At 44.8% G+C, this 72,089-nt stretch overlaps 2 long non-coding RNA genes across 2 annotated transcripts; both read left to right on the top strand.

Annotated features, from left to right (window-relative positions):
* Nucleotides 1-4,053: 4,053 nt before the first annotated feature.
* LOC135374458 (uncharacterized) lies at nucleotides 4,054-5,368 on the top strand. The gene is made up of 3 exons (XR_010416906.1): nucleotides 4,054-4,240; nucleotides 4,326-4,547; nucleotides 4,700-5,368. It is a non-coding gene; the product is annotated as an uncharacterized LOC135374458 (long non-coding RNA).
* A 31,906-nt stretch (nucleotides 5,369-37,274) lies between these two features.
* LOC135374460 (uncharacterized) lies at nucleotides 37,275-37,612 on the top strand. The gene is made up of 2 exons (XR_010416909.1): nucleotides 37,275-37,312; nucleotides 37,391-37,612. It is a non-coding gene; the product is annotated as an uncharacterized LOC135374460 (long non-coding RNA).
* Nucleotides 37,613-72,089: the final 34,477 nt, after the last annotated feature.

Consider the following 72,089-nt stretch of genomic DNA (forward strand, 5'->3'; position numbering starts at 1 on the left):
GGGGGAAGAATGTCGGTTGTCCGTTGGCGGGAAGCCAGGAGTGTCACTAGGCGTCGCAGAATGGAACGGCGGTCTCCTCTCAGCAGAACAATACGGGTCCGTTTCCGATACGAGAGTGCTGCTTCTGCGGCGCTGTCGGCCTGCTCGTTCCCCACGACACCACAGTGGGCTGGAACCCACTGGAGAACTAGCCTGTGGCCTGCGGCGTAGATAGTGTGGTAAGCCATTAGCACGTCTGTGACTAGGGGTGCGGATGGGCCTCGTATGCCGGAATTTTCAATTGCTTGAAGGGCAGATTTGGAGTCTGTAAAGACTGCCCATTCCCGGGGTGGAAAATCAGCGATGTGTTGTAGAAAGAAAAGAATGGCATAGAGTTCCGCAGCTGTGAAGGAGGTTGGATGTGAGAGGCGTCTTCCGTGCACGACGCCTTCGGATGGAATGACGAAGGCTGAGGCGGACTTGTTGTTTCGGGATGCGCCATCAGTATATGCTGCCGTAAACGTAGAAAACTTCGCGTCTACCAGAGCATGAAAATGGGCTCGGAGGACTTGAGGGGGGACCTGATCTCTTCTTTCCAGAAGGTTTGGGAGGCGTACAAAAGTGGGCGGTACCGGTAGAGACCAGGGGGCTTCCGGCGGTATAGTGTCCTTAGTTATGAAGCCAGTGAGAGTCTGGCGTGTCCTCTTCGCTACTCGATAGAAGTCGCTTTCAGGGCGGTATCGAATTTTCCTGAGTAGCGGGTGGCGGGGAATGTGAGCACGCAAACGTAGGTAGTGCCGAGCCGTTTCCCGTTCACGGAGAACTTCAATCGGGAGCTCACCAGCTTCAGCCAGTACTTGCCGTGTTTCAGCCATTCTGGGAACTCCGAGGCATCGACGAAGGCTTCGAGCAAACAGGGACCGAAGTGTATTTAATGAAGTTGTTGATATCCTGTGCAGAATAGGAAGGCTGTAAAGCACAGTTACCCTCACCAATGCTGCGTGAACCGCGAGCAGGGAACGCTGATCACAGCCCCATCCTGAGCCAGAGAGATGTTGAATTGCGGGGAGCCATCGCTGCACTTTAGTTTCAAGATGTTTAATGTGCCGAGCCCAGCGCAAGTCCGAGTCGATTACCACGCCAAGGAAGCGGTGGAAGCGTACCGGGTCAAGCTTCTTTAAGCCAAGCCAAAGAGGGAAATTGGCCATAGCTTTACGCGTGAAAGGGAGCTCGACACACTTTTCGGGTGAAAGGTCCATCCCGAGGTGCGTGAGGTACGTATGGATATTGTTTAAAGCGAGCTGCAGGCGGCGCTGGAGAGCCGGGCGTGATTTTCCTACTGTCCAAAGGGCGACGTCATCTGCATAGACGGAGAACGACACTTTGCGAGGAATTACTGAGTGTAGGCCGGCCATCACCACGTTAAAGAGTGTCGGGCTGAGAATGCTTCCTTGGGGGACTCCTTGAGGAACAGGATGCTGAGGGCTTTGGCCTTGGGACGTACGGACAGCGACAGTTCGGTCCGTAAGGAAGTCTTGGAGCCAGATGAAGAGCCGACCGGATACTCCAAACGAGCGCAAGGCGTGCAGCACACAAATGTGCGAGACGGTATCATATGCGCGCTTGATGTCGAGGAAGACCGATCGGACGATCCGTCGATGGGCTCGAGCATGTTGAACTGTGGAGACTAGGTCGAGAACTGGATCCATGGAGCTTCGGTGGCGACGAAATCCAGCCATTTCGTGAGGGAACGCATGTTGTTTTTCAAGCCACCAGTCGAGGCGATGCAGAACCATTATGTCCATCAGTTTCCCCATACAGCTTGTCAGGCTCACCGGGCGAAAGGAGGATAGGGAATTTGGGGGCTTGCCTGGTTTCAGGATGGGAACAACCAATGCCTCCTTCCATGTATGTGGTAAAGATCCTTGTTGCCAAGACGTATTATAGACATGAAGGAGAGCTTGGAGTGACCGCCCGTCAATGTTTCGTAGGGCGGCATAGGTGATTTTATCGGGCCCGGGGGACGAGGCGGCGTTCACAAGCTTCAACGCTGCCTTTAGCTCGATTAGTGTGAAGTCGCGGTCCATAACTTCCGGGGGACGGGGCCAGTCGTGGTGAAGTTCAGCCGTCAAACTGTGGACAAAACTGCGGTGTAGGGGCGTGGTCGAGGCAGCCGCCGGAGTCGTTAGTACCACACAGAAGTCCGTCGCAAGCGTGTTTTCGTCTACACGCTGAACGATAGCCAAGGCCGCGAGAGGATTCTTTTGAGGGGGCGCCTCCTTCAGAGATCGGATTGTCCGCCAGATCTTCGTGGCCGGATCAAACGGTGAAAGGTGGTTGCAAAACTTACGCCAACGCTTCCTGTCCTCGTTTTTAAGTTCTCGTGTTACTTTAGCTTTCATCCGGCGGTATTCCACAATGTCCGTAAGTTGCCCTGTCCGACGAGCCGTTCTTTCTGCTCGGCGACGTAATGCTCTAAGGTGATTAATGGCTGGTCGTTTTTAATGAAAACGATGGGTAATACTCGTAGACATGGTTATAGTCCCACAACACCGTAATCCAGATTGACAGTCCCGCAGTATCCCATTATGGTGCAGAAACCCACAATATTAGTGAAAAGCATGTGCAATATGCGTACACATGGGAATTGTCCCAAAATACACAAAAAAAGTCATGTAGCCCACACATAGTCACTTGGATTAAATTGCATGAGAAACGGATTAAATTATTTGAAATGGGGATTAAAAATAATGAAAGGAGGATTAATTCCGATGGCAAAAGGATTAAATGTCATGGCATAAGGATTAAAATGTACGACAAGAGGATTAATAACGCCGGAAAAAGCTGTAGTGTGTAAGTCCAAAATCAATACCTCAATTACGAGCATTATACACTGAATGCTCTTTCAGTCAAACATCACATTAGCTGAAACTTATGGTCAACTCAAACACACCATGGTGCACAGGGATATTCACTCTGTTGTAAAGTGCAGTCCACTAATCGAATTACTGCTTAGCTCAAACAAGAAGTGCTGGATACTGGCTGTTGCAGCTACTAAGTGTTTACTGTAGCATACAGTACAGTACACCTAAGAAATAGGTATTACAATGAATAAGCAAATACTGAAAACTGTTTAGTTGTACTGTGGTACAAAGCTTTACTATTAATGCTTGGCTCCACACTCTGGCAATACCTTCTTCTGAAGGTGATGAAGCGGTTTCACCTGTCTGCGAGGCACGGTGCCACATTCATGTCATTCCAGAGCATATGACTGCAGTGTCCACAGCCTGTGAAATTAGGATTTAAAAAATTGTGAAAATGAGATTTGAAAACACAGTCTCTACATGCATATACGTGCAGTGAAATTCCTCCAAGTCAAAATGAATTGAGTAGAAGCTGTTTTGGTTAATCACATTGTCATGAACAATGTAGCATAACTCTACCATAAAGTCCACTACATAGATCAAGGACATCTGTTGGACCACTACAGCTCTGAGCCCGAACATATAATCTCACTGGTGAAAGTGATCATGAAGCGGTTCCTGCTGTTGAGGCTGCACGAACTGTCTCGCAAGATAACAGAGAAATAAAAGGAGGCCTACATCATGAGTAAGCTGACAAAACAAGTGCTCTTCATGAACCGGTGAGGCGGAGGTCACGCCAAGTCCAATAAACGAGTTCAACCAGTCCATTCATGTTCTAACCATGTTCGTTACATGTGCGAATTCTCATTTAATATTTAGGCACCAAGCGTCCTACGTTTACTCAGAATTTATGCTACAACTACGACAGCACCTATCACCTTTAAAGCGACAGTCCGGAGGTCTAGTGATTTTCGAATAACGACTGTATTAGATTCCAGACAGGACGTGTATGCTACATGTGAAACGAGAAAGCTTAATTCTTCCTCGTTGTTGAGAAAATGAATTTAACTGTATGCGAATTCCATATCCGGTTTCGGTCTCCCCTGACCACGCCCGACACTAGTGACGTCACGAGTGTCGAGACAAAGCAGCGTCTGCTGCGGCGACGCGAGACGTAATGAAATCGAAAGTGTTTTCAGCATGAGCGCTACGGACGAAGAAGAGCTGCTTTCTGACAGCGACGACGACCTTTACTATGACAACTACGTCGAAGACGACTGTCCGTTTACCACAGACCCTTTACCAGTTACGCATGTACGCACGGAAGAATGCACGGATACGGACGATGAGGCTCCTTCGTCGCCGGAGATTCCCATTCAAGCAGCAGATTTGTTTAGGTGACAGCTCGTTGTCTGCACGCGAGTTTTGTGTCTGTTTACACGGCATATGTTGTTGAGCCAGCTTTCTGTATATCTTGTTTAGGTGTTGGTGCTTGGGCTGCAATCCGGAACGCCCAGATGAATTTCTGTGCTGCCGAAGCGTCGTGCTCATTTCCCAAATCTGTGACGAAAACAACATCGATTGCATTGCTCAGCATCATATGTTTCCACTGTTGTGCCTTAACCGCGAAATTCTCTCAGTTTTCGTACGGCACATGAGGCACTACATCCCCACCCAACTGGAGCAACACAGAGACGAGAACAGGTACTGTAATAACCATATATGTTTATACTTACTGAACCGTGTTAGTTTACATAACCACGAAAGTCTGAGGAGTACATGTAAAATTTCTAGAATACCCAACTAAGTTTCCGGACGGCACGAAGAAACTTATATTCCTTTTTCTTTTTCTGCAGCACACTCCGGTTTGCAGCATATACCTTGTTTGTATGTTGGGTGTGGGGCCGCCTTGGCCGTGGACATCGCAGGCAAATACCCGGCTGCTGCGTATTAGCTATTCGCAGTGCATTTCCATCAGCAGTGTATCACGGGTATCAAGGTGGGAGAGATGCAACAAACAGTTCCGATGAGCAATCTATTGAAGTTGCTATGATTTGTATTGACCACCCAATGAATTTTTTCAGAGATTGCTCACTGTATGATTGGAGAACGATTTTGCTGTGCAGCCTTCCTTGAAACCTGGCTGTACTCTTGTACAAGCTACACAGAAACCAACCGTGAAAAACAAATAATTTTTATTTACATTTATTTGCGTTGATAAAAAACACACATGTGATATATGGTGCAGAGATTACAGGACTTTTGGATGTTTAGCAGAAGTTACAGGTCCATCCAAGGACCCATGTTGAAAAATGCGACAGGATTGTTTTATCATTGCATGTCTAGCACATTGTCCTAGACATCCTAAATCATAAGAGAAGTACGTGTGTTTACAGTACCCAGTTTTGAACCACTTATGGAATTTAGAAGCTTTCTTGTTATTATCTGCTTTGTATAATCATGTTCTTTCTCATTGCAGGATAATGCGTCGTAAGACTCATCAGCATGTAGTGTGCAGTATGTAAGGCTGGTGTGTATTGTGCACTCTGTTCATTTGATTGCAGATTTTATATTTTTGTGCATTTGCAGCAAGTGCTGTGGAATAATTTATTTGTGAAAACACTTTACTTTCATATAATTATATTTTAATTGTGCAAATAAATGGAGAGGGCAATTATTATTCAGCATATTTGTGTCATTTAATTTCTCCACATTTGAACATTGTTTTAATGACCTTTATGATAGCGTACAATGCAAGATATACTTTTTTTCCCCATATGACACAATAGAGACACAAACCGATATTTAAAATGATGTTCAGCAAACAAAAAGTTAAAAGGAAAAACAGTTCTGCATGAATACACACCCATGTTGTGTATTCGAATTCTAACACGTAAGCTAAACAATGAAAGACAAGCCACATTTTCCAGGCTTATTTGAATCTGAATTTCGGTGTCGTCAGCACTGGAAGGCACCACTACGTTTGCAGACTTGATGGCAAGACCTCACCATATCTCAGAACTATTGAACAACCAGGGTTACAACTTGGACTGGTTGGTACAGTGCTGAACAAGAGTTTACGGAACGTGCTATGGTTTTTTCCTCCCTCAAAGTGATACGCCAGCAGGGAACAGGACAGTACGGACTTACAGACATATGCCTAGGTAACTCGGTTACCTGCCACCATTCGCTGCAAAGCGTGTCACTCAGAGGAAGGAGTGCTTCACAGCATGTTCCGTGAACTTTTTTGTCGAGCACTGTACAAGAGAATAAACATGAATAGAGACCTAAATAAATGCTTGGTTGAATTCGGTGCTCTGTACATGTTGTGTAAGTCCTTTTATGAAGCCTGCCACCACGGGAGGTGTAGTGAATTATGTACGAGCAACAACTTTACTAATAATTTGCTCCACATAAATTTAACAATCATTACATAGATCTCACAAAGTAACATATAAAGGACACACTCTGCAAGAAAGCAAATGCTGTCATTTTCAGGCTTCATGCTCATTGTATCATCACATGATCATGTAAAAAGTATGCTCTACCTGAAGCAGAGTCACTCACCCCTGATTATAGAGTAGTCCTGTGGCCATACACAGCTAGGTTCTCGCAATGTCTTAAAATTGACTATGAGGTAACCTGTTTCTTGTTAGGCTGTCTCTCTCGCTTTTCTTTTTTTTATGTCACTTTTATTTCTTTCAGTACAGGTTCCCCGTGATGCAGAGACCTTGAATAACTTTGAATGTCATCTTTAGAGCCCAGATTATTAGGCATGAAAAACCTTTTTTTTTTTTGGGTGGCTATAAATTTAAAGGTGCTAAGAATCCTGATTTTAAATCCTAAATGTCCTAAATCCTAAAAATCCTAAAAATGTCACTACGGGCAGGTCATTATTTTTTCATCTGTAGCACTGAATACGCAAAGAGAAAGTGAAGAAGTCGCTTCTATCCCCGGGGGCATCACCATAACTGGGAGTTGTTAGTGTTTTAGTGTTGGGGGGGGGGGTCTGGATAAATCACTGTTCTAGGTTGCGACAAAGCCGTTACGAGAGGTGCCTATATTTTTAATAATGACCCATGAGACGCTACAGTGCTGGAACGGAGAAATAACAAAGCTGTATCGAGTAATCAATTTTCAATTCACAGCTTACATGTCAATACTTTTTGGATACTTGCTTCATTTAAACAATCAAGGATTTCAAAAGGACGTCCGATGTGACCCATGTCAATTTCGCCTGGACAATGGAGTTTTACTACCGCTTTAGGGTCATCATAGGTATTTTTCAATGTTTACTTTGAGCTTTAGGCATCTTTCACAAAATAGGCACTAATGCCACAATAGGCACTTATAGGCACTATTAAATCAATACAGGATGTTCCTCAGCACCCATCTGGTGCTCCTATATCAAAAAGGCAGTATTAGAACCACACGAAAAAAATAGGCATTTGCCGAGGAATCTGGGCTCTAATCATCAACAACATGCGAAAGCTCTGTAAGATTAAAATTATAGTACAAAGTGAGACAGCAAAACAAATACCATAGTGCAGCATACGTTGGTGTTGTAAGACAAGTAAAGCAATTTCATTGTTGTGATGTATTTGCAATCACACTTGATGCAAGGTGGTTAGGCAAAGCATTTAAAACATATTGCATGGGGAAGAATTTTTACTGGAATGCTGGGCTTGCAATTACTAGGCATTACATATCATCCTCTATTTGTAGTAATTGAACATACTATTTTGCAGGAAAATGCCAATGCCACAGTGACCAAAGCTATAGTGCTGCTGCTACTGCCGCTAATTTTATGTGTTCACCTCCTGAGCTCTGTTAATGTGCTAAACTGAACTTGTGTTTGCAATAGGTGGGATCAGTTGACTTATCCCATTTTCACTTTATTTATTGCAATGAAATCTGCATACCAGTATGTACCTACCAAGAAAAATTTAGGACCGCATTGCAATTTATTGCCCTGCTACAGGACGGTAAGAAACAAGAAATCCATGTGTGTAATGGGACACATAATCACAGCAGGCCCTTTTTTTACGCACTCGTGCAAATGGAGTAGCCTACAAGAACTTATGCTGGCCATCTAGGTCATTATTTTCAAAATTGTGCTCACTTAGCAGCACAATAAGTTCAATCCCTGCTATCCCGCCACACAAGGGTGATTTCACCCTACCTAGCTGACATCACCATCAAGGTCAGAGTGAAAAAGGAGATAGGTCATGCCTGTGGATTTTGCTCGATCTCTGCAAAGTCACACACCCGAAATGACGCTATCAGTACATGCATGTAGAGCATACATCTTACATACATGTTACACCTTTTGTTTTTTTTTATTATTCCAGGAAAACCAGCTGCAATTACTTGAACAAACGTTCACTTGGTTTCCTCGGTTTGGGATTTTATTACTTAGCCCCATGCTGCACATAGAGGTTCAGTTATCAACATACATAAGTTTTGTGTTGGGAAGCAGACCAACATAAGCAATGTAGTATGCGCCTTTCAATTGGCTAGCGGAAGCAGGTTTGTGGCTTGACCAAGAGAAATGATTTTGGGACATGGTTTTGCCATTTCCTCTCAAGATCAAGTGCAAGCTTATTAACATTGGAACATCATTTTGACGTTGCCTCCCATGAGAGGTATTCAATGATTCCTATTTGTTTTGAGGTTCTACTGATGTATATCTACATGTATATAGTGATCACGGACACATAAAGGGTTATAGGAATGGTTATTTCTTAATTCCTTGAGAAGCATCATCTGCACTAGTATTGGCATGCCATTATGTCAACGATCTTGTCTTCTTGCAGAAATGTTGCAAGAACTTTGCAACATCACATTACAGACGTGATTACATAACACAAATTTCAAACTTCTGCATGATTTCTGTTCAAATGTCTGGTTCCAGTTTCCGACCTGTCACAACTGAGCGTGTTCCGCCATTCTATTGTCAATACCTTCTCTGTTTGGTAACATATGGCAGCTTACAGAGAAAGTAATCAGGCAGATTACTTTCAGGGAGAATAGGGCCCATGGTCTCATGGCAGAAAGGTACAGAGATACAAAAAGAACAACATGACACATAGACGTGCTCATAGAAACACACACACAGTTATGCACATATGCGTACTTTGCTGCAGTCATTTCTTGTCCATCATAGTTAGTTGTTAAAATATACAATGCTTCGAGGATGGCACACATCCACACAAAGTCAACTATATACCTCGGCAGAATGTACTCATGAGCATGCTCACACACACAATGTTGCAAATGAGTTGAGCAGTGGAGCTGAGCAGGGAGTAAACAAATGATGAACTGAACGAGAATTGAGTAAGTAAGTAAGTCAGCAAACAAGCAGCTGAGCTGAGATAACTGATCATGAATGAGCAGAAGTCACAAATGATAACGTTGGTCATACCTGGCCTGTGGTCATAACTTGTGATTACTGTTAGTGTGTCACACGGATCCAGAACATATTGCAGATGCTTTTGGTACACAGCAAAAATCATACATTTCCCGTCCTGGCACATGATCATGCTTGGGCGAAGTCTTGAAGCCTGACTGCTGTTCATTTCACTGATTTACCTGACTGCCTACATGCCAACTGTTGATGAGTACAGCTAAACAATTGTCCTCTAAAACCTGCTGTACTGTGACTCCAACACAGCTCTCATCTCTGGCCTGTCCCCATAGCTGCTGCTTCTGGTAGGCAGTGACACCTCTACCAGAGCATCTCTTGCTTTTTTGAAGGATGGGTAGCGAGCGATGCGGTCAAAAACAGCAGACTTCAGGTCACTGACATAGCCTGCCAAATATAAAAATGGTTAGATCAATGAATAAATTATTCCACCCTTTGTACTTCTGAGAGCACCCAAATATAAACTTGCTTTGTAATTTCCTTGCAATTTCCTTGCAAGTTAAAGCAATAACTTCTTCAATATTACCATGACTTTGTGGTGGTCATGCAAGAGACGAGATCAGCAGTGCAAAGACTTTGTAGTGGTGGCCTGTATTGTTTTATGCGCATCATAGACTCAAGACAATGTCGCCACACATAGGTTACAGTAGCTTTCCTGCATTCCCCATGGTCTGTTTGGCGTCACTTACTGTATGTGGCATCCTCCTTCACAGGAACAGCGATCCACCCTTTCCGCACCTTTGATGGCTTCAGCCGGTGCTTCACAGCACCATCTCTGAGAAGGGCAACACGATCTGCATTGGCATTATAGTGGAGTGCTGCCAGAGCAGTCCTATGAGCAAAGAGATAAATGCAGCACTGATGAGTATGATCACAAACATGTGTTACAGTAAGACAAGCTCCCTTTGCAACACATCAGCACATCAGGGCATCATGTGACTGTGATATCATGATTCTGCTAATTTATAGTTTTGTACACGTATTGTTCCCTCTCTCTGGGATGATGTACATCTAAAGCCACGAGTTTGGGGGAAATTTTGTTTTTACGCTACACTGGTAACGAACAAATGTAAATAAATAAACCAAACTGATCACGTACATGAGTTCCATTAAGTTTCATACCTTGCAACCATCCCTTGATCCGAAAAGCTGTACGATTTAGGCGCAAAGTGGATCAGGACAGCATGGAATGTTTCCAAACCAAATGTCTGCTGCGCTGATGAGAGCTGGGGAATGTCTTTCAGCAGGAGCTTTGCCAACAGAATGTCGTGGAGCTTCTTGTAGGTCTCCGTCCCTAAGCACAATTTTTATTGTGAAAGTAGCTTTTCAAAATTTTCTTTTATGTCTTTGAATCGTAATAATTCCATAATTATAAGCCTTCCTTCGACTCGCACCAATGTGTTACAATTTAGTTATTCTTGTTGAGCTTCTGTATCGTTAATGTACGGATAGATCAGTGAAGGAAAACATAATATTGACAGGTCCCAAAAAATTAATAGAAAAACTGGAAGCTCTTTGTATTTGAGTCTCAGGTGAAATCATGCAAAATATTACCTTCCTCAAGCCATCTTCGTTCGCCCAAATCACCATGGAAGCAGGCAGGGTGCAGGCTATTTGGGTGGGTGTGTACATTGATGACGTGCCGCATGATCGTCGTCCACTTAGCAAGCAAAAGATCGCCACTGTCACTGGTGCGCGCACACCAATATAGGTGGCGGATTATGCTTTCGCACCACAGTCGAAGAACTTGGTGCTTCTTAGATTGTGATGCTGCAGCGATCTTTTTCTTGATGCCTGCATAGCAACAGCAATGATGATAATGTAATATCGAATATCAGTTCCATACACAGTGTTCTCAGCATCTAACCTTTTGCAACGTGCCACACATCAAAACGATGGCTGGTACTCGGGTGCTTGTCCCTCAGAAAGGTTTTCACCTGTGAGTGTCTGTCAGTGACCAGTGTGCTGACGACCAACCCTTTAGCTGTCAAGTAGTCAAGGCAAAGCTCGAGCCCCCTCTGTTCCATGCAGTAGCTAGAAGACACGGTTGTTGCCTGCAAATGGACTTCACAAGTTTATGTTACTGGCTACGAAATCCACAAAGAAGAAACTTCTATAGGAAACGTGCCTTAACAACTTCGAACTGTACAATCCTGTTGATTGTGGTCTCCATTATCGTATATGTGCCGTGCAGTGCGGTGTGCCCAGGAGAATCACAACGTGCATCTCCAGCAAGGTGCAGAGGCCTGTCCCCCAGCTTCTCCAGCACTGCTGCCCGTTCTTTATCCCAGACCTGAAGAAGTTTATGGGTGACAACACGCAGTATATAATAGATTATTTCTCTCAATGTGTATTCGCAGAAACACAGCATCACTACGTCCCCACAAGAGTAGAGCCCTGCACCATCCGCGGATGGAAGCAGATTTTGATGAAAATTTATCACTTTCTGCGGTGTGCGGGTCAGATGCGGATGCACGAGATCGGATGCGGATATACCGCATGCTGTAAGTTTTCCACTAGCAATTTATTTGTATTGCGCGCCGACAGCGAGCACCGGCGAGGTAGTGTTCCACACGATCTAGAAGTCTCTCCATATCGCGTTTGTTGAAAGGTTTACCTTTGGTTGTCATCGTGAGTGTTTCCGTGACACCATGGAGGCATCCGAAATTATACCAACATTCTTCCGGCGGTTTTTACGTGTGCTTCGAAACTTGTGGATTTTGCGGATCGGATGTGGATGTAAACGGTTGTGTACGCAGTGGATGCGGATCGGATAACATGTGCGCGGATGCGGGTCAGATGCGGATGCAAAAAATGTCATCCACGCAGGGCTCTACACTAGAGTGTGGATTTCCTTGAGATATGTAGCAGATATGTCTTTTCTTGAAGAGGTCGTATGCAAAATGGGCAAAAGAATAATTTTCATTGACCTGTGACTGATCAGGAGAATTCTGTGATATGCCAGCTAGCTCCCTGAACAAGCTCACAGACACCATCACATGTTCAATGACTTTTTCAGCCCAGACATGTGCTGTGTACCGTTATCGAAGGACATGCAGTAATCCTAGCACAAAGCACACATAATTTTCCAGCATAAACTCACATCTTGTATTGCCGGAAATAAATAGCACTTCTGGTAGAGGAAGTACTGACTCCGGTGTATATGAGCAAGGCCCATGATGTCGAACAGGCGCAGTGACTTGGTGATGCTGCTACCAGAGAAAAGGATTGCCGAGCACATTGCGATATTGCCCACAGGTTTCTCATGAACAAGTGGCTGGCTGTTCCACTGGTTCTTGTGGCCATTCTCGCAAGTGATTGTGGCTCTTGCAAGCGTTCCCATTGTTGTGAGCTGCACGTTTGTGAGTGATGATGAGCACACGGTGCACACCTTTAGGAGTTCCATGAGGCTGGAGCGTGCCACGATGAACATGTCGGGCACTGTTGACGGCTGTGCTACGGACCTGAGAGTAACATTTAATGTTAATATCAGGAAAAACTTCAAAAGTGATAGGCCTATGCATACAACCCCACATTGTAAACAAAACAAGGCTCCAGGAAATGTATCACACCATGCTTCCCTGCCCTGGCTAGTTTATTACAGCATATCTGCTGCATTTCTATTGATAACAGCAAGTGGGGAGTCAGGTGGCAAATCCCATTGCTGTAAAGGAATGTAAGTACTAACTGCTTTCTTGCAGCAGATAATGAAGCACACAGTGAAGGTAAAGAGCATCCTCCCACAATGTATAGTAATACTTACCCATCACCATCCAACTCATCAACAAGATGGCGCGTATGAACCACATCTATTGGCCTGTTAGGGAAGCAATAAACCAAGGGTTGGTGGCAGAAGGTTAGGGAATGTACAGGGGAGTAAAAAAATGTGCACTCACTCTCCATCACTGTCATAGCCTAGCTCTGAGCTCAGTTGATATGATGGGTCATCACACAAAGCCTCTGACCTATATCAGATGGAAGTGAGACATCAGTATGGCCTCATGTACTGATGTATAAAATTAACCACATTTATGTTTTACCAGTGGATTGCCGCTCTATAGCCTTTGTTAGTTTTGTGACACAAAAGTCATCATGATGAACATATGTATTCAGTATGACAAGCCCAACAACGTCAGGCTTTATGAGTGCAATGGAAACAGTACTGACAAAATTTGCATAACTGCACCGTTAATTACCTGGGCTCCCCCTCAAAACTGACAATATCAGCCGTGTCATCATGCCCTGGTGATGAAAATGTCAATGAGAAAGGTGGAGGCTCCGCAGCAGGTGTTGATGATCTAGGGGGAGCTTGGACACTATCTGATGGCTCAGGGACTTCCACTATGACCAAACGAGGCGGATTCTCTATAGGCTCTGTCTGAGTGGCTGCATCTTGTGCAGGTGGTCTCCGTTGTTTGATTGTGGGGCTTTCCTCAAAGTGACTCTCATCCGTCTGGGTTGCTGCGTCTTTCATTGCATGCCGAGGCCCTATGATTTGGGGACGGAATTGCAGTGAGCCATTTGTAAAGCGAGTGACTAGTTCGACAGTGTGCAAAATACTTTTTCCAGAACTATAATTACTTGGCATATTCCGCTTATACACAAACACCCAGCTATAGTTACATTTTGGGGTTTGGGGTAGAAATTGTTAAACATGCAAGGGTGAAATGAACACTATACGTTTGACGGCCAGAATGCAAAATGTATTGTAGTCGGTCCAAGATGTTCAATGGGTCTTTGGAAAGTTGCAAACCTAATGATGCAGTATCAACAGAAATTGAGCAACCTCTGTCACTACCTGAGGATGCGGAGTAATGCACACCAGACTCTGGGGAAGCAGGTGGAGAGGGTTGCGGTACACCTTGGAAAAAGAGAGAAACAAAACACATCAGTGCACGCTGGCTTTGTCTCTTCTGTATATTTTTCCTTTATGTTCCGTCAACTGAACTAATTAAACACAGCACAGATTTCCACGTACGGCTTATGCAGTTCACCTGCGATCTTGACTACGCCACGGGAAAACTTATGAGTGTCACTTCGGCAGTGAGCGCGTAATTTGAGGAAATGTGCCGATAACAAATATTGCGGCTCAATACGTATTTTCATATTTTTACAAAGCAGAAAATTGACCTTCACCGTACTCACTTGTCTCTTCAAAAGGAAGTGACACTGCACCGCGGCCTTGCTCCTGCGCATCAATAAAAGAAGTGGAGCAAACAATATATGAACAAAGTTACATGATCAGGAAAGTTAGGGACTTACGTTGTCGTAGCTCGAAGTTGATGGTGCGTTGATATCAACGGGGAGATCACTGAAAACTGAAGGTACGGCGTCAGATCTCAAAGTGTGGCTCCGTCTTTTTCCTGGACGAGATATGCCGAGCTCCCTCTGAAGTCTGTCAGACTCTTCGAAGCAATCCGCGGTAAAGTGTTCGGAACAGAGGGTACTTGATTTGTAGAACTGCCATCCCGGGCGACGAACCTTCGCGATCCATAGTTGTCTTAGACGCTCGCACTTTGGAAAACCGAAAAACGATACTCCTGTTGTGTTCTCTCTGTTGTTCTTGCAGTGAACAAAACAACACCTGTGTCCTCCCATTGCCACAAATGCGTTCAGCGACGTCGAAGTAGCAAAAAGGTGGCACGTTGAAATACTGAAAGTAGGAAATGCCACTGGCGACTGCTAGACAGGCGACAGCTAGACGCGCGACAGGCGTCCGAGACAAGGCGGAGCAGACACCGGAACTCGACACCGGTGACGTCATCAGTGATCAGAGTGCGGCTTTCAATCGGGGGTAGTGTCCAAAGTTCAAAATTCAATAAAAAATTCCCGGAGCCGAATCCAAAGGAAAGCTTTCGCATAGTGGCTCCTGGGAACATAAGAAATCTTATAACAACGCCCACAAACTTTGCATGATAGCCTCCAGACAGTCCCTTTAAGGCCTCCCATTTTCCTGTGTCTGTGGGTCATGCTAGCACAACCTGCGGTTGAAACATATATACGAGCATAATGTAAAAACCCCGAGACTAGGGAACACGAAGGGACAGACACAACACGAATTGTCTGTGTGTCTGTCAACAATTTGTCTGTCCCTTCGTCTTCCCTAGTCTCGGGGTTATTACATTATGCATCATCTTCACTAGCTCGCTTGCTTCCTAGCCATTTTTTTCATTGTCATATATACGAGACCTGGCACAAAAGGCTAGCATGACGTTGCAGAGTACAATATTTGAAGAAGCATATTCAGGAGGCACAAAAACGAATACGTACCTGCACCAGCTACCATTTTTGTTTTTGTTTTTTTTGTGGATTGAATTGGTTATCTGGCGCATATGGCACTTCCGGTCGGCTTCGGCTACTACAATATGGCGAAGCCCGCGCTTTGCCGTTGAGGAGGAAAGTCCCTCCGTTCAACTCCTTTGCTCTCTCCCGTTTTCCTCCTCAGGCCTTTGCTTCTAGCCTCTCCTTATGATTTCTATGGGTGAATGAGACAGCCGTGCAGGTCATGATGGATGTCAGTGGGCACCACTGATCTCTGTAGATAAAGGGTATAAAGGGGTTTAAAGGCTGGATGGCGCATGGGAGAGGGGCTCGTGGGGGAGAGGCACGCATTCGGGCCGCCATGGTGGGAGGCCCTAAAGCGCTGTGTGCGCCCATAGAAAACAATGGGAGGCAACAGAGATTGTGAGTATTTATTGCGCTGCAGGCGTTGATCGTTGTTTGTCGTCACACAATTTTGTAAGGTGCCAGTATACTGATGTATCCAAACAGTGTTTCACGGTAGTAGCTCATAAGCACCAAATGCTCGTAACCTCCAAACGCTCAAAACCTCCAAACGCTCATATGCACCGAAAAAAAGTTGGTGGTTTTGAGCGTTTGGTGGAAATGAGCAGGAGGGGAGAAGCTGCTCATAAGCACCAAACGTCCAGAACATCCGATGCTCATATGCACCGAAAGGCGTGAGACCACAAAGGCCGGGTCTTCCTCTCCCGCATTTGGAACAAGGTCATAGGGTGAGAACGGTGGAATGAATGGCGACTACCAAGGCCGCTTAATGTGTCAGTTTGAAGTTTATGTAACAGCTTGGTCCTGCTTGTATGTAGTCAGAACGAATTTTTATGGAAGTTTATTTTTATCTATCGTGAGTCAATGGGTGTTTGAACGCCGTAGTGTCCGCCCATTTGGTCGAACGCCGTTTGGTCAAATGACGTTTGATCGAGAGCCGGTTGATCGACGGATCGGAGTTCAAAACTGCATGCACTGTGTCATCCGCATCTCTTTTTTTGTGACTTTTGACTCGAGCATACGGAGCTAGCAATCAGGGTACTCTGCTTTTTTTCACTTTTATTATTATTATTTCTTTTTCTTTTCAGCTTTTTTTTTTCAGGGAGACCGCTGGTTACTGGCAGACGTTTGTAATTTACGAACCAGTCGGACACATGTTGAAGAAAGTTGCCCCAGGTTGGGAGCAGCCGATAGTCTGTGTTTCTTCTGAGCACCCTTCTCATTGCTGGTGACATATTTAAAGGGAACTGTCTGAAACGGGATAGCCATATGTGCGCGAAAGCCACCCGAAGTCTGTGGATGCTAAGAAGGAAATTTCGCCATGGCACAACGAAAGATATTAAATTAACAGCATATAAAACCTTAGTTCAACCTCGTTTAGTGTATGCATCTGCAATCTGGGTCACAACACATGCACGCTATCCGAAAAAATAGAGAAAGTACAAAGATCTGCTGCCCTGCTAATCTTGTCTAGGTTTCGAAGGACTTCTTCGGTTACATGTATGTTGCAAGAACTAAATTTAGATTCACGTGCACATATGCGAAAAGTAAATAAACTAAAACTGTTCTTTCTCCTATACAATGGTCAGTTGATTGTCAGAAACAATAATACATTGTTAAAATTTATCCACATTCAAGAGGAATAAATAATCGAAAAATGTCATTAATTTATTTTTTATTTATTTGCCAAGAATGTTTAATACTTGGAATCAATTATTATTTGACAAAGTGGGTTAGCATGAGGAATGTGTTTACGAGCAAACGGGTTACACGCAGTTAAATGTTGCTTAGGATAACGGCATTTAGAACTCCGGCGTTCAACACTCGAAGTGAACCAATAAAAAATCGATCAAACGATCGCTGCCGTTTAGATCTTCGATGAAATGTCTTTCGACCAAATCATATGCCGGCACAGTTCCTATAGAAGTCGACCAGGATGCACATTCCCCCAGGCCGTCAGTCGTGACGTTGCCCACCTCTGTAAGGCCAACAACGGCGAGACCTTTCATCGTCATCACAATGAATTAAATTCGCCTACCTGAGGTAGAGTGTGGTTGACAAAACGTCTAAGAGAAAATGTGTCCGATGAACAGATATCAACATGGAACGCCGTCTACTCCATAGCGAGTAAACACAACGAGTAAACATAAACGAGTAAACACAAGGGAAAACGAGTAGTAAAAATAAACTGAAGAAATAACATTAAACTGAATATATGTTAGAGGTTCAACGATAACACCCAGTGAGCTTGAACTAGCGGTGCAGGAAGGAGGATTGACGCTGCACAGCGTCGCAGTCAGGCACTGGCGTCATCGAATGGTTCTGTAGCATTCGCTACAGTTCCACAGTATAAAGTCTGCGTCGTGAAGCGTACATTAGAAGTATTTTGGCATGCGCTACAACGTGTCTGTTTTGGCACAGAGGTGGGCACCCTCACGAGGGCGTGGGAAGATGAGGGTTTCCTCACCCTCACCTCACCCTCACCTCACGATATTTGAGGTGAGGTGAGGTGAGGAAAATTTCGAAAAACATTTTTGAGGTGAGGTGAGGTGAGGAAAAATTTTCTCCCAGAAAATTGAGGTGAGGGCGAGGCTAGTGAGGACAAACGCCCACCTCTGTATTTTGCATGTTCTTGCCTGTTTAGGTATTTTTTGGGTCGAAATATCTGTCTATTTTCATGGTTTTGGCACGTAAATTTCAGAGTTCTACTTATAAGAGGAAATTATGTTGTTCTTGAATGCCTAAAACGGTGGGCAAACAGAAATGAGTTGAGAACCAATCATCCAAAGAACCAAGCCAGTCATCTTCCAGACCGAAGGTAGAATAACTATAGGAGCGAGAATGTGTAGAGCATGTTGGATGGAGTTTCGGAAAAAAATAGTCCCGGAAAAGTTCGTCCCGGAAAAATTGGTCCCTGGTTGCGTGGCGGAAGAAATGGTCCCGTGCGGTTCCGTGCGGCCAAAAATACAGGAGCGTCGTTGTGGACATCTGATAAACCGAATCATAGCCAATCAAGTGCTATCATTCGCACTCCTCATTTGTTCGAAATTGGAAGACATGCTTTTTTAAATGAACATTAATCTTAATGAACAATAAATGCTGCACGCCATTTAATGAGGAACATAAAGGCGGTTCCATTTGCTGCACCGCTTGTATTGTACAAATTGCGTGTGCTTTTTCTGTTCCTCTCTTTATTTCGCGGAGTACAGACAACGCGACAAGATCATGAAGCAATTCTGCAATGTCTGCTACCTTCTCCTAAGTGAAAAAATAAATAAATAAATAAAAAGGAACAGTCGTCTTTCTGCAGAACGAAAATTCAAATCTCAGTTCTTTCTTATTCTCACTGATCAGGCCATATCTTCTGTTTTGTCCACCAACTCGTGGAGTGGTAAAAGTTGTTTGGATTTCTGTAAAACGCTAACAACTTGGGGCAGTGTCAATGGGAACTTGAACTGGAGAATCGCAGCAAAAATTTTAAAGTAAAAATGATAGACATCGATGCCAGCGAACTTATAATGGAATATCCTTTTGTGTCATTGAGAAAAAGAGAGGACGCCAAACAAGGAGACGCCAAACAATTTTTAACGTACACATACGAAGAAGGCCTCCAGGTAGGGTTGCCACCTTTCGGAGTGCAAAATACCGGCTGAGAGAGAGGAGGTGGAATAAAGGGAAAGGAGGAAATGTTCGCGGGAAAGGGAAAGTGGGTGAGGGGTGGAGAGTATACAGAGAGAGAGAAAGAAAGAACGAGCGTACTCGCTCAAGACAACAATGATAATAATAATGAATAACTAAGAAAACGACTGGTGACTACGGAGTTGGGTCTGTTCTCCAGATTTATTCAAGCTGTAGCGGAATGTTGAAAGGAAAACCCCGTAAAAACCCCTATGAAAGGTGTTGAGCCACAAATACCGGCAAAAGGCTGCCGGTATCACCTTCGTACCGGCAACCGGCAGAGCGAGCAAATAACCGGCCCTGCCGGTATAATACCGGCCTGGTGGCAACCCTACCTCCAGGAGATATATCTGAATCCTTGCATTTGCGTCAGCATTCTATTTTCTGACCACACAAGTTACTGTCGCTGATGCTGAAAGAAGTCTCAGCACAATGAAACTGACCGATCAAGAATATCCTGCGCTCATTAACCATAAGAGATGTCAGGCTTTCTGAGTTCGTAGTCAACCGAAAACATGATTATCATATCTCTGGACTATGACGCATTGATTAACCAACTTGCGAAGAACAAGGCTCGAAAGAGGGGTTTTGCGCAAATGTTCACTGCAGGCCTATGTATGCATAATATAAACCCTATATAAATATCGTATTCCAGCTTCTGCACTGTAAGTGAACCCGGACATATGTTCGGAGGGGACCACGCTCTTTGTTGCTACAGCGCTGGGAGCCGAGTGCCTTTCGATCTAGAATCAAGTCTTTTGTCCTAGGCTGCCTCTATGTCTATGAAAATAAAGCTCAAATTGAAATCCATAGACGAGAAGGCGCTATTCGTTCTGGCTACATACAAGCAGGACCAAGCTGTTACATAAACTTCAAACTGACACATTAAGCGGCCTTGGTAATCGCCATTCATTCCACCTTTCTCACCCTATGACCTTGTTCCAAATGCGGGAGAGGAAGACCTTGCCTTTGTGGTCGCCCGCCTTTCGGTGCATATGAGCATTCGGATGTTCTGGACGTTTGGTGCTTATGAGCAGGTTCTCCCCTCCTGCTCATTTCCACCAAACGCTCAAAACCACCAACTGTTTTCGGTGCATATGAGCGTTTGGAGGTTTTGAGCGTTTGGAGGTTATGAGCATTTGGTGCATATGAGGCACAACCGTGTTTCACAGGTGCCCTGCCGTTCGATTCTTAATTACGTTATGTTTTGCATTCCGAAACTAAACCGTCACTGCAGTGCAGCGCTGGGGATTGTACTACAGCACGTTTCCCAGCCAATATTTCAATAAGAAACGATAAACAAAATACAGAAGCCGACACTGAAGATTTTTGTTTAAATTTAATTTGTACAAGCTTTCGCGTGGAGGTCCACGCTTCCTCAGGTACGCTTCACGCTTCCTCAGGTACCTGAGGAAGCGTGGACCTCCACGCGAAAGCTTGTACAAATTAAATTTAAACAAAAATCTTCAGTGTCGGCTTCTGTATTTTGTTTATGTGATCTACAGGACTTGACTCCCCTCTTCGTATACGCATCCAATAAGAAACGATGTGAGATTAACAACAACCATGTATATAATCTCCCGTGCTGCGTTCTGGACAAAAATTGTTCCACAAAGAACGGTCCCTGAAAGGATAGGTAGCAGATCATATCCTCCAAACGCCCATTTCCACCGACGTCCCAATAGACGATTTCAGAAATTGCATGGATGGCCCACCAGAGAGCGCCGTGTTGCGAAAGCCCCGCTGCACCTTGGGATTTAGTTTTCATGAGTCGGAGAAAAGAAGAAGAGCGCAAACGGTTTCGGTTTTCTCTCTCCTTCACCTCCCGCACCTTCGAGCAACAGGCAGACGAGAACGAATGTAAACCATTTCCCACGACGCATTGCGCGCTGCGCGTGACTTGGGCGACGGAGGGCCCCCGTGCGGAGCACAAGGGCAATATCTGAAATCGCCTATTCAACCAAAAGCTCATTTCCTCCAAAAAAATATTCGGAGGTTCTGGGCTTTCGGTTGATCTGGGCATGCGGGTGGCAGTGACCCATATCCCCCAAGTGATCTTTTCATCCAAGCGCCCAGAACCACCGAAAGCGGGACACTTCAAAGGACTCGCGCCCACCGTTTAACAGGGAGAGGAGGAAGGGTGAGCGGTTCCCAAGTATGCGGGAATCCGATGTACATCTCGAGGCAGAGTTAACTGGAACGCCACTTCGACTGGCGGAGCTAAACTCGGGGAGAGAGCAACCCTAGCGGCTCTTACGAGAAATAAAAGCAAATAGTGTTCGACTGTCCCACTATGGTTGTGTTGCTGTGGAGGTGTAAGCCTTGCCATGAGTATTGACTCGGCATTGCCCTTAGCTGCGGTTATCGTCGCGATGTTTGTTTGTGTTTGCGGCGATTATGTGAAGGTGTATGCCGGCTGATATCGCACGGATACGATGCCTTTATCTCATTGATACACGCGAAAGTGGTCGCGTTCGCTCAGTGGGGTATTTTCAGATTTGTGATAAAACAAATGAGGATGCACGGGGTCTAGTGGAAAATTTTTTGGAGTTGCTGTCCACCTTTGCGCGTATCAGTGAGATAACAGCATCGTATCCGTGTGACATCGGCCAGCATACACCTTTACATAATCGTCTCAAACCCAAACAAACATCGCGATGATAACCACCGGTGAGAGTAATGCCGAGTCAACAACTCATGCCAAGGCGGACACCCTCGCAGCATCATGGCGAGTGGTGATCATTTGGTGGCAACTTTTCTTTTCTTTTTCTTCTTCTTTTTTTTTTTTTTTTGCCAGATCCCAAGCAGTCAAGCAATCTTGCATGTTCGCGTGGCACTTTCCGTGCGCCCGGAATTTCCCAGCTATTACTTTTTTCATCCGGTCTCGAAACGATCGAGCAGCGGGTTGCCCAACTATATCCGGTGTCGTCAAATCCGCACTGCAGCGGTGGCGAGTGCTCTCATTGGACCGCACGTCGAAGTTCACGTGATTTAGCAGACGACGGAACCCGAAGACAGGCGACCGCGATGGCCCTAGCGTGATCCAAGTGTACGAACTCTGCCCTGATTCAAAAGGGATGAGACGAGCCTGATCCTGATCCTAAAACCGCCAGATCCCTGGCACTCATGTTCGGGTGGCAACTGTCAAATGATCCAGCTCCGGAGCCGACCTAGCAATTTCCGAGCGCCAGGCAGTGTTGTAATTAAATGACCACCACAATTCACCATAAGTAGGACAGTGGAAACATTATTTCCCTTTATTTCTCCTAAGCGCTGCTAGGGTGATTCTCTTCCCGATTCAGCGGTCGAAGTGGCGTTCCAGTTAACTCTGCTTCGAGCTGTACTTCCTTCAACTAGCCAGAGAGGGTCACGTGGATTCCTGACTGCTGCTCATCCGGTGCTCGAAATGTTCTGTAGCATGAGGTATGCGGTTCGTTGATTTGCACAGCTTCCTTTGTTCCCCTGCTTACTAATAATTATCCTTAGAGATGTAACATATATGACTAATATAAATATGAGAGCTGATACACGAGATCTACATTAAAGAAGCTTGATCGTAGTTGGATAGAAACGACACGACACTCGGTGTGTACAAATGAGATCGCGTTCAAGAAGTGATCTGAACGGAGAGAATCCCGAAAATGAATTTTATTGGTATGCACGTTGCTGACGGGAGAAGCACTATCTTCGGAAGGTCATGGAAGTTCGCGTCATGATTCACGGAAAAAGAGCATGGTGGGAGTGGTATGTTCTGTGACTGGAACGTTTAGCGGGACGGCGGAAAACAAACAAACCTCAAGCGCCTTCAGAGGAGATCGACAGTTCAGACGCTATGTTGGTTTCATGCATTCATACTGTTTGCAAGCTTTTTCTAGGGGTTGTTTCAGCCGGTTAATAGCGTGTTTTCTGAACGTCTGAACTGTATTAAAAGAACGCGTAAAAGAAAAGTAAAGGAGGAGGTCCTTTTTGTAACCTTCTTCGAGACCTGTGAAGTGGGCGCTTTGTTACTATATTTGCTTTCCACTCTGATGACCTACACAGTGCTTGGAGCTCTGTCACTCACATGGAAAATATCTCTCTGTTCGGATCGGATCATTTCTTGTACGCGATCGACATCAATAATACCTTTCCTTTGCAAACTTCACTTCTGACTCAGTTGCAGGATTGGATTCCCGCACACCCAAAAACCGCTCAGCCTTCCTCCTCTCCCTGACAAACAGAGGAATCGTGTCCTTTCAAGTATCCCGCTTTCGGTGGTTCTGGGCGCTCGGATGAAAAGAGCTTTTGGGGGATATGGGTCACTGCCACCCGCGTGCCCAGGTCAACCGAAAGCCCAGAACCTCCGAACATTTTTTTGGATGAAATGAGCTTTTGGTTGGTTTGGGACGTCGGTAGAAATGAGCATTTGGAGGATATGAGGCCTAACCGAAAGGATATACCCGCATGGTAGAAAGAAATCGCCCGTAGAATCACAGCCGTTGTTTTAGACAGGCGTATGCGTTTAGTGTGATTTATATCAAGCAAGAAAGGGTCTTTTAGTGAACGACAGTGGTGTCTTTGACGTAATGCCTCGCAAATATGAACACACCGAAGCATCCCAATCAATTACTTCACGCAATTAGATCACGCTTAGGCCAGTTAATCTAGGTATTGATGTAAACTTAATCAAGTTACTAAGTAAGTGGTAACACCTCCTTGAGACACAAGACTTATCTCCTTTTGAAGTACAGCACTTCTGTTTTTGTGTGTTTCTTCCTTCATTTGCTCTGATTATTTGCAGGTGAAATTGAATGTCCTTCTCACGTACTCACATGCTTTTGCTGAATAGAGCTGCAGCGTGAACAAAGCTGCGTAGGGACGGGGGCCTGCCATCCAATTGTTATGTGGAGCACGTTGCAAAAAATGCAGCTGCACATCTGAAACTCTAATCATTATCATCGTCATCTAAAAGGGAGTGTGGTAGCACTGCAGTGAAACCAGGCACGATTTTTGAAGATCTTCTATGACACTTTCCGCAGTTTGCACACTTTTCTTCAGCGTCAGTCTCTCTCATAGAAGTCACTTTGCATTAACAGTGACTCACATCTTAATGTGCGAGGGCTCTCTTGCACTACACATGTACGGTTTCCAAACTGCAACATGACGATTTGGAGCTTGAAACTGGAGCACTGGTGTACCCTGTCTATGAAATGATATCAACTGAATCATGTCAAACGTGATGTTTAGTGGAAGCTGACTTTCTTGGTTGTGCATTCTGCGTGACAAAGATGTAACACGATATGCTTTTGTAAAGAAGATAAGTTATGTTATGCTCTATGAATAAAGAGAATATACATTTTTCAAGTTCAACATTTATTCTTGCATATATGCATTTCAAGACACAATGATTGTGCAGGGAGGTGACAAAACAATACGTTTATTGTTTTGTGACCTCCCTGCACTGACAATATATATCTCAGGAATGACAATGTACAGGTACACTATGTAAATTTGTTGCACCCAATTTTCATACATGCTGAATGTATGTATTTTTTTTTTTTTTTTGCTGCCTATGTGTTCAGTGTATTACAAATTGCTTAATGCAAACAACACGTTGCTAATTTCAAGCTTTTTGCTCCCATCTAAGATATTCCTGTCCTGAAGGAACCGCCACTTCGACACCCTACAATATTGAGTAGGTTTCACTCTGGCAGGCCCTGCCACTGCAAATTTCCTGAATTGAAATCCTTCAAACTCTGTCATAATCTTAAATACGTCAATATTTTTGCAAGTAGTTGACATGCTGGAGGACACTGCTCCTGCACCTAAGGCAACTACAGAGAGTTTCAAGAGGCCGAAGGTAAACCTACAGCTGCATGAGTGTGATCAACCGTAGTGCATTCTCAAGAAATAATTTTTTTCTTATAGCATATATGTGCATGCCTAGTAACTGAAACAATGATCACAGTTCCCCAACAAGTTTTAATTCCTGAGGGTGTATACTGTAGAGGTGGGTTAGATCTACAACAGTTAATACAAGGTATTATATACTATGAATACCTTTAAAAATCTCATGTGACACATATGCTTTTACTTTTTGGAGGTGATCGAAGTTGGTGGGCACTGCTCAGGTTTTGCACCCATTTCTTGAGTATGTCGAGGCAGCTTTGAAGGAGAGAACATTGGTTAGGATGCAACTAGTTAAAAATAAATATGTTGGTTAGTAAAAGCATTGCATAAATGTTTAAAACATCAGTTTAAAACAGGGTTTACAATCCGATATCTTTTAAAAATTTCAACGTTTAAACGCTGGTCTAAAAATAATTGTAGCTTCATCACCAAGACACAATGCTGGGCGAAGGTGTATATAAAACTCTCTGAAGTGATGTGTTCCGTGATGTGAACATGTAAAGAGAATGTGCAAAATTGAGAGAGGCTCATCACAGCGCGTGCATTGAGGTGGTTCCTCCCCGTAAAGTAGGAACCCATGAATGAGGAACATGATACTTATCTGTAAGCTCGATCGCGTCAGACGATGACACAGATGATGCTAAATGACACAGACGATCCTCTGGGTAGCCCCCGTGAGGAAACTTGTATTGAGAGACGACTTTTGCCTTAAACACTGCTACAAATAACATGACAAGCTACAAATTATTATCGCAACAAGCTGATAACATAGCTCAGACACAAAGGCGGTATCCAAGTCACACCACACCACCGTTACGTAGGATTCTTTGTCACAAATCAACCCAAGGCACAAAACAATACCAATACATGAAAAAGATTGACTCTCTTGTTCTCATTATGTCGTAATACTGAACTTGTGCGCGAAAGTGATTCAAAGAAATGACTGTGCACTTGCTTCCGTAGAGAACACAGTGTACCGTGCTAGCAATGCATGCAGGAAAGCGCTCGAGTGCTCGCACATATTGATGACACCACTATCAGTGTAGTGTAACGTGTTCTTTCAAGCATATTATGCACTCACACTGTATTTGCCTCCAGGTAAAATGCGAGTGTGCTCGATTGAACCTCAGAAGAGCGATCAAGCAACCTGCATCCAGTGCTCGTTTTGAGCGAAAAAACACTTCATAATGGTCAAATAAATATACAGAATGGACGCCTATTTATTCCTTGATAAAGAATTACTCACCTGTAGAAATTTAGGCCCTGTATCTTTGCCAGTACGGTTGGTACGACCGTAATTGCAAGAAGTTGCCATGATCGCTGCGGCGACTGTTGTGGGTACAGTAATATGGCAGCCGGTTTCTTCACGCTCGCGCTCCCATCCGCGATCCAGCCTTTTACAATCGAGATCAGTGGTGTGAACCTAGGGACGCGCGTTCCTTGGGACCGCGAAAATGGTCGGCGATAAGTACTGAGTCATGATCCCATTTCTGTCTCTCTCTTTTTTTTCTTCTTCGTTTTCTGTTTTCGTGGAATGAATTGACGGATTTTGACGGCTCCTGTGTTCGCTTGTTTTTGCTTTTAATAAACGTTTCATGATCGGCGTCCTTGAGCGATGCCCGCGTTTGTTTGTTTGTTTTTGCTTTTAATGAACGTTTTATGATGGCTTGTTTTTGCTTTTAAACGTTTTATGATATGCGTCCTTGAGCGATGCTCGCGTTTGTTTGTTTGATTTTGCTTTTAACGAACGTTTTATGATGGCTTGATTTATTGCCTGTTAGGCGCGGACTTCGAATGGCGCGTTTGCGGCGTCCTTGATGATGCCCGCGTTTGTTTGTTTTATTAAATATATGGAACACGCGTTGTTAGAGTGCTCTTGATAAGACGTCCGCGGAATCGTTGCGCCCGTGTTTGGGTGATAGTAGGGCGTTCTTTGGCGTGTGCGTGTGTGCCTTCCCTTTTATTGAGCATGTCATACGATTCGTGTGCGATGCGCTGTGGACCGGGATACGGCCGGTGAGAGGTATACCCCGTTTTTGTTTCTTTGTCGTTTCGCGGGACAATGCGTCATTATAAACTGTTTCCCTCTGCGTTTTTTTTTCTTTGCTGTTTCATACCCCCTTTTTGTCTTCACTGCGTCATGTGACACGTGGTGTTACGAAAGGAATTTGATGAGATGCCATGCCCGTGCCGTTCTTGTGCGTATGTTTAGATAATGCCGACAGAAGACTCTGGTTCTTTTCCCCCTTTTACTGAACATGATGCCACACATGTTGTTACAGAAGGACTTTGACGAGACGCCCAGGCCGTTTTTGTGCGTATGTTTGGTAATGCTGGCTAATGACCAAAGAAGACTACTTTTTTGATGGTTTCTTTCATTAAACTTTTGGTGGCACAGTACCGCTGTCAATCGACTGGGCGCGCATCATCTTTCTATGTGAAACCAGGAGACGCATGCAACTGACCACAGCAGGCTGCGAAATTAATGCACATGACATTTATTGCAAGGAACTGCATGGACAGGCTTTTGTTGGCGATGACAACAGTACATGTGGTCAAGGGCGGTCCTCTGAAACCCGTGCCGTAATGCCTCGGTAGTGGAGTACACTGTTGTTTTTATATGCTGTAGCATATCATGATGCGTGCTCATGCAAAATGACATCCGACTGCCACTTTATAGGATTAATGGTTCCGAGACATTTCATCGAACGTCGTTTGGTCGAAAGCCGTTTGATCGAACGCGGGACATTTGGTCGAAAGTCATTTGATCGAAACGGCAGCGGTCGTTTGATCGATTTTTTTATTGGTTCGCTTGTAGCGTTGATGTAACAAAAAACAAGAAGAAAAACAAAATAAAGCGTCAGTCCTAGATGCTGTTATCTTAAGGAATATTTAACTCTGTGTAATACGTTACCTAATACCCTGACATTCCTTTCTTTCGACTGTGTGGGACGGAATGTTCAAGGACATTGCGGGCACATACGCCATTGCAAGTCACCAGTTCAGACCGGAAACGATGGACTACAATTCGCTACGCTGCCAAGGTCTAGAAGCTGAAGAGATACTGAAACAAAGAAGGCGCCGGTTCCGCGTAAACCACCTACCGGCGTTTTGACCCCTCTTTTCTCCTTGTAGGGGAATAATCCGCATTCACTGAGCGACCCAAAGACGGACTTCACAACACAAAGTTCAGTGACAAAAAGTTCGTTGTGCAAAGATAAGAGGTCAGAACGGCTTAAAAGAAAAAAAATAGAACGAATTCTTGGTTCCATTGTATGCTCGAGTATAGCACGTGCCTAGTTGTGTTCTTTTTAAGCTCGTCCTATCTCAAACTTTATAACTCCCTCCGATGTCCTGTCGCCGTGAGTTCCTGTAGTACACTTGATGTACGTACTGGACCGTAAGGACGCTGGACTGATGTCTGTTATGATTTCGTTAGTTTGGGATGCGCCTATTTGCCTCTTGCGTACCACGGCGCACTGAGAAAAGCAATGCAAGCATATCGGGTGTCCGCCCATTTCATCGAACGCCGGTTCGTCGAACGACGTTTCATCGATGCCATTTTATCGAATGCAGTTTCATGGAACCCCTCCGGACAGTTGCTCACCAGACAATTGCCCGTCGGACAACTGCTCACCGTTAGAATCAATTTGCCACCATTTTAGATGTTTACTGTTGTAGGAAAATTTAATACGACGTGGAACGGTCAGTATATGGACAGCGCCTCTATTTACAATCTATGAGGCTATGAGGAGTGATATATACATTGCTACGCTTCATGATACAAGAGGGATATGCACTATTATATTATACTATTACTATATACTTACTATATGCACTATTATATTATACTATTACTATATGCACTATTATATTATACTATTACTATATACTTACTATATGCACTATTATATTATACTATTATACTATATACTACAGTTAGGTCAGTTTAGAATTAGGCTGCTGGCATTTTAGACGTCAGGTCATGTTAGAATCAGTTTATCGGCACTTTAGATTCTTGGCGAAGGCGTGTTCTGCAGTTCTTCGCAATTGCACCAATGCAAATATTCGCAACAATCGCGCAATTATATCCTGAATGTAGCAAAGGCTGACGCTGATACATGATCTCAAAGCTGTTGGCGCGCGGGGAAGTTAACTGAAGTAAATTTCACGTTTTATCTCTGATGCTTCGTCCTTTGTCACTCACTTATCCGCCGACAAAGCACTGATTTCCAACATCGTGATATCGGCGCTAAGCCGGTGGTTATAAAACGGTTGGGGGGTTCGGCTTACGGGATATCGGCATGCGACGCGTGATCCATATCGGGCCATTCCTATAACCACTCCGGTGTCCGTATATTGATATCCGTCCACATATTGAAGCAAATGGCCTCAGGTTGCGAGCAGCCGATAGTCTGTGCCTCTTCTGGGCACCCTTTTCATTGCTGGCGACAAATTTAAAGGGAACCATCTGAAATGGGATAGCCATATGTGCGCGAAAGCCACTCGAAGTCTGTGGATGCTAAGAAGGAAGTTTCGTCATGGTACAAAATAATGACATTAAATTAACAGCCATATAAAACCTTAGTTCAACCTTGGTTAGAGTATGCATCTGCAGTCTGGGATCCCTACACATGCACGCAATAAAAAAGAAAAAGAAGAAGAAGGAAAAAGTAGACAAAGTACGAAGATCAGCTCCCCGGCTTATATTATCTGGGTTTCGAGGAACTTCTTCGGTTCCATGTATGTTGCAAGAACCAAATTTAGATTCACTTGCACATAGGCGCAAAGTAAATAAACTAAAACTTCTTTCTCCTATACAATGTCAGTTATTGACTACAAACATTAATAATACATTGTTAAAATTTGTCCACGTTCGACGCGAATAAACCATTCAAGAATGTCATTTATTTATTTATTTGTCAAAGTTGTTTATTATTTGACAAAGTGTTGGGGGACTAGGGGTGAAAGGCATGTATGCCATTTTTAGTCACTATCTGTCAGAGAGGAAAAACCTATCAAGTTGTCGAACGGGAGAGGGTGAACAACCCAGGCCCTTGCACCGCTTTATGGATGCGAAGAAGTGTGTTAGGATGAGGAATGTGTTTATGGGCAAGCGTATTACACAGAGTTAAATATTCCTTAGGATAACAGCATCTAGGACTGACGCTTTATTTTGTTTTTCTTCATGTTTTTTGTTACATCAACGCTACAAGCGAACCAATTAAAAAAAATCGATCAAACGACCGCTGCCGTTTCGATCAAACGGCGTTCGATCATATGGCTTTCGACCAAATGTCCCGCGTTCGATCAAACGGCTTTCGACCAAACGACGTTCGATGAAATGTCTCGGAACCATTAATCCTATAAAGTGGCAGTCGGATGTCATTTTGCATGAGCACGCATCATGATATGCTACAGCATATAAAAACAACAGTGTACTCCACTACCGAGGCATTACGGCACGGGTTTCAGAGGACCGCCCTTGACCACATGTACTGTTGTCATCGCCAGCAAAAGCCTGTCCATGCAGTCCCTTGCAATAAATGTCATGTGCATTAATTTCGCAGCCTGCTGTGGTCAATTGCATGCGTCTCCTGGTTTCACATAGAAAGATGATGCGCGCCCAGTCGATTGACAGCGGTACGATGCCACCAAAAGTTTAATGAAAGAAACCACCAAAAAAGTAGTCTTCTTTCGTCATTAGCCACCATTACCAAACATACGCACAAAAACGGCCTGGGAGTCTCGTCAAAGTACTTCTGTAACAACATGTGTGGCATCATGTTCAGTAAAAGGGGGAAAAAAAAACCAGAGCCTTCTGTCGGCATTATCTAAACATACACACAAAAACGGCACGGGCATGGCATCTCATCAAATTCCTTTCGTAACAACACGTGTCGCATGGCGCAGTGAAGACAAAAAGGGGGTATGAAACAGAGGAAAAAAAAACGTAGAGGGAAACAGTCCATAATGACGCATTGTCCCGCGAAACGACAAAGAAACAGAAAGGGGTATACCTCTCACCGGCCGTGTCCCGGTCCACAGCGCATCGCACACGAATCGCATGACACGCTCAATAAAAGGGAAGGCACACACACACACGCCAAAGAACGCCCTACTATCACCCAAACACGGACGCAACGATTCCGCGGACGTCTTATCAAGATCACTCTAACAACGCGTGTTTCATATATTTAATAAAACAAACAAACGCGGGCATCATCAAGGACGCCGATCATGAAACGTTTATTAAAAGCAAAAACAAGCGAACACAGGAGCCGTCAAAATCCGTCAATTCATTCCACGAAAACAGAAAAAGAAGAAGAAAAAAAGAGAGAGAGACAGAAATGGGATCATGACTCAGTACTTATCGCCGACCATTTTCGCGGTCCCAAGGAACGCGCGTCCCTAGGTTTACACAGATCGAGCAGCGCCATCTCACGGGCCAACTCAGGGCCGTGGTGGATGGAACGACCCAGTGGATATAGCATCGCCAAAAGCACGTCCCCGTCTACGTTCGAACCTCTGCCTCCAGATGGCACTCAGCCGACGCGCCGCTCAGAGCCGTTTATAGGGAGAGTTTGGCCATTAGGAGGAGCCTAACTTGAAGCGCGTCATGTGACGTCACGGCTAAGCCACCTCCCTCGCCATGCTCTATTGTTGTCCCGTTGTCAGCCGGTCGCTGACGCCATATTGATGCTGATCGTTGTTTACCATGCTAGGAGGGAAGACAAGTGCGTACATTGTCCTTCGGAAGCCCTTCGTCCTTGAACTCTTTCAGTTTGGCAACAAAGCCTCCCTTATCACAGGCGGTAGTGGGTCATACGCCGGTTATTCCTGTAGATTGCATTCATTGCGACAACAAAGCTGACGGACAGCATCAATATGGCGAGCACCAGATGGCTGATAAGCGAATTCTGCTTGGATTCAGGCTTTTTGGGCGGCGCAACGACGACTCTGACGTCAAAATAGGCTCCACCCACGAGGCGGCAAAAGATCAGAGAATGGCCAAACTCTCCCTATAAATGGCTCTGGCGCCGCTCAGAGCCGTGCCGCCGCCTTGCTCATTCGCCGAGGCGCGTCACGTGGTGCGTTTTCCTCCTCTTTGCTTCCAACCTCCCGCCGGGTCATCGGGGAACGCAATAGCTGGGACGCATGTGCGCGTATGTTCGTGTGCCACTCTTGTTTTTTTTTTTGTACGTGAAATGGATCTCAGAGAGCCGAGGAACTACGAACAACCATGTCTGGATGTTGTGCTGCAACGGGACAAAGTCAGGGAAAGCATTTTTCTGCATTCCGACGGGCAAAAGTGACGAGACGAGTAGATCGGCACAGAACCTGCCGGAAGAACTTCGCGCCTACGAATAACATACGTTTGAGCGAGGCAAATTTCGTGGCGTGTTTATTTTTCATTGCAGAACCTTTGCACACAGTATTGAATAACAGTTCAACTGTGCGAAGAACAGCCGGGCGTATCAAAGTAGTGCTTGTTGGATCTTCCCATTGCGTTCCCTGTCCTGCGGTGCTAACAAAACGCCACTATCAGGACCACTTCACACGCGACGACTTCGAGGACAAGGAGATTCGAAAGAAGTTGAAGTGGACGGCAGTCCCAAGCAGTTTTGCATACCGGACACCTACGAGGCTGAGGAAGGCTCCTATCCCCCGTTCTTCGCACGCAGAGTTCTCCGAGGAGTCACTAAAAGACTTGCACACTGAAGTTGATGACAACATAGTGTAAGATCAAGGGGCAGTGGAGGATGGTAATGCGTCGAAATATATGTAGATATGCACTATGAGAACTATTGAAACTTATGAAAACTATTCCTGAATATTGAGCTGTAATTGTGAGTGAATCAACTTTGCAGGGGAAGACAACACCGTCACAAAAAATTTCTGTGACCAGAGCATCGAGGAATATGCACAGGAAAAACCTGCAGACATGTCATGTGATGGTCCCCTCGACGAGGTCGCAGTCTTAAAAGAAACGAGCAAAGGCTGAGACGGAATGTAGTGACTTGAAGCTCACGGTCTACTCCTCATGGAAGATCAACTGCTTGCGTTGGAGCGGGGGATTGGAAGAACAACCCACAGCACTTTACATGCGCGTGAAAAAACGTTGGCATTCACATAGCCATTGAACGTGTGAAATAGAAATTTAATTGCAAAGAGATGAGAATAAAACTGGTGGAGGTTATTTATGTCAACCTGAAGCTGCACACACGAGCACTATAGTTTTATGTCCACAAAACAAGTGAACTAAAAGAAAAAAAACTCATCTATAGAGCGCAAACGCGACTCGACGATGCCTTTTAGAGGCGAACACGCGCCAACATAATTCGTCTGTTAGCTACAGAATATAACAAACTATACTGTAGTGACGCTCGTGCCCTGTTTCATTAAGTATTAGCCGAGTCCCACCACAGGAAGTCACAAAATTTTTTATGCAGAGCCGCGAAATCAGCGCGATGTAACACTGACTACAGCTATCCTAACACACGATCCGCGGAGGCTTGGAAGCAATATGGCTGCCGGAGCAGACGACGCGGAGCGGTTGCGGTACTCTTCCCCCGGTACAGTGACTCTAGCCGCTCAGGCGTCCTCCCATTGGCGCGCTCCGGGTGGGCGGGGCGCGCGAGGGAGAGGGAAAATCTCAGGCCAGCTCTCTAGAGAATAGTCTCTCTATTCGCCTCGAGATCGAACTGTAGGTGGCGCTGCGGCGGATGCCTTAGTGGGGATACGGCATGATCGGACGCAGCAGGCTCTGGCTTTTCTACGCAGATATCGCAGTGTTTCTGGATGAAATGCTGCTGTCAGTGCCTCACATATTGCGGATGTGTTGACATGCGATACTTAGAACGTTGATAAGGTGTGAAAGTTGACAAATATTGCTGCACTGCGAAACGCTCAAGTCGCGAAGTTGTGAAAAGAAAATATCCTGTGTGCTTTTGAAGGGAAACACTGCCTCCTTTGTTCCAAGCGTGATTTTGTTTGTCTTTTGCAGCTCTCGCTCGAATATTTATTCGTCGCTTGTGTATTGCTGTCTTCCCCTGTACCTTTTTATATCTTACGTCGAGACAACAAGGATTAAAAAAAAAGACTCACTCAAAATTCCTGTCTCCACTGATCTAAATGTACAATGTACTAATCAACAATAACATGCGCAACATAACAATGAATCTAAATGTACAAATGTGCAAGAATGTAATATAAGGGCAGAATAGCCCAGTAAGCATTAAAGCCCCTCGCTACAATTTTTTGCGATTTTGCGTCGAGCGAGTACAGGAGAGGTTCGAGGTTTGATTCGTCTCCTGAGCGGGCATTCACTAAATGGTGCTAAAATATGCTACGAGATGACCACACTTCTGTGGTGGACTTGACTTTGGGGTGCTACCGGTCAGTTAATAACTACATATAAACTAAGTTTTTGGTTCCAGCAGCAGGTATATATTCTCATACACGTTGTTGCACACGTGCTTCATACCCCATAAAACACGCGTGTTTTACATATTACGTTCAGGGATGATGATAGCATTTTACCTTGAATGCGTGCATTCCAATGATTACGTATGTGAAAGATAAAAGTCTAGTCTGTCATACTGTTACATGAAATGAGATGAAAGCTTGAAATCCACACATTTAAAAACATCCGTGTCATAAATATATATATTCATGCATTCATATACTCCATATATTAATACATTCGATACAACTTGTGTCTAGCGCGTGCAGAATATCCTAACTGAGCATTGTGAAGTAACTTAGAACAGCTAGCACAGAAACCATTCTGTGACATAGTTTTATACTTGTAATAAAAAAAACTGTTACAACATTGACCTTCGCTCTTGGTACATTTTGTTTGACACACACAACCGCAGTGACAAATATAATATAGCAAGGGCCGAGTGGAATCCGCATACTGGGACATATGCACGTTCTGTAGTTTTCTTCCCTGCTAAGCACGTTGGTGCACAGAACTAGAAAAGTTCAAAAAAGTTTCCCACCAAGTCATTTTCACTCATTTTGAAGCGATTTTAAAAGCACAAATGTCCAGAAATTGAGCCTTCCAAGCACGTTTTTGAGCGCGATGACCACAACGAAAGCACTGGCTCAAGCCGCGCATCCCCACTAAAGGCAGTTCACGGAGCAGCCGCATGGTGGCGACGCTGTTCGATCTCGAGGCGTTTACAGCAGCCAGTTGCTTCAGGCGCGAATAGATGGCGCCACAGTAGCCCCGCCATTGCTTGCCTTCTGGGAGTGCCTGTGTGCTTTGCCTATGGGAGTGCTTCCGACCTTTTTTTGCCGCTGTGCTACAGTTCTGTGCAAAATCTGGAAAAGGAGAGGGTTCCGTGATTGAGTGTAGAAACTGTGGCAGAGATCTGATGGTGTGGGACGAAGCAGTTTGTCAAATTCACCAGCCGTCGCTATACAAAGACTGCCCGTGTTCGAGGTCTTTTGCAATGCACGGGTTCCCACAAGGAGAGAAAAACAAGCTGATCCGACAACGGTGGGTATCGAATCTTCAGAGGAAGGATTTCAAACCGGGAAAGTCAGCGAGGGTAAGCAATGCAGCCCTCAAAGTGGCGCGGCATTTCTGTGTGAGCCCCAAACTCCGCTGTAGGCGTTGGCTGCTGCTTGTAAGAATAAACTTCCTCCATTGTAGCAGGGCGGGTCACGTTCCTTGCAGTTGAACGGTTCTATGTACATGCCTTGTCAGTGCATGAAGCACTCGTGAACCTCTTTTTTGTCGCCTCTACAACCTTGATGAGCAGTGTACAAATATGACTGCACCTGCTACCCAAACCCACTTTACAAGTGTATGTTGCCGCCAAAGTGGGCCCCAAGCTAGTGTCTGGACTATACGTTCTGCTCACTGTTTGCGTCGACCTGATGTCCGTCTTTAAATACATACACCATCGTTGCACTGGCACAGTACTACACCGACATGGCCACTGTCAAATAGCTTCGTTCCCTCTGCAAACCCTCTGTAGTTCAGCGCAGGATTGCCGTCTCCCTCTAGCTTGTTGATCATGTAGTTGTATACGTCTGAAATCAACAATAAAAGAATGCTGCTTCATAACGAAATCATAACAGCCCTTACATGCATATATTCCTCAGGTAGCTGTACCGCAACTCTTGCGATAAAAAGCAAGAAATAAGGATCTTACGATGTTACATTATGAACGTATCCACAACGTAACCTATGCGCAACGAAAGACAAAAAACGCCTAAATGTGTAGTAACTCAAGTGTAGTGGGACCGATCATATAGGACACACGAGGAGAGAAATATCACTCTAAATCAAGCAAATCAACTTACATTATATAAAAAAGCGCACTCACCTGACCGTTGAAGCTTCGGCCAAAGCCTCGTGTCATCCTTCCATCCGGAATTCATTGCACAAAGTTTAAAATCTGGGAAAACAGCTCTGGGTTGCACCGCCGTACTACGTGCGCCGGGCTAACAGGCAGCCGAAAGAGAAGGCAAGCAGTGGCGCGCAAGGTCACGTGCGCTAAGATGGCGGCGCCCAGATAACTCTGCTGTAAACGGTCTATGGGCCTGTAGCTCTCGGCCAGGCGGCGTTGCGATCAGCGGACGACAGCGCCGCATGTGGAAGCAAATCGAAACAATGGTCCGCACAAGAGTGTTTCGGTTTCGCGGGTTTCGCTCTGGCGCAAGCAAGCAATGTATCGCATCCTGCGTGGGTTTGAAAAGCTGGAGGTCATTGACGATTGGGCAAGTTACTAGTCAATATTTTCGGCGTCGACGAAGCATCGGACGGTAACGAAATCGTCGTTAATGCATTTCGGAAGAAGTGAAGGACAGCGTGGTTTATAGCGTCCGGTTCGAGGTGAGTCGGCGTGATCGTACGTAATATTTGTTAACCGTACATCAATATGATATACCTGATCAGAAAAACATTGAATGCACATTTTACCCGCACTGAAAGCTTATTTAACTCAATTTCGGTACCTCTCCATCACAGGTGTCCAAGTGCTCGTGACAGTTTTTGTTGCGTCGTGTACCTGTAAAGCGGGAATTGCGGGAAAATGTAAGCACGCGGCAGCAGTCTGCTGCTACCTGAACAAGGAAGAAGACGCCACATGTACGGGCAACAACAAAAGAGGGGCAAGCCAAGCTCAAAGCCCCAGGCGTGACATGACAAAGGGTATCGCCGACTTATTTCCGAGTACGTATGTATAATGTGGACAATGTGCTTTCCTTTAGGCAGGAGCTCGGGTGCAGACCTTTCATATTGTATTTTTAGAGCTGATGAGGCTACAGTCATCTCTGCTGCATCGTTGATCATTTGCCAATGATCTTTCTCTACTGAATGCTGCTGCTGTACCCTGCTGCATCGTTGATCGTTGGCTATTCTGTTATTCTTCAGCATTTTATATGTTTCATCAACCAGTATTGTACCGTGTACCTAGTACGTTGCCTCAAAACAATGCTTTATTGCTCTTGGTAATAAACAGCTTGCATCTGATATATTTCTCCTTGTTTGTGTAATGTAGGTATATCAACCAAATGTCTCCCGCTGCAAAAAGAAAACCGCCTGGTGATATCATTCACGCGTACCCAGACATAGTTTGTCCACTCGCTGAGGTCCTTGAGTCTGAACAGAGGGGATCCTTACAGTGGGACTGTAAAGAGGTTCTGAACGGCATTTTCGACAATGTAGTAACGGGAGAGCAAACGGAGAATCTATTTGATCTCCTAAAGGTCATGAGAGGGACACGCACGGTGTTCCATTATAGCATTCCAACAAAAATGCCAGGGGTAGCTTCATAGCGGGTCTCTTGAAGAACGTAAGTAAGTAAGGTCATTGCTTTTATTTAAATAAACATCACACTGCACGAAGACCCTCGAACATAGCAGTAAGAAGAACCGGCGGGAGTCGATGCCCACAGTAAGCCTTTCATATTTCCCTCTAATCTGCATATAAAGTACTAACTGTTTGGCAAAATTTGTGATATAATAATAATAATCCAATAATATAATAATAATAATATATCCAAGTAAATTTCTACCGCAAGTTGTTTGGGCATAACTCTACATTATCTCCAGGTGGAATGCAGAGCGGAAACTTCGCGGCGTTTTTACGGTAGACGCAATTAACGCTTTCCGCCTTTCTGTCTCCCAAGGGTTTCCGAGGAAGCGATAAAACCTTATTTTTTGACATTTTGGAATCTGTTATGGTAGCCAACGACACAACAATACTGTGTGCCCGACTTGTGTTGTGGCTTGCCGTGCGTTGGCAATCTGAAAGGCGGCATATTTAACCACGATACATGCTTGGCTGCCTGGCTGTGCGGACCAGTCACTGCTCCCGCTCCCGCTTGGGTCCCGATTGGCGCTCGCGTCGCCGGGCAAACTTGAGCGCAACAAGCCTATAGTATGGCTGGATCACGCATAGGGTGCGCCAGAGCGTGGTTATTGGCCGCTATATTGGTGGGCCCAACGCATCCTGTCGTCTTTAGTTCAAGCGTGTTTGTCCGCGTTTTTTTTCCTTTAAATTAGAGGGCATGTAACGCCAGCTTGTTGCAGTTTTGGGTGAACTTCACGCACGGACAGAGAAAGAGGGATAACTTTTCACAGGTAAGCTCTTCATTTTGAGGAAAAATCGTGTTTATTCGTATCGCATGCATCTGACAACTCTGACATGCTTGCACTGCTACTTCGCTGGTGCCATTAAGTACTAAGAAATTATGTTTGGCTGCTCCTATAAATCTCAAAACCATGTATTTTCTATAAACAATGTGCTTGTGCTATACAGGTTCCTTCACAGTCGCTCAGCTGTGCCGAAGAAGCGGGTGCAGAACCTGGGTCGCGAAAATTGGGGCCCCATTTAAATCTTCGGTGCTCTGCAGCAGATATTTTGAGGAGACCTGTTTCGATGGTACAGGGCAAATTGTGCGACTCTAGAGTGATCCTGTGCCTACAAAGTATGACTTTCCGCAGCACCTCCTAAAAACATAGTAATTAGGGCTGTGCGAGTACACGAAATTTCGAGTTCGAGTCGAGTCGATCTCGTACTCGAACTCGACTCGACAAATGACGACTCGACAACTTTCGAGTACTCGATATCGTTCGGAGCTCGCGTTAGATCAACATTAAAATCCATCACATGTAACATATAACCTGTCATAACGATTCACCGTTTGGAAACACGCATTGTGCGCAGCCGTGATTGCTGTCACAGTTCCGCCATCTTGTTTTCAGTATTAGCTTCGGCTAACGTCAACTTGGCTACAGACTGAGTAGTGGCTATGAATGGCAAACTGGCTTCAACTGGCTACTGCTGGCCATGGAGGCGTCGCGCGCGCGGAAGCGTATCCGACATGGGAGGAGCGCATTTCATAGTTTCGTTTCTTCGACGGGAGAGTCTGTTTCGGTTCTCCTCGCTCATAAAACTCGGAGACGTCTGACAAGAGTGAAGAAAGTGCATCTGCACAAAACCGAAAAGGGCTGGAAGCCTTGTGTAGGACTACTTTACGAAAATTTCCGGTACGAACGATTCCTTACCGCGCCCATAGAGAGTCGATCACCGGTGATTGACGTTTTATGGGCGGCGCTACTCAGTCCCTAAAGTAGATTCGGACAAGTGCTCACATTTGTTGGGTACTATAAACACTACAGAATGAGTACAATTTTCACTTTTATCTTTTCTTTGTGGTAGCGATTTATGAAGTTGGCCCTGCGCCAAGGAGGCAGTGTGGAGATGTTATCTCGCTTGCGGCGTTGCGCTCCCCCGGCAGACCTCTTTCACAAATGCGCAATACTCCCATTTTAAGCATATTCTGATTCTATTTCGTTTATTACAACGCAAATAACAACTCTGAATGCGTCAGACAATCAGATTTTTGTCCTGCATGTGTGGGCATATATAACTTGCACTATTTATGTTCTTTGCTGTTCCAAAACTAACCGGGAGGAATGGAAGAGTGATGAAATAGCAATATGTGGTACAACAGGAAAGTTAAGCCTGAAACTAATGTTTTCAGCGGAAATTGCGATGTTAATTTCTGTTTTGCTCCTTCAATGAACTCTGTTACTCAGTTACATGGACAACATGCAGTGTTCATGTTATTTTTCACAACTCATGAACTTCTTGATCCAGAGGGTTGATATTTTCAGATATTATTTCTGACAAAGGTTGCCACATTTTGGATATTTTAGAACTTGTAGATTGATATTTTTGTTCAAGATACAGGCGTATATTCATAAGGGTTTCTGCTGTTCGCACCAATCTTTTGGTGTCCCAAAATCAATTTTGGAAATACATGGATAGCTTGGTTTATGAAACTTACATCATTAGATAGGGCATTGATTTGGCTACATTTTCCCATATAGCAATATATTTTGAAGTGATACAGTCACCCACAAAAAATATATTTGTAAAACCACCCACAAATGGCTATTTTTGTGGCGGTAAGGAGAGTGTTAAACCGCACGATTGTAGAAAGACCAGTTTTCCTACCCATAACTTGTAAATGTTTTATGGTTGTAATATTCATTTAGCAATGTTGTCATTAGGTGGCACATTTGTTTTATAAAGCTCTTATAACCTTCATTCATTTCATTTTTTGTTGTCAGCTGTAGCATAAAAGAACATTTTTAAGGGGAAGTTGGCCAAAAAGCGGCGCTAAAGCATCTTAAAATTTTCTACCTTCCTGCTTCTACACATTACCTATCATTTAATGGAACGCCAACTACTCGAACTCGACTCGATACTCGAAACAGTGATTTGGTATTACTCGAACTCGACTCGAACTTGAAAATTTTGCTACTCGCACAGCCCTAATAGTAACACATTAGAATTTGCAGGGGTACCTGTGGAAATGTGCGGTAGTTCTAAATGTGGTCGTTGATCCAACGAGCTCAGTACAAGTCTTCAGAAGTATAACATCATGCAGTCAACACACATATGACACAACTATATGCAACAAAATTAATGGTACAAAAGATTATTACATTCCCTGCTGGACATCATCATCTTTTGTAAGGCTCATGACAATGAAAGAAACAGCTTCCTAACAAAATTTATTATATTGAGGTTCCACAATTTCTCAATTTTAGTTGGTGGAGATTACAACAGCTCTGAAGTTGTGCATCCCGTAAAATGAGGTTTGAATAGGCTGGGCGCAAAGTCACAGATAATTATACAGATTTTTTTAGGAACTCGATCACATTGCACTTGCTGGACTGAACTGACACACAACTGCTTTTTGCTTTTATGGTACCTCGCAATGTAATTTTACATTCACTACCTAAATCTTCAAAGTGAGGTCCACGATTTGATTATTCAATATAGTCGAAGTCTAAGGTCAGGGTCCTGTGGTGTAATGTTCTGACATGTAGACAATAGATACTAGCTCGTTAGGTGTTTCTCATGCACTGCAAAAAAGTAATAATGACAATAATGAATGAATGAAAAATAATATTTATTTTTATTTATTTATGCAAATACCTCAAATGCCCGCGAGGGGCGTTACATGAGGGGGGTGTGAACGATAATACAATAAGAACTATACATCACATAATGAACATATTAATATAAACTAGCACGCGAGGTTACATATGTTCAGTAACACACAAACCAAATACAAGTAAATGAGACACACTTTATAATTAAAAAAAAGAACACAACTGTCTACGAAATGCAGAAACATCAGATATGGTGGCGATGGACTGGGGAAGGTCATTCCAAATGTCAATAGCACGTGGAAAGAAGGAATGGAGAAACTGGGATGCACGACAATGGATATGCTCAACTTTGCATGTGTGATCAGTCCGGGCGGAGACGTAGTGTGCTGGTGCAATGAAAGAGGGTCGGATGGCTTGATTGAAGTAAAACTTGTGAAAGAGACACAAACAAAAGTATCTTCTACGCAGTGCAAGAGGGGGAAGATCGATGGATGATTTTAACAGGGTAATACTAGACGGATATGAATAGTTAGACAAAATAAAACGGGTTGCACGATTTTGAATGGACTCGAGAAGATCCGTAAGAGTTGAGTGGTAGGGATCCCATATGCTGCAGGCATACTCTACACTGTTAGAAAAGTGTATACCTTTTGGGGTATAAACGGCTTGTCCCAGGACGCATACCTTTTGAGGTATAAACGCTATACCTTCCTCAAGGTATACTATCTTTATACCTCCCTGAAGGTATATTATTTGCACCTCAGGGTATAAATATATACCTCCTTGAGGGTATATGTTGAAGACCTTGTGGGTATAACTGAAGAAAACGGTAATATTCAATGTGTTTCAGCGTCATATCCGAGTGGCGGCTTCCCAGCGCAGCTTTCCACAAATATTGAAAAAAAAAAGGACTAAAGGAACGATACCAAAAAAAAAGAAGAAAAAAACCTGGAGACACTCGCGCACAAACTCACAAAGCATGGATGTGAATCGGAGAGGAAAGAAATTAAGTAACAATTAGCATTAAATTGGAAACCAAGAAGCAACACCAACAAATATTAGGAAAAATATTTCCAGGGGCAGTTAGCATTTGCTGGAGAACAGATACATACAGGGTGTCCCAGAAAACGTGTCATTGAATTATAATAGAAAAACTACACCACCTAGAGTCATGCTGTCAATGGCATTTGTTCTTACTGGGTTTTTGCCACCTCCTCGTGTGAATGTCGTGTAACGTAAATTTAATTATGTAAATTTTTGCGAGCTTAAGTCGGAAATTTGCCTAGTAAAGGTCACTTTTTTACCCCACCAATGTGAAGAGCGTGTCTAATGTAGTCAAATTAATGATAATTGGCAGGGATAATCAGAAGCTATCCCATCGGAAAAAATAGTCGAACATCATGCTCTACGGAGGTCGCGCAGAATAGCGCACGATGAATTTTTCAGCGCAATCTTTGTCAGTCCGACGAAAGGAGGTTGGAAACCCAGCCCTCCCCGACATCCCAGAAAGGGATAAAACAGGCACGGCTTATCACGTCCGACTTTCGCCGCGATAATGCTTTTCCTCTCCCAATTTTAGGAACTGTTACTTTTTCTACTATCACTCTGTGGGCTGGTTTCGGAACCTCCTTTCGTCGCACTGCGAGCGATTGCGCTCAAAAAGTCATCGCGCGCTATGGCCCGGTGCTCCGAAAAGCATGATATTCGGCGATTTTTTCCGATGGGATAGCTCGTGAGTATCACTGTGAATTATCATGAATTTCAGTGAATTCGGCACGCTCTTCATATTGGTGGGGTAAAAAAGTGACCTTTACTTGGCAAATTTCCGAGTTCAGTTCGCAAATATTTACATAAGTAAACTTGGAGTACATGACATTCACATTAGGAGGTGGCAAAAACCTAATAAGAACAAATGCTGTTGACCGCATGATTCTAAGTGGCGTAGTTTTTTTATTATAATTCAATGACACGTTTTCTGGGACACCCTGTATATACAACACACCGCGGCTACACATGGTGGAGACCATCCTTCGCCCGGGAAGCAACTTAAGAAGTGTGGGCGTGTAAATTTATTTATTTTGGGATCAAACAATTAGCTTCAAGATGCCACTACCCAATATAATTAGAATGCTACTGTATTACTTACTATGTTTTTAAATCAACTTATTGTTTAACTGAGATGATATAGTCGCCGTCACAAATTAATGTGATCCCAGATGTTGCGGAAGAAAAGGTATACAAAACGCTGAAGGTATAATCGTAACATGGAAGTACTTTTTTATACCCTCAGCTGCCGCGGAAGGTATAGAATCAGAGATCTATACCTTACACATGGTTTAAACAGGGTATAGGCAGTGGTGATGAGGTATAAATGTCGTACTCTAGACCTTATTTATACGTTTTTGTACCTTTTATGTACCTTTTCTTCTAACAGTGTAGTTTGGGCCTAATTAGGGTTAGGTAAGCAAGACGTTTGACGTCCGGGGGAGCAGGCCTAAGGTTACGACGTATGAAGCCAAGTTTACGATTTGTATCCTTTACAATGGTATGAACGTGATCTGACCAGGAAAGATTTGATGAGAAATGAAGCCCTAAATACCTGTAGTTATCAGAAGTGTTGACAACCCATTCGTCAATGTGGTATTGATAGGTGAGGGGGGACCTAGAGCGAGAAAATGGAACATGGCAGCACTTGGAAGCATTTAAGGGAAGACGCCAAAAGGAACACCAGCTGGAAATTGACGCAAGGTCTTGCTGAAGGGTTATTTGATCTGAACGGGATTTAATAGCACGGTATAATACGCAGTCATCGGCGAAGAGCCTGATGCAGGAGGAGATGGAGTGCGGGAGGTCATTTATAAATATAAGAAATAGAAGAGAACCAAGAACAGAACCTTGGGGTACACCCGAAGAGACAGGGAGGAAGTTCTAGGTTTAATTTCTAGGTTTTCGCTGCTGTGCCCATTGACTTCCATCATGACCTGCACGAGGACCTGTTCGAGTGCCCTCTTGAAGAAAACCACGTCATTCACCTCATGAAGCTTATAGCTAACTGCTATGGCAAGATTCGACTTCACCATCTTGCAAAGGTGCACACAGAGAACGTGAATGACAGACCACGACTACGAAAGAAGCTCTCACGAATTATAGTATTCAACAATCAATGACGATGACTCATGGACGCAGAAGTCGTGCGTTTCAATATTCATTTTTAATTCCTACATGTCATGTTTACACTGAAGTTACTGTGCCGTTTTCTCCAATTTTATCTCGGTTTCACTTGCACCAATGCGACGCTAAATATGCCAGTTTGTTCCACTTTTCTTGTAAATTGTGAGGTAGGGTGCAAGTAAATAAACTGTTGTGTTAACCTCGTAAGCTCAGTCGCTCCTACAGTGTGTGTAATAAGTCATGCATGTGCATGCTCTTCGTGCATAGCGCTTCGAATTTCTGTACTAACTGCGCTGACAGCTGAACAACTGCAACACACTCGTAACAACAAATGGGGAGTTTCATTGCCAGGGGCGATACTCCACCCCCTTGCTGGTGGTGGTGTGGTGAATAAAATAATGAGCCCCTTCACAATAAGGAGCGAGGTGTTATTGTAGAACACACACACACACTCGTAGAACATACGATAATGGGAAAAGCCAAACGATAACCATACAACACCAAACCACACAATAACGAACGAAAACCGCGAAACACCTCAGGAAAACCACACAATAATGAACGAACACCACAGGAAAACCGAACAACAAACGAAAACCACACACACAAAAAAACGGAACTACCTTACAATAACAAACAGTGTGAACCCTTTCTGAGCAAAAAGAATCAATTTTATAGGTTGACATTCACCGAATTTCTTCATACATATGCTCCCCGTGCACGACAGTTATGACCCCACATTCGGAGTACAGGCAGTGGAGAAGAAAAAGAAGGCAATTACCATTAAAAACTACAGGAACACCACTGAAGCACGTTTGGAATACATCAGCACACTGATTCCTAAGAGATGTGTGCTAATCAGCAACGAGGAGCGTTTAAAGCAATGAGGAGCGTTTAAAGCGCAACAAATGCTTCAAAACAAATCTCGTCCCATTGTTTCCTATGGGAGCAGCCTGCGCCATTGGGACCTCCAACATGGCGGTCGGTTGCCGCACCTCTCTCCCACGAGCCCCTCTCCTATGCGCGATCCATAGAGATCAGTGAGCGTAGCCGGCTTCGCATTGCATTCTGGGATGCTCCTGTTTACCACGTGACCCTCCAGACACCACAGCGCCATGTTGCGTCTCGGGGTCCGAGCGGTGATGTGACGGGGAGGTGGCAGGGCAGGGGTCCGACTCAAACAACAAAACAGTGGTTTATTGCATCTTCGACGGGTTTCAGAGAACAGACAGAGCGAACGGGAGAGTCCGCTCCTTATAAAGCATTCGAGTGGCCATGGCCGTTACATACAAAAGAGCACTCACTTCATTAACAATAAAAGCACTTTGGCTTAACGTATTAGTTCTGTACATATCACTGTTGTCTGGGTCGTCTCCAGTCTGGAGGTGGCCGCTTTGTCCGAGGGAAGAAAGGCAGCTGATCCGACCGTGACCTGCTTTTGCGCCCACGTTGGAGACACGTTAACGGGTTTGACGGATTAACTGTCCGTTGTGGCTTTTGAGAATCGTTTCAAGAACCAGGTCGTATGCGGGAAGAAAAGGTTGTTCGGCGTCCGCTGACCATTCTTGGACGACGCAAAGAGGCTCTTGCATTAGTGAATGGCCCGGGGAAACTCGTGTCGCAACAACTCCTCCCCCGCCGGTGGTCATCACGATGGGGAGCAGTTACTTTCGCTGCTCCACTATGATGATGGACGTCATGATGCCTTGGATTCAACCAGTGCGTCCAGCTCCACGTGCCACTTTGTTTCCCGCTGAAGGGCGGACAGATGTCTTCAGTACATGACGAAACAGGGACACCCCTACGTTGAAGTCTTGGACTTGAATGGCCTCTGATGAAGAAGTATAGCTCTGGATACAACAATAGACAGCAGTGCGCGAAACAAACACACCGAACCACACGTGCGTGCACAAACAAGTGCCTCGCTATCCAAAGCCCGATCACACCAGACAGTGTTAACTCTGATAATATGTACATCTAATTTCTTTATGCCCTCAATTCAGGTACTTAACAATGAGCATAACCCTTGCGCACAAAAGAGGAATTACGCCCTCACAAATCACTGGTACCAGACGAGCACTCCATGATAGAAACACAAAGAAGTAGGTATTTACAATTGAAAATTGGTAAGCGTTCTTGAGCTCATCCAGTGAACTAAAAGCCTCTGCTCAGGCCGTCGGCATTTCCATTTTGGCTCCCCTTTTTGTAGCGTATTTCGTAGCTGTACTGTTGGAGTATGAGAGACCAACGTAACAAACGTCCGTTCTTTGGCGACATGCTCTGCAACCAGGTCAGAGGACAATGGTCTGTCTCGACTATGAATTTTGTCCCTGCCAGGTAGCACTCAAGCTTTTGTACAGCCCATACGAGACACGCGCACTCTTTCTCCGAGGCGCTGTACGCCTCTTCGCGCGTAGTCAACTTACGGCTAACGAAGAGAACTGGCCGCTCTCGCCCGCGATCGTCAAGTTGGCACAAGACGGCTCCTATGCCACGGTCGCTTGCATCACACTGCACTATAAAAGTGCGGTTGTAGTCCGGTGTTGCGAGCACCGGTTTGCGAGTTAGGGCCTCCTTTAGGGCCTGGAAAGCCTGTGCCTTACTTTCGTCCCATTCCACCTTTGAAGGGGCTGTTTTTCGAAGGGCATCCGTTAGTGGACTAGCAATTTGAGAGTAGTTAGAAATGTAATGCTGGTAATAGCCAGCGAGGCCTAAAAATGCCCGTATGTCTGTCTTAGTTTTGGGCTGCGGGAAATCTATTACAGCGCTAATCTTCAAGTCAGAAGGACGGCGGTAGCCCTGACCAACAACGTGACCCAGATAGGTCACCTCCGCGCTTCCCAGTTGACATTTCTTTGGTCGCACGGTTAGTCCAGCCTGCTGCAGACGACTCAAAACCTCCCTGAGGTGCTCTACATGTTCCTCCCAGGTATTTGAAAATATAGCCACGTCGTCGAGATACGGCAGAGCGAAGCTGCTTAGACCGTCCAAGATGTTATCCATCAGCTTCGAAAAGCAAAAGGGAGCATTTTTGAGGCCGAATGCTAATGCTGTGGGACGAAAGGTACCAAAGGGAGAGACAAAGGCGGCATACCGGCGGGCCCTCTCCGTTAGCGGCACCTGCCAGTAGCCCCTAACCAAGTCTAAGGTCGAAATAAATTTAGCTTTGCTCACGGTCTCAACCCTGTCCTCGATGTTGGGGATTGGGTATATCTCGTCCCGGGTTATCGCGTTAAGTCGCCGATAATCAATGCACGGCCGGGGATCCTTTCCTGGGACTTCAACCAATATCATTGGCGAGGTGTAGTCACTTTCACCTCGTTCAATCACCCCGAGTTGTAGCATGCGTTTGATTTCGACCTCCATAATGTCCTTTTGTCTGGGCGACATTCGATACGGCTTAGATCGAATCGATTCATTGCTAGTGAGCTGAATGTCGTGGGTTGTAACCGATGTTTTGCCTGGCTTTTCCGAAAAGACTCCTTTGAAGTCATGTACAATCCTTTTAAGGTCAGTTACCTGCATCGGTTCGAGCGATTCTCCTAAACGCGCGCAGCATACAATTTCCTCGACTGTGAGTTCTCTGGTGTCATCGACAGTGGGAATCTCAGGAGCCACTTCCTCGGGAACATTTAAACTGAGATTAACAATGACCTCACGCTCTCGGTACGGCTTCATGAGGTTAGAGTGGTACACCTTTACTGATTTCCGACGATTTCCCAGCTCAACCACGTAGTTGGTGTCTGAAATCTTTTGCACTACATTGGCGGGTCCCTCCCATTGCACGTCTAGTCGGTTTTGCTTTGCGGGTTTCAACAGCATTACTTTGTCTCCTGTCGCGAACACTCGCTTCCTGGCCGTCCTGTCATAATATCTCTTTGCTCTTTGCTGAGCCGCTTTCATGTTTTGCTCAACAACTTCTTTAGCGTGACTCAATCGTTCTAAGAGATTCAGAACGTACTCGACGACCGTCGGGTCCTCTCCTTGGCCTTCCCAAGATTCCCTCAATAAGCGCAATGGCGATCTTAGGTTCCTGCCATAAACTAGCTCTGCTGGATTGAAGCCGGTTGTTTCATGCGGAGCTGTGCGTAGTGCGAACATAGTCGCCGGGAGGCACGATTCCCAGTCTTTGTTGTTTTCAAAGCACAACGCCCGTAATACGCGCTTTAACACTCCGTGAACGCGTTCCACGCTATTCGATTGGGGATGATATATCGAGCTGTGAATTAGCTTAATTCCACATTTTTCCAAGAAGGTAGTGGTTAGACAGCTGGTGAAAACGCTCCCGTTGTCACATTGGATCTCTGATGGGAAGCCGACGCGCGCAAATATGCTGACAAGTGCGTCAACAACAGTCGTAGATTTTACTTCTACGAGAGGCACTGCCTCCGGGAACTTAGTTGCAGGGCAGAGCGCAGTAAGAATGTAGCGGAAACCTGACTTTGTGGCGGGAAGTGGTCCTACGATATCTATCACTAGACGCTTGAATGGTTCTGTGATAATGGGGACCAGTTGCATCGGGGCTCTCTTCTTGTCGCCCGATTTACCTACGCGTTGGCATGTGTCGCACGACCTTACAAACATTTCCACATCCTTCCAGCACATGGGCCAATAGTACTCCTGCACCAAGCGGAGCTTAGTCTTACGAATCCCTAAGTGCCCAGCCCATGACCCTGAGTGGGCTATGTGAAGGAGGTCGTCACGGTATTTCTGCGGAACCACCAATTGGTCAAAAGTCCTACCATTCCGGTCCTGATACTGTCTGTATAGAAGGCCCGATCGTATGAAAAATTTAATATTTTTCCTTGCTACACCTTCCTTGATGCTGTTACGCAGCTCGATAAGCGTTGGGTCAGCCTCCTGTTCCTTGGCGAAAGCTTCCGCATTTACGTTTGCAAGAATTTCAAAATTCTTCGATACTGGCGATAGGAAGTTGCCTTCGAAGGGCTGTACATCCGCGTCCGTCGCCTCCTGCGCAATTTCTTCACGGGCGCGATTTTCGTCCCTTCCCGAAGTTCCCTTATCGGCGCCATCCGCACTCCGACTATCGGAATTTATCGGGTCTCCCTGTGCCGTCTGATGTGGAACAGCATCGTATTCCATTTTCGACGCAAGCTCTCTTGCCTTAGAGCGAGTTAAAGCCAATACAAGTTCATCCGAAAAACACTGACCACGGTCCCTTAGCAACTGCTCAGATTTGTTGGAAAACAAGTAGGGATACGCCTGAGGGAGGTTTCTCGATACTGCCGCCTCTGTCACCAGTGTTCCGAATGGACCCTTAATGGTAACTCTTGCTAACGGAAGACACACGCTGTGTTCTTCCACGACCTGCTTAATCCAGGCAGATTCCCCAGTGTAGTTTTCCTTTTCTACGTACGATGGGTGGACAACGTCCATCGTAGCGGCAGAATCACGTAGTACTCGGCACGGTTTGTCATTTACAGTCATGTCCCGCAGGTACGGTTCGAGCAATTTTGCGTTCTCGGCGCTGCTACTGACGTAGGAAAACACTATATTTGGGCAGCTTCCCGCATAGTGGCCTGGTTTGTTACACACGTAGCAAACGTCACGTCTCCTAGACTCGAATACCCTCGTATTCTCTCTGTTAGACTGACCTCTGTTTTCTGACGTAGCAGGCGTCAGTCGTGCCTCGCTGCCGTTTCGCTTAGCTGTTTCCTGACCTTTTCCGAAACGCCCGGAATGAAACTTTTTCCTATGAACCTTTCCTGATTCTAGGCTTTCCTTCTCGCTTTCCAGTGAACCTTTAGACGACAGCGTGCTAACTGTCTGCGCTTTACGACGGGCTGCGAACTCCTCCGCGAGTTCTGCGGCTTTTTGCACATCTACCTCTTTCATGCGATCCTGAACCCAAAACATGGTCGCTTCGGGGAGGCAGCGATAGAACTGTTCTAAAGCTATACATTCGATAACCTTATCGTGGTCGCCGTGCACCTCTGCACTCTTAAGCCACTCTAGCAGGTTTGCCTTCAGCCTGTACGCGTGCTCTGGAAACGATTCGTCTGGCTTCTTGTTAGACGTGCGAAATCGCTGCCGAAAGGCTTCGGTAGACAAGCGGTATTTCTTTAACAGAGCGTCTTTCGCTTTGGCATAGACAGCGGCGTCTTCTTTACTTAGCCGAGCTATAACATCCGCGGCTTCACAGGGCAATAGAGTGAGGAGTTTCTGAGGCCAGACATCGCGCTCGAAACCTACTTTCTCACACGTGCGCTCGAAATTGACGAGATACAGACCAATGTCCTCCCCGACTTTGAAAGGTTGTAGCAGATCTTTGATTTTGATTTGCTCACTGTTCGCGCTTCTGCCTACAACACGTCCGGAACTTTCAGCCTCCAACCTGAGTTTCTCTAACTCCAATCTTTTCACAGTGAGCTCATGATCGCGTTTTTCCTTTTCGACGCGCTCCTGTTTTGCAGCTTCTTCCTTCTCTTTTCTTTCAAGGATCAACTGCCAACATTCCGTTAGTTCCTCATCATCGGCTCCAATTCCCCGGATAAGCTCAATGATTTGGGGTTTTCGTTTTGCCTGCCCAGCGCTACCTCCAAGTTCTTCTAGCAGAAGTAACAAGTCTGGCACCCGCAATTTGCTTAAGTCCATGGTTCCTCTCTAGAGTGCCAAATTCCCCGCTATATTTTTGGGTTGAAGCTGAACTTCGTGCTTCCTAACCAAAATAGCTAACAGAATTTGCCTAGTGCTTCCTCACCGTCTGGTAAAGATCTGACAAGGAAAGCGGTGCACTCACCCATGCGACGACTTGCGGTCCAGCGAGGTCTATCCCGACGCTGCCATCCAGTTGTTGCGTCTCGGGGTCCGAGCGGTGATGTGACGGGGAGGTGGCAGGGCAGGGGTCCGACTCAAACAACAAAACAGTGGTTTATTGCATCTTCGACGGGTTTCAGAGAACAGACAGAGCGAACGGGAGAGTCCGCTCCTTATAAAGCATTCGAGTGGCCATGGCCGTTACATACAAAAGAGCACTCACTTCATTAACAATAAAAGCACTTTGGCTTAACGTATTAGTTCTGTACATATCACTGTTGTCTGGGTCGTCTCCAGTCTGGAGGTGGCCGCTTTGTCCGAGGGAAGAAAGGCAGCTGATCCGACCGTGACCTGCTTTTGCGCCCACGTTGGAGACACGTTAACGGGTTTGACGGATTAACTGTCCGTTGTGGCTTTTGAGAATCGTTTCAAGAACCAGGTCGTATGCGGGAAGAAAAGGTTGTTCGGCGTCCGCTGACCATTCTTGGACGACGCAAAGAGGCTCTTGCATTAGTGAATGGCCCGGGGAAACTCGTGTCGCAACAGCCACTAGAGCAGACGACGCGAGCTGTAGTTGTGTTACAGTTCAGATGGCAGAATTAAGTTGAACGCGTGCTTGCACTTTATTTCTGTATGTTCGAATGTTTACAGTACTATTAGAAGACCAGTCACAGTGTGCAGAACGCAAAAGGAGTACGCGGGACCTGAAACATCACGTGTGGCAACGGTGACTTCCAACGTATGTACGTTTCTTGATTAAGTGGTAAAGAATGCCGTACTCAAAACACTATTGATCAGATGTGTACAACAACAGAGGATATGAAATGAATCTGCGGCACAGTGTCAGGTCCCAAACGGACAATTCAAGATGACTCGAACACACACAGGCGACTAAAACCGTGTACTTACGAATAAAATGTGTTGCCGTGACAGAGCTGCTTTCAGTTCAACGAGAGCTGCAGCCGGGACGGGAACACATTAGCATACGTTGTTTCTATGATGGTGCTCACATTTTCACAATAAATTACCTTGGGAAAGCAAAATCACACGGAGAGCAGCGCGAGAAACAAAGCCTTGCAAAACCGAAACTTTAGAGGGGATCACGTGGTGGACAGGGCGTAATGCCGATTTTGACTCGAGCGACCGCTAGAGGGTGGCTACGCTAGTCTGGGGCAGAGCCGTATATTAAAAGGGAGTCTGGCCATTGGGAGGAGTCACAAAAAGAGGCTCGACCTGTCAATCACAGTTTCGCTCCTCTGATTGGTTTGCTTTTTACCAAGGGGGTCGCCATGACACCATACTGCCACCCAAAATGGCGACGAAAACAAACACAGTGAAGCGGGGATTTGGTGACAAAAAAATTTCACAGACTAACCTGATTTTACGCTGCAAATGTACATCCTAATATAAATTTCTCGGAAATCAGTTTCAACTTATGCTCATGCATCAATATCTAACTGAAAATAATACGTTTTGTCGCCGGTGTTAGGCCTAGTGAACACGGCGATCACAACGAAATCATAACAAAAACGGCGCTGTGCTGTACAATCTTATTTTTAACAGCTGGATTTCATGGATATAAACATTCTTGTCTCTTATATTCCAACTATTCATGTAGATTTGTTTATAAATCATACCGACAACAGAATGTGTCCCAGCAGGTGGTTCTGCCGGCAGCGGTACAACGACGGAAGCAGACGACTATTCCCGACGTGCCTTACACTCCCTAGGTGGCGCTTATCAAATTTGCACCAACAATCCACTACTTTTGCAGATTGCGAGAGGTATCCATTTGAATCCCATCCAATCCACTTGCCACCCAAAATGGCGCTGCCCATGTTGGATAGGGGGGCAAATAGTGAGGATAGGCTGATTGATAGCGCCCCATATTTCAAGACTTCATTGGTCGGAAAGCTGAAAAAGTGGGTGGAGCTTCAGGTATAGGCATGACCCATTAATGGCCAGACTCCCTTTTAATATACGGCTCTGGTCTGGGGCGAAGAGCCGCTCCTTACGTTTCCTTCCCCCATGCCTCGATCGCTCTCTGGCCGTGCCTCTCGTGCTACACACCGAGTTACACACCTATGAGCAGCTGCAAGCTTGGACACAAGATGGCGCAGCAAATATTCGGACATGTAGGCAATAGATACTAGCTCGTTTGGTGCTTCTCATGTACTGCAGAAAAGTAGTAATACAGTCGACCCGCGTTTATCCGGACGGCTTCGTTTCCTGTGAAAATATCCGGATGGCGGGGGAAGTCCAGAGTGATCTTAAATGGACATCTTTATTGACCATTACACAGAAAACTTACTTTATTGTAACATACTTTTGTGTAACGTGCAAAGTCGGAAAGGGAGAAAATTCTTCCTAGCAACACCATCTTTGTGGCAGTAAAAAGGAAGCCACGACCAGGGTTCTCGACCTCGCTTGACTAGGTGTGGGCCAAGTGTCATTCCTGGAGAATGACCGGATAACTGAAGCCGATTGTTTGGTATTAGTCACTTCTGTTCCCTAGAATTCGCGTCCGAGTCTGGAAGCTGAAGTATGGATAAACGAGGGCGAAATACATAGGAAGAAATCCGTCCCCGTGCTTCTTGTCCGGATAGCGCAGGATCCGGATAAATGAAGTCCGGATAAACGCGGGTTGACTGTAGTAATAATGAATGAATGAAAAATAATAATTTCTAGGCTTTCACTGCTGTGCCCACCACTGATCTCGATTGTAAAAGGCTGGATCGCGGATAGGGAGCGCGAGCGTGCGGTAATCGGCCGCCGTCGTACTGTACCCAAAACAGTCGCCGCAGCGATCATGGCAAGTTCTTGCAATTACGGTCGTACCAACCGTACCGGCAAGGATACAGGGCCGAAATTTCTACAGGTGAGTCATTCTTTATCAAGGAATAAATAGGCCTCCATTCTGTACATTTATTTGACAATTATGAAGTGTTTTTTTTTTTTTGCCCAAAACCAGCACTGGGTGCAAGTTGTTTGATCACTCTTCCGAGGTTCAATCGAACACACTTGCATTTTACCCGGCGGCAAGTACAGTTCGAATGCATAATATGCTGGAGAGAACATGTCACACTGCACTGATAGTGGTGTCATCAATATGTGCGAGCACTCGAGCGCTTTCCTGCATGCATTGCTAGCACGCTACACTGTGTTCTCTACGGAAGTAAGTGCACAGTCATGTCTTTGAATCACTTTCGCGCTCAAAATCAGTATTACGACATAATGAGAACAAGAGAGTCAATCTTTTTCATGTATTGGTATTGTTTTGTGCCTTGGGTGATTTGTGACAAAGAATCCTACGTAACGGTGGTGTGGTGTGACTTGGATACCGCCTTTGTGTCTGAGCTATGTTATCAGCTTGTTGCGATAATAATTTGTAGCTTGTCGTGTTATTTGTAGCAGTGTTTAAGGCAAAAGTCGTCTCTCAATACAAGTTTCTTCACGGGGGCTACTTGATAGCTTTTTCCTCTCTGACAGATAGTGACTAAAAATGGCATACATGCCTTTCACCCCTAGTCCCCCAACACTTTGTCAAATAATAAACAACTTTGACAAATAAATAAATAAATGACATTCTTGAATGGTTTATTCGCGTCGAACGTGGACAAATTTTAACAATGTATTATTAATGTTTGTAGTCAATAACTGACATTGTATAGGAGAAAGAAGTTTTAGTTTATTTACTTTGCGCCTATGTGCAAGTGAATCTAAATTTGGTTCTTGCAACATACATGGAACCGAAGAAGTTCCTCGAAACCCAGATAATATAAGCCGGGGAGCTGATCTTCGTACTTTGTCTACTTTTTCCTTCTTCTTCTTTTTCTTTTTTATTGCGTGCATGTGTAGGGATCCCAGACTGCAGATGCATACTCTAACCAAGGTTGAACTAAGGTTTTATATGGCTGTTAATTTAATGTCATTATTTTGTACCATGACGAAACTTCCTTCTTAGCATCCACAGACTTCGAGTGGCTTTCGCGCACATATGGCTATCCCATTTCAGATGGTTCCCTTTAAATTTGTCGCCAGCAATGAAAAGGGTGCCCAGAAGAGGCACAGACTATCGGCTGCTCGCAACCTGAGGCCATTTGCTTCAATATGTGGACGGATATCAATATACGGACACCGGAGTGGTTATAGGAATGGCCCGATATGGATCACGCGTCGCATGCCGATATCCCGTAAGCCGAACCCCCCAACCGTTTTATAACCACCGGCTTAGCGCCGATATCACGATGTTGGAAATCAGTGCTTTGTCGGCGGATAAGTGAGTGACAAAGGACGAAGCATCAGAGATAAAACGTGAAATTTACTTCAGTTAACTTCCCCGCGCGCCAACAGCTTTGAGATCATGTATCAGCGTCAGCCTTTGCTACATTCAGGATATAATTGCGCGATTGTTGCGAATATTTGCATTGGTGCGATTGCGAAGAACTGCAGAACACGCCTTCGCCAAGAACCTAAAGTGCCGATAAACTGATTCTAACATGACCTGACGTCTAAAATGCCAGCAGCCTAATTCTAAACTGACCTAACTGTAGTATATAGTATAATAGTATAGTAATAGTAATAATAATAGTAGTAATAATAATATAGTAAGTATATAGTATAATAGTATAGTAATATAGTATAGTAATAGTAATAATAATATAGTAAGTATATAGTAATAGTATAATATAATAGTGCATATCCCTCTTGTATCATGAAGCGTAGCAATGTATATATCACTCCTCATAGCCTCATAGATTGTAAATAGAGGCGCTGTCCATATACTGACCGTTCCACGTCGTATTAAATTTTCCTACAACAGTAAACATCTAAAATGGTGGCAAATTGATTCTAACGGTGAGCAGTTGTCCGACGGGCAATTGTCTGGTGAGCAACTGTCCGGAAGGGTTCCATGAAACTGCATTCGATAAAATGGCATCGATGAAACGTCGTTCGACGAACCGGCGTTCGATGAAATGGGCGGACACCCGATATGCTTGCATTGCTTTTCTCAGTGCGCCGTGGTACGCAAGAGGCAAATAGGCGCATCCCAAACTAACGAAATCATAACAGACATCAGTCCAGCGTCCTTACGGTCCAGTACGTACATCAAGTGTACTACAGGAACTCACGGCGACAGGACATCGGAGGGAGTTATAAAGTTTGAGATAGGACGAGCTTAAAAAGAACACAACTAGGCACGTGCTATACTTGAGCATACAATGGAACCAAGAATTCGTTCTATTTTTTTCTTTTAAGCCGTTCTGACCTCTTATCTTTGCACAACGAACTTTTTGTCACTGAACTTTGTGTTGTGAAGTCCGTCTTTGGGTCGCTCAGTGAATGCGGATTATTCCCCTACAAGGAGAAAAGAGACCAGCTCCAGTGGCGCAGCGGTAACGCGTGCGCTTGGAGACTGGGAGGTCCGCGGTTCGAATCCGCGGGCCGGCTGTGCCGTCTGGGGTTTTTCCTGGGTTTCCCTCAGATGTGTAATAGGCGTATGCCGGCACAGTTCCCCTGAAGTCGGCCCATGGACGCAGCTATCCTCCCCCCGAGCGGATTCCGCTCGGTCTTCCACTTCACCCTTCCCTCTCCTCCTCTCCACCACCTTTCCCTTCCCGAGAAACATGCCGCCTAATCAGGCAGGCAACCCTCTCGGGTTCCTCCCAACGACACTCCTCCTCCTCCTCCCAGGAGAAAAGAGGGGTCAAAACGCCGGTGTGTGGTTTACGCGGAACCGGCGCCTTCTTTGTTTCAGTATCTCTTCAGCTTCTAGACCTTGGCAGAATTGTAGTCCATCGTTTCCGGTCTGAACTGGTGACTTGCAATGGCGTATGTGCCCGCAATGTTCTTGAACATTCCGTCCCACACAGTCGACAGAAAGGAATGTCAGGCTATTAGGTAACGTATTACACAGAGTTAAATATTCCTTAAGATAACAGCATCTAGGACTGACGCTTTATTTTGTTTTTCTTCTTGTTTTTTGTTACATCAACGCTACAAGCGAACCAATAAAAAAATCGATCAAACGACCGCTGCCGTTTCGATCAAACGGCGTTCGATCAAATGACTTTCGACCAAATGTCCCGCGTTCGATCAAACGGCTTTCGACCAAACGACGTTCGATGAAATGTCTCGGAACCATTAATCCTATAAAGTGGCAGTCGGATGTCATTTTGCATGAGCACGCATCATGATATGCTACAGCATATAAAAACAACAGTGTACTCCACTACCGAGGCATTACGGCACGGGTTTCAGAGGACCGCCCTTGACCACATGTACTGTTGTCATCGCCAGCAAAAGCCTGTCCATGCAGTCCCTTGCAATAAATGTCATGTGCATTAATTTCACAGCCTGCTGTGGTCAATTGCATGCGTCTCCTGGTTTCACATAGAAAGATGATGCGCGCCCAGTCGATTGACAGCGGTACGGTGCCACCAAAAGTTTAATGAAAGAAACCATCAAAAAAGTAGTCTTCTTTGGTCATTAGCCAGCATTACCAAACATACGCACAAAAACGGCCTGGGCGTCTCGTCAAAGTCCTTCTGTAACAACATGTGTGGCATCATGTTCAGTAAAAGGGGGAAAAGAACCAGAGTCTTCTGTCGGCATTATCTAAACATACGCACAAAAACGGCACGGGCATGGCATCTCATCAAATTCCTTTCGTAACACCACGTGTCACATGACGCAGTGAAGACAAAAAGGGGGTATGAAACAGAAAAGAAAAAAAAAAACGCAGAGGGAAACAGTTTATAATGACGCATTGTCCCGCGAAACGACAAAGAAACAAAAACGGGGTATACCTCTCACCGGCCGTGTCCCGGTCCACAGCGCATCGCACACGAATCGTATGACATGCTCAATAAAAGGGAAGGCACACACACACACGCCAAAGAACGCCCTACTATCACCCAAACACGGGCGCAACGATTCCGCGGACGTCTTATCAAGATCACTCTAACAACGCGTGTTCCATATATTTAATAAAACAAACAAACGCGGGCATCATCAAGGACGCCGCAAACGCGCCATTCGAAGTCCGCGCCTAACAGGCAATAAATCAAGCCATCATAAAACGTTCGTTAAAAGCAAAAACAAACAAACAAACGCGAGCATCGCTCAAGGACGCATATCATAAAACGTTTAAAAGCAAAAACAAGCCATCATAAAACGTTCATTAAAAGCAAAAACAAACAAACAAACGCGGGCATCGCTCAAGGACGCATATCATAAAACGTTTAAAAGCAAAAACAAGCCATCATAAAACGTTCATTAAAAGCAAAAACAAACAAACAAACGCGGGCATCGCTCAAGGACGCCGATCATGAAACGTTTATTAAAAGCAAAAACAAGCGAACACAGGAGCCGTCAAAATCCGTCAATTCATTCCACGAAAACAGAAAAAGAAGAAGAAAAAAAGAGAGAGAGACAGAAATGGGATCATGACTCAGTACTTATCACTGATCTCGATTGTAAAAGGCTGGATCGCGGATAGGGAGCGTGAAGAAACCGGCCGCCCTTTCACCATCACCACCACCACCACCGGCCGCCATCTTACGGTGCCCACAACAGTCGCCGCAGCGATCATGGCAACTTATTGCAATTATGGTCGTACCAACCGTACTGGCAAGGTTACAGGGCCTAAATTTATACAGGTGAGTCACTCTTTATCGAGGAATAAATAGGCGTTCATTCTGTATATTTAGTTGACCATTATGAAGTGTTTTTTTTTTGCCCAAAACGAGCACAGGATGCAGGTTGCTTGATCGTTCTTCCGACGTTCAATCGAGCACACTTGCATTTTACCCGGCGGCAAATACAGTTTGAGTGCATAATATGCTTGAAAGAACACGTTACACTACACAGGTAGTGTTGTCATCAATATATGTGCGAGCACTCCAGCGCTTTTTTGCATGCATTGCTGGCATGGTTCACGGTGTTCTCTGCGGAAGCAAGTGCCACTTCATTTCTTTGAATTACCTTCGCGCACAAGTTCGGTATTACGTCATAATGAGACCACGATTGTCACCTTTTTTCATGTATTGGTATTGTTTTGTGCCTTGGTTTGATTTGTGACAAAGAATCCTACGTAACGGTGGTGTGGCGCGACTTGAATAACGCCTTTGTCTGAGCTGTATCGTCAGCTTGATACGATAGTAATAATTTGTAGCGTGTCGTGCTATTTGAAGCAGTTTTTAAGGCAAAAGTGGTCTCTCAATACAGGTTTCGTCATGAGGGCTACCCAGTGAATAATCTGTGTAGTGTGATACGGCTGGGTGTACAGGTAAGTATCACGTTCCTCATCCACTGGTTTCTACTTTACAGGAAGGAACAACCTCAGTGCACGCACTGTGGTTAGCCTCTCTCAGTTTTGCATATTTTCTTACATGTTCACATCAGAAACACACCTTACACTTTAGGCTCCTTCACCCAGCAATATAAAAATTAGAGATTATAATTCTTTTTAGAAGAGTTCCCCATATTGTTTTTCGAATAGTTTTTAATCTTTTTAATTCTTAGAAGATACGGGGATTGTAAACCATGTTTTAAACTGATGTTTTAACATTTGTCCAATGCATTTATTAAACAACATACTCATTTTTAACTGGTTGCACCCAAACCAATGTTCTGATGTATTATTTCCTTTGTTGTCGATGCACCATAAAAATTGGAATAATCATCATCAATGCAGGTTACTTCACAGCTGCCTCGACATACTCAAGAAATGGGTGCAGAACCTGCGTAATGCCCACAAACTTTGATTACCAGAGCACCTCCAGAAAGTATGTGTCACATGGGATTTTTAAATGTATTCACAGTATATAATACCTTGTATTAACTGTTGTAGATCTAAGCCGTCTCTACAGTACACTCTCAGAAATTAAGGCCGTGAGAACCGTGATAATTGTTTCAGTTAATAGGCATGCACATATATGCTATAAGAAGAAAATTATTTCTTCAGAATGCACTTCTCTGGCTACTGGTGTTGTTTACATCTACTGTTGATCACATTCATTTATCACATATTATATTCTTATATATATTATTATATTAACACATATTTGATCACATTAAATTCAAAATTTATCATATATAAGAAAATACCAGGAGGGAAGTTGCTATTCATTGTTCATTCTAACATAAAATTGAGTGCTACAAATTTAGAGAGAGTACCTGTCCATTGTCATTCCTAAAATATATATTGTCATTGTAGCAAGGTCATAAAACAATAAATGTAGTCTTTTGTGACCTCCCTGCACGTTCATTGTATCCTGAAACGCATAAGTGCAAGAAATAACTTGAATAAACTTGATGTTGTATAAACTTGATATAAAATGTTGAATAATATAATGTATGATATAAAATGTTCAATAAACTTGAACTTGTATATTCTCTTTACTCACCATCAGTGACGTTCTTTACAAAAGCATATCGTGTTAGATTTTTTTTTTTGTTTACGTTTCACAGATGGGGTACACGAGGGCCAAAATGACAAAATCACAACTGTTTCAAGCTCCAAATCGTCCTGCTGCAATTATCCTGTTGCAGACCATACGTGTGTAGTGCAAGAAGGCCCTTGCACATCAAAATGTAAGATGGGAGTCACAGTTAATGCAAAGTGGTTCCTATGAGAGACTTCGATGCTGAACAAAATTGTGCAAACTGCGGAAGGTGCCATAGAAGATATTCAGAAAGCGTGCCTGGTCTCACAACGGTGCTACGACGCTCTCTTTTAGATGACGATGATACTCATTGGAGTTTCAGATGTGCAGCTGCATTTTTTCGAACGTGCTCCACATAACAAGCATGACAAAGTCAGCACTGGATAGCAGGCCCCCGTTCCTAAGCAGCTTTGCTCACGCTGCAGTTGTATTCAGCAAAAGCATGTGAGTACTCGAGAAGGACATTCAGTTTGGCACAACCGCGCCTGCAACAAATGAAGGAAGAAACAAACATAGAAGGGCTGTACTTCAAAAAGAGGTAAATCTTGTGTCTCAAGGAGGTGTTACCACTTTTAAGTAACTTAATTGATTACTTAAAAACCCGAGACTAGGGGACAAAAAACGACAAACACAGACAAGGTCTCAGACAAGGTTTGTCGTTTTTTGTCCCCTAGTCTCGGGTTTTTAAGTTATGGATCTATACCACCAGCTCGCTTGCTACCTCTCTATCCTCTCGTTGTTAATTGATTAAGCTTACATCACTACCTGATTAACTGTCCTAACGAGCGTGTTCTAATTGCGTGAAGCAATTAAATCACGCTCACAACGTATTTAGGCTGCTTCGGTGTGTCCATATTTGCGAGGCAAAGCACCGCAGTCGTTTACTAAAAGACACTTTCTGCGGCGGTGCTTGATATAAATCATACGAAACCGATACACGGCTAAAACAACGGCTGTGATTCTACAGAACGATCTCTTTCTGCCGTGCGAGTATATCCTTTCCCGGGCCGTTCTTTATGGAACAATTTTTGTCCAGAACGCAGCACGGGATATTACATACATGGTGGTTGTTAACCTCACATCGTTTCTTGTTGAAATATTGGCTGGGAAACGTACTGTAGTACAATCCCCAGCGCTGCACTGCTGTGATGGTCTAGTTTCGGAATGCAAAACATAACGTAATTAAGAATCGAACGGCAGGACACCTGTGAAACACTGTTAGGATACATCAGTATACTGGCCCCTTACAAAATTGTGTGATGACAAGCAACGATCAACGCCTGCAGCGCTATAAATACTCACAATCTCCGTTGCCTCCCATTGTTTTCTATGGGCGCACACTGCGCTTTAGGGCCTCCCAACATGGCGGCCCGAATGCACGCCTCTCCCCCGCGAGCCCCTCTCCCATGCGCCATCCAGCCTTTATAGATAGAGATCAGTGGTACTTATCGCCGACCATTTTCGCGGTCCCAAGGAACGCGCGTCCCTAGGTTCACACCACTGATCTCGATTGTAAAAGGCTGGATCGCGGATGGGAGCGCGAGCGTGAAGAAACCGGCCGCCAGATTACTGTACCCACAACAGTCGCCGCAGCGATCATGGCAACTTCTTGCAATTACGGTCGTACCAACCGTACTGGCAAGGATACAGGGCCTAAATTTCTACAGGTGAGTAATTCTTTATCAAGGAATAAATAGGCGTCCATTCTGTATATTTATTTGACCATTATGAAGTGTTTTTTTGCTCAAAGCGAGCACTGGATGCAGGTTGCTTGATCGCTCTTCTGAGGTCCAATCGAGCACACTTGCATTTTACCTGGAGGCAAATACAGTTTGAGTGCATAATATGCTTGAAAGAACACGTTACAGTACACTGGTAGTGTTGTCATCAATATATGTGGGAGCACTCGAACGCTTTTTTGCATGCATTGCTAACATGGTACACGGTGTACTCTGCGGAAGCAAGTGCCACATCAATTTCGTTGAATTACCTTCGCGCACAAGTTCGGTATTACGTCATAACGAGGCCAAGATTGTCACCTATTTGCATGTATTGGTATTGTTTTGTGCCTTGGTTTGATTTGTGACAAAGAATCCTGCGTAACGGTGGTATGGCGCGACTTGAATAACGCCTTTGTGTCTGAGCTGTATCGTCAGCTTGTTACGATAATAATAATTTGCAGCGTGCCGTGCTATTTGTAGCAGTTTTTAAGGCAAAAGTGGTCTTCCGTCAATACAGGTTTCGTCATGAGGACTACCCAGTGAATAATCTGTGCAGTGTGATGGTGATACGAATGGGTATCACGTTCCTCATCCAGTAGTTTCTGCTTTACAGGAAGGAACCACCTCAGTGCACGCACTGTGGTTGGACTCTCTCAAATTTGCACATTGTCACATCAGAAACACACCTTACACCTTGGGCTCCTTCACCCAGCAATATAATAATTACAGTTCTTTTTAGAATGGTTTTTAACCTTTTTCAATTTTTAGAAGATACAGGGATTGTAAACCATGTTTTAAACTGATGTTTTAACATTTGTCCAATGCATTTATTAAACAACATATTCATTTTTAACTGGTTGCCCCCAAACCATTGTTCTGATGTATTATTACCTTTGTTGTCGATGCACCATAAAAATTGGAATAATCATCAATACAGGTTATTTCACAGCTGCCTCGACATACTCAAGAAATGGGTGCAGAACCTGCGTAATGCCCACAAACTTTGACTACCACAGCACCTCCAGAAAGTAAAGGCATATGTGTCACATGGGATTTTTAAAGGCATTCACAGTATAATACCTTGTATGAACTGTTGTAGATCTAAGCAGCCTCTACAGTACACTCTCAGAAATAACTTGTCAGGGAACTGTGATAATTGTTTCAGTTCATAGGCATGCACATATATGCTATAAGAAGAAATTTATTTATTGAGGATGCATTTCTCTGGTAGTGATGTTGTTTACATCTACTTTTGATCACATTAAATTTAAAATTCAGCATATATGAGAAAATATCAGGAGGGAAGTTGCTATCCATTGCTCATTCCAACCTAAAATTGAGTGCTACAAATTTAGAGAGTGTACCTGTCCATTGTCATCCCTAAAATATATACTGTCATTGTAGGAAGGTCACGAATAAAAAAATGTAGTCTTTTGCGGCCCCCTGCACGTTCATTGTATCCTGAAACGCATAAGCGCAAGAAATAAATGTTGAACTTGAAAAATGTATACTCTCTTTACTCATCATCATTGATATTGAACAAGAGAGAAACTGATGTTCTGAGGCTGGAACGACATAGACGGGACAGATACAAACAAAGCCTCAAATTGCCTATGAAATCAACGATGAAAGATGAAAGTCACTGAAAAGGTTAGCCAGCTGTAGGGATCGAACCCACATCTTCTGGATTACCGGTCCAGGGCTCTACCAATCTACCATCTTTCATCAGTGATCTTCTTTGTAAAAGCATATCGTGTTAGACTTTTTTGTTTACGTTTCACAGACAGGGTACACGAGGTCCAAAATGACAAAAGCACAACTGTTTCAAGCTCCAAATCGTTCTGTTGCAATTTGCAGACCATACGTGTGTAGTGCAAGAGGGCCCTTGCACATCAAAGTGTAAGATGGGAGTCACAGTTAATGCAAAGTGGTTTCTATGAGAGACTTCGATGCTGAAGAAAATTGTGCAAACTGCGGAAGGTGCCATAGAAGATCTTCAGAAAGTGTGTCTGGTCTTACAACGGTGCTACGGCGCCCCTTTTAGATGACGATGATACTGATTGGAGTTTCAGATGTAGAGCTACATTTTTTGTAACGTGCTCCACATAACAAGCATGACAAAGCCAGCGCTGGATAGCAGGCCCCCGTCCCTAAGCAGCTTTGCTCACGCTGCAGCTGTATTCAGCAAAAGCATGTGAGTACTCGAGATGGACATTCAGTTTGGCACAACTGCGCCTGCAAATACACAGAACAAATGAAGGAAGGAACAAACAAACATTGAAGGGCTGTACTTCAAAAAGAGATAAGTCCTGTGCCTCAAGCAGGTGTCACCACTTTCTAAGTAACTTAATTGATTAAGCTTACATCACTACCTGATTAACTGTCATAACGAGCGCGATCGAATTGCGTGAAGTATATTTGAGCTGCTTCGGTGTGTGCATATTTGCAAGGCAAGGCACTCACGTCGTACACTTAAAGACTCTTTCTCCGGCGATGCTTGATATAAATCATACTAAACGCATACACGGCTAAAACAACGGCTGTGATTCGACAGAACGATATCTTTCTCTGATGCGAGTATATCTTTTCCCGGACAGCTCGTTACGGAACAATTTTTGTCCAGAACGCAGCACTGGATATTATATACATGGTTGTTGGTAACCTCACATCGTTTCTTATTGAAATATTGGCTGGTAAACGTGCTGTAGTACAATTCCCAGTGCTGCACTGCGGTGACGGTCTAGTTTCGGAATGCAAAACATAACGTTATTAAGAATTGAAAGGCAGGGCACCTGTGAAACACTGTTAGGATACATCAGTATACAGGCACCTTACAAAATTGCGTGACGACAAACAATGATCAACGCCTGTAGCGCAATAAATACTCACAATCTCTGTTGCCTCCCGTTGTTTCCTATGGGCACACACAGCGTTTTAGGGCCCACCAACATGGCGGCCCGAATGCGTGCCTCTCCCCCAGGAGCCCCTCTCCCATGGAGGAAAGAAACACAGGAGCGGCCGTTTCGAGCAGATTTCCGTGGGACCCCTCTGGCGGTCGCTCCTGTCAAAACCGCCATTCCTTCCTGTCCACCACGTGATCCTCTCTAAAGTTTCGATTTGGCAACGCTTTGTTGCTCGCGCTGCTTTTCGTGCTTTTATGCTCTTCCTAAGTCATTTACTCTTAAAATGTGAACATCGCTGCAAAAACAACGTAGTGTTAACGTATTCCTACCGCTGTTGCGGCTGTGGTTCAACAGAAAACAGCTCTGCCACGGGAATACGTTTCATTCGTAAGCACGTACTTGACTGGTTGTTTCGTACCCCTGTCTGTAAGAGAGTCATCTTGAATCGTTCCTTTGCAAGCTGTGGCTGTGCTACAGCTAGATTCAATTGATTTGCTTCATCGTTGTACAAATTTCATTACTGGCAAGCAACAAACACACAAAACGTGGCCACGTCGCCATGCAAACATCGCTGCCACGAATGATGTTTCTAGTCCTACGTGGTTGTCCTGCAGACGCTGACCGGTCTTGTAGTAGAAGGGTAAACCAAGAGTAAACCTCCGAACACATACAAATAAAGCTGGACGTGCGGCGTTCATCACAATGCACATATCTGAACTGCAAGACAATCACGACTCCCGTCGTCTGCTGTGACAGCTGGCCTGCGCATGCTCTTGGGGTCACGTGAGCGGTCACATGGTAGACAGGAGCATCCCAGAAAGCATTGCGAAGCTGGCACGCTCGTCCCGATGGCAAAAGGTTGGAAGGGCCGCTCCTGTGTTTCCTTCCTCCATGCCCTCTCCCATACGCGATCCAGCCTTTATACATAGAGATGAGTGGTTCACGCCAGATGGGTCAAAGTCGCCATCTTGCCATGTATTTTGGCCCATTCCCCGCGTAAAACAACGGGGATCGTCATCTTGTGGGACGGTTGTTGCCAACATCGCAAAATCTGCCACCTAGATTTGTACCCAAATAGAAATTATCTGCAAATAATGTGCACCGAGCATGCTATTTCTCAAAATAGCCACTTCAATCCGTATCCAATCCAGCGTGAGTTATGGCTGCCGTCGCTCCTCAATGGGTGTGTGGATGTGTTCACGGTATTTCCAATCACTGCGGACATACGATCCTGTGCGTTCTGTGCAGTTGTGTCTGTGGAGTGCGATGTTCGTTAGATATTGTGATGCTCTCCAGCCAGCTGAGGCTTTTTTGGGTGATGAAGGTGCCCAGCGTAACTCTACGATGCATCTCTCTACGACGACATTGTGCGAAGAAGTGACTACATTTGTACATTCATGCACGTCGTCCTGCGTATGTTGGCTAAAACACTTCTTCGTTAGTGCACAGATTATGTTTTGTGATTGCCAATGAACGGCAGTACTTGAAGTAGGCAGCTTCGTTTTCGCTTTCGCAAATGAAGAATGTTTTCTGTCACAAGTGCTTCGTGAAACAATTTTCTTCTGCAACGACCCTGAAAGCTATGTTGCGAAGGTTTGACAATGCAAATTGTTTGAAACGCTATTCGTAATTACAAATATTTTTGCGACTGAGTTGTGGGATAATAACGCACAGTGTATGATAATGGTAGACTGGATTTATTCGCAAATATATATTTGGTAATCGGTTATATTTGATAAGGCAAGTTGTATCACGACTTCGAATCCCTCGCAAGTACTCCATGAATCAATTTCAATCACCATGTAACTTTTCTCTTAAAAATCTGGTTTGGAAGTGGAACCGCTTTCATGCACCTCTTTTTGTAACCGTATCGTTCACGTCATCCCCTTCCACAGTCAAAGAAACGGGCTTAAGGACGATGTATGTTTAGCTGTATCGTAAAAGACCTTTCCCACCGTCCAGTCTGATGACATTCATATTCACACATAGCATATACCTTTCAGTTCTCCACATATGCAAGCATATTGACATAACATGAAAAAGGATTGGTTGGTGATTCTCATGAATTAACAGAAAACCTGATTGACTAGATATGACATGAAAAACGGTTAAAACTTGGCCTGGTTGGTGATCACGGGAAGAAAGTTGCAGAATGCCATATTCATATAGTTTACTCTATACCACGAAAGTGTGATAAGGTATATATCGGGTAATCATCAAGATGCATAAATAGAGTGAGTGTTTTGGCTGGTTAATAAAGCACTGGGGTTTTTTCAATTGTTTTTAATTGAAAGTGCATGAACACTCGTTTAAAAGAACATTCAACTAATACCTCAAATAGATACGGTGCATTGGGGGACCACTTATTGACATGTGGTTGTGACAATGAAAATATGGCTAGGAAGCAAGGTGGCTGTGAAGATGATGCATAATGTAAAAACCCAGAGGATAGGGAACACGAAGGGACAGACACAAACGTGACTTCGTGTTTGACTTGTGTTCGTTTGACTTGACTTCGTGTTTGAAGCAGATGTCAACGCGTATGCTCAATCAGACGGCATCTGATGAACACATGTCTGATGAACATGTTCATCGTCGGTCATGTTCCATGTCATGTCATGTTCACTATGTTCCATATAGTGTACCCCACAGGGTGACGATGACGTGTGTGACTTGTGTGAAAACACACCGTGTTTGTGTCTGTCTCTTCGTGTTCCCTAGTCCCCGGGTTTTTACATTATGTGTGGCATGTCAGGCAGAATTCCAAAAAACACAAATTTTGTTCAGGTGTAAAAAATAAAGTAGCCTTCTCTTTCAAGAGGCGCATGAGATTAAAAACAGGTAGTAACTGGGTCAGTAACCCCTGTATTTATCTTTGTGGTGTAAACAGGAAGTCCAACATGACAGGGAACAAAGGGGGAGAGGAGGTCTCATGTATTTAAGGCTTCGTTTCACAAAATAAAAATTCTTTGGTTGGCAGTTCAGTGCGGTGTCCTCATCTCTTTTGTGTTTCGTTCTCGTCTTTTCCTGCACAGGGGGTTTTTGTCGTTTTTAACTATATTAGACGTAAGATGTGAAACAGTGATTACGTTCACAAAGCATATGTACAAATGAAGTTTACTTTGTTGTTGATCACTTATTATAGATTTCTTAACAAAATGTGTTTGCTTCGCTTTCACATGAGTTGAGGCATGCATACAATTAAGAAATCTGTGCAGCTGTAAAATATATGTAAATGGTTTGTATTACACGTTACTAATGCCTGCAAAATTCATATTCACCCAGCCATATGCTTGCTGCTTTTTCCACACAAACGCTTCCTACTTGATAGAAGTGAAATGTGGAACACCGTCATTGCATACACAAAATGTGTGCACACATAGTGGCATTACTGTGCTGGACGTTACTACTTATTGCTTTGAACTAAAATTTGTTTATGTATGGACATGTACAACATATCTGGCATGAGCTCTGTCATGTACCATGATCGTTACCTGTGTCTGAAGGGCACGCCGTTCCGAGGAACTTTGAAATCACGCGCACTGTGCCTCCAGTAAAATACCTCACTTGTGCACTTCCAAAGCGCACTTCCATGACAAGTGGTTGCAAAGCAACATATGCGCTTTGCGTGTATGTATGCTCATCACAGTGAAGAAGATTTTCTCCAATAAGGAGGGATAAGCTATATTGACAATGCTTTCCATAAGCAGAAGTATGCCGTTCCCACTGTGGTCAACCATCATACCAATATACGCTTAGTGTAGGCTACTCGTTTTGGTGCAGGAAGAGGGTGAGAGTTCGTCACTGCTGTACCTTAGAACTGATCTGCTTCAGTAATCGCGATGGAGGAAAAGAGGAAGCATCAAGTCATTGATATGTACCATTTTGGTAGATGTCTGTTCTTTTTTTTTTTTTTTTTTTTTGCCATGCCTTCTCCTCTGGTCCATGGAGGCTTCACATCAGGAATATGCCATTGAGGTGTGGTCACATTTCGTGATCTTTGGACGTCTGCATTTATCAATTAGGTTTGACCCTTAGCAGTATTGTACTGCGGAGTGTTGAACGTTCCATACTCCCCCTTCTTTGCAAGTATATCATAAACATTTCAGACAGACTTTGGCTCAACATGTAGTTCCAGATGTGTTTGCATAGGATAGATATGTAGCACGCCAAAACTCGCAACCACGAAACCGAAACTATCATTCTAGCTTGTGCATGCGTTACAATGCGAGCGTTACAACAATCGCTGAGAATGTCGAAGGCAATATGGGTTAGTTATTACTAACTTTTACCTGTTTACTGCATCATTTTTCAAGAAATTCGTTTGTTTAAGCAAATATGACAAAGACACAACAGCGGCGTTTTGTGCCGCCGTAACTGGCGAACTTCGGGTTTCCGGGGGCGGATTACTGGCCATTGCATCGGTGCGTCGGCCTAACGTGGCAACGCCCACCGTCGTGCAAGCGCGTGCTGCCGACGCACGATCTGAAGTGGTCAGTAAGGCCACCGTCGTCCGCTGGGTAGGCGAGCCTCGCCAGCGCGAGGAGCAATGACGCTACTCTCGATGGCAGACGCAAGTGTGTCAAGCAAAAAGCCTAAATTTGACGACATTAACTTACTTTGTATTTACCTCTAAGAAATATAAATTTTGTTACCGCGTGGAAAGAAACCTTCTTGCACATACTTCGCTAGATGAGCACGTAAGACACGAATCAGCCAATGCGAATGCATTGCAGTGTCGTCTGCTGCCGTCATCTGTTCGAGGAGAATCCTTCGGTGCCCGGAGCTGTCTCTTTTTCTTTTCACGCGAAACATGTGTTGAGGATTAATTGCGTATTTTATCTTAGCATTACATTCGTAGAAGACGAGGACTGTGATCTGTGCACTATACGCCGCGTGGAAGATTGCTATACTGACGAGGATAAAGTTATTTGGTGGACTAACGATGTGCTTGCTGAGCTTTTCGAGTGACCCCCTCCTCCTTTTTAATTGTACAACTAAACTAAGCAGTTATTCGGGTAAGAGCTCACGGCGACACACAGCCTGCTGAGGCTTCCAGAGATTTGCCGGCTGCAGCATGCAACCAAGCTCAAAATGTGCGGAGCGGAGGCAGATGTCGACGGAGGATGAGGCAGGTGCCACCATCAATATCGCACCAACTCCTTGAAGAACGAAGGAGAATGGTGGAACAACAACGGCGGACCGCAGGAAGCATTGACCGCCTATACTAGGTATGCCAATCAGAGTTACTAACAATACGGACAATAAAATATGTGCTGGCTCATTCCCGTAGGAACTGGTTCCAATATCATAATATTTTGCGCACAAGCCTCTGCAGAAACAGCATACAAATGCATAGCGCAAGTATTGCTAGTTTTTCTTTATCGCAGTGTCCAAATATTTCATAAATAAAGGAATATCATGTTTGTGCAAGACGAAGTTAACTTCACAATGGTGGGTTACAAACACACTAACTCAGCTTATGCGGGTGATAATATTCTTTACATGGAAAACACTCGATGCCATGTCCATGTTTCCATATACATCCTGTATGTGTACACGAGGCTTTGGACAGTCGGAAAAAGGAAACAAACTGCTCTTCCGACAACCACGTGAAGTCATCCTTGTGAACACGAAATGTCCTCGTTGACTTCAATGAAGCGGCTCCTTGTTCCACTACAAACGCGTGCACAAGCGCCGTTTTCAACGACGAACATCGCAGCGTTTTGCGTCGGCTGACCTCCTCGCCCAATGGCTACGAACGCCACACTCCCGGCGACTGTGGCAGGCTGCGAATAAGGTCACTTCTTCCTTCTGACGACGAAGCGGGTCACGTGCAGCACGCGTTACTATGGAGACGACGCTGCGCTACGCACCGACAAGTGGCCAGTAATCCGCCCCGGGTCTGGCAACTGCGTTCCACAAGATGGCAGCCTCCGCTGTTTGACGCTGATTTTACGGCAGCTTGACCCACCTGGTTCACGCAGATCGAGCAGCGCCATCTCACGGGCCAACTCAGGGCCGTGGTGGATGGAACGACCCAGTTGATGTAGCATCGCCAAAAGCACGTCCCCGTCTACGTTCGAACCTCTGCCCCCAGATGGCACTCAGCCGACGCCGCTCACGCGTCCTCCCATTGGCGCGCTCCGGGTGGGCGGGACGCGCGAGGGAGAGGGAAAATCTCAGGCTCTCAGGCCAGCTCAGTGGCTACGCTCGTCCCGATGGAAAACTGTCGGAGGGACCGCTCCTTCTGTTTCCTTCCTCCATGAATCGAGGGGTCGTGCTAGAGGTGTGCGCCACGCCGCCGCCGCCGGTCACTTTATGCTCGCCGCCGACGCCGTGTCGTTTCAATCGGCGCGCCGCTGTCGGGTTGCGAAGTTTTAACTTTTCCGTTCGCATTTCCCCCTGCATTTTCTCGATCGTTCGTTGTTTGTAGCAAACTGTAGCTTCGGCCGCAGAGATGACGCTCAAAAATGGAAGATCAGCGACCACGTGCCTTCACAAACACCGAGGAA

Source organism: Ornithodoros turicata, unplaced genomic scaffold (assembly GCF_037126465.1).
Source record: "Ornithodoros turicata isolate Travis unplaced genomic scaffold, ASM3712646v1 Chromosome62, whole genome shotgun sequence".
NCBI classification, from domain to species: domain Eukaryota; kingdom Metazoa; phylum Arthropoda; class Arachnida; order Ixodida; family Argasidae; genus Ornithodoros; species Ornithodoros turicata.